Source organism: Bubalus bubalis, chromosome 5, assembly GCF_019923935.1.
Source record: "Bubalus bubalis isolate 160015118507 breed Murrah chromosome 5, NDDB_SH_1, whole genome shotgun sequence".
NCBI lineage: Eukaryota > Metazoa > Chordata > Mammalia > Artiodactyla > Bovidae > Bubalus > Bubalus bubalis.
Window position 1 is genome coordinate 86,297,928 of NC_059161.1, and position 71,604 is coordinate 86,369,531.

General features: G+C 41.2%; 3 protein-coding genes across 8 annotated transcripts in view; 2 read left to right on the forward strand and 1 right to left on the reverse strand.

The window, feature by feature from the left end:
- Positions 1–8,024: 8,024 nt before the first annotated feature.
- LOC102411252 (tripartite motif-containing protein 43) lies at positions 8,025–16,603 on the reverse strand. Of its 3 annotated transcripts, none has more exons than XM_044943405.1 (7): positions 16,448–16,603; positions 14,739–15,153; positions 13,705–13,800; positions 12,256–12,486; positions 10,836–10,858; positions 10,228–10,325; positions 8,025–8,736 (listed from the first exon to the last, which is right to left on the reverse strand). In XM_044943405.1, exons 2-7 carry the CDS (start codon positions 15,147–15,149, stop codon positions 8,237–8,239), a joined length of 1,359 nt encoding a protein of 452 aa, XP_044799340.1. In that variant the 5' UTR covers positions 15,150–15,153; positions 16,448–16,603; the 3' UTR covers positions 8,025–8,236. The 3 variants fall into 3 exon arrangements, with proteins under 3 accessions (XP_044799340.1, XP_044799341.1, XP_044799342.1); XM_044943406.1 differs by having other exon boundaries at positions 14,739–15,183; positions 16,448–16,599; XM_044943407.1 differs by lacking the exon at positions 12,256–12,486.
- Positions 16,604–36,975: 20,372 nt separating this feature from the next.
- Positions 36,976–46,542, forward strand: LOC123333585 (tripartite motif-containing protein 43). Of its 3 annotated transcripts, none has more exons than XM_044942535.1 (7): positions 36,976–37,114; positions 39,125–39,572; positions 40,745–40,839; positions 42,287–42,508; positions 43,845–43,867; positions 44,292–44,389; positions 45,829–46,542. In XM_044942535.1, exons 4-7 carry the CDS (start codon positions 42,311–42,313, stop codon positions 46,326–46,328), a joined length of 819 nt encoding a protein of 272 aa, XP_044798470.1. In that variant the 5' UTR covers positions 36,976–37,114; positions 39,125–39,572; positions 40,745–40,839; positions 42,287–42,310; the 3' UTR covers positions 46,329–46,542. The 3 variants fall into 3 exon arrangements, with proteins under 3 accessions (XP_044798470.1, XP_044798469.1, XP_044798471.1); XM_044942534.1 differs by having other exon boundaries at positions 36,982–37,114; positions 39,158–39,572; XM_044942536.1 differs by having other exon boundaries at positions 36,982–37,114; positions 39,158–39,572; positions 42,354–42,508.
- A 23,335-nt stretch (positions 46,543–69,877) lies between these two features.
- LOC102411592 (tripartite motif-containing protein 64) overlaps positions 69,878–71,604 on the forward strand; it is a 9,076-nt gene continuing 7,349 nt past the window's right edge. The window contains exon 1 of one of the 2 annotated variants that reach the window (XM_044943409.2): positions 69,878–70,119. Coding sequence is in view for 1 of the 2 variants with exons in the window: in XM_044943408.2 (XP_044799343.1) it covers positions 70,079–70,119 (41 nt within the window). In the remaining variant the exon portion in view is untranslated. The remainder of the gene's footprint in view (positions 70,120–71,604) is intronic. The other variant, XM_044943408.2, reaches the window with a different exon arrangement.

Genomic DNA, 71,604 nt, shown 5'->3' on the forward strand with positions numbered 1-71,604 from the left:
CTGCTCCCTTTCCTTTCTTCTTCCAACAGTTCCACTCTGCCATTCAGTTTCCTGTCTGTTCCATTCCTACCACTAACATGAACAGGTTGTCTAGGAAGTTACAGCTCTTTTATTGGAAGATTTAAGAGATTTTTGTCTTAATTTCCAAGTTTCATTTCGCTTAATAGCTTCCCATTTTGACTGCAATTCTTTAGAGTAAGAGAAGTTTGAATTAATCAGATATACTGGAGTTAAAAACTTATTGCCGTGGAAGGGTTTAGGAAATTTGAGAAAGTTTCTCAAATACTTGTTTGGTGTGCACAGTGCATGTGTCCTTAGCCACATCTGACTCTTTGGGACCCTTTGTACTGTAGCCCACCAAGGTTCTCTGTCTGTTGAATTCTCCAGTCAAGAATATTGGAGTAGGTTGTCATTTCCTCCTCCAGTGGATCTTCCTGACCCAGGGATCAAAGCCATGTCTCATGGGTCCCCTGCATTACATTTTATGTGAATTCTTTACTCACTGAGCCATCAGGAGAAAATAAACAAACCAAACACCTAGATGGCATAGGGGCTTCCCTGATAGCTCAGTTGGTAAAGAATCCGGCTGCAATGCAGGAGATCCCGGTTCGATTTCTAATTTAAGAAGATCCAGTGAAGAAGGGATGGGCTACCCACTCCAGTATTCTTGGGCTTCCCTTGTGGCTTAAGGGAAAGAATTTGCCTGCAATGTGGGAGACCTGCGTTCGATCCCTTGTTTGAAAGATCCCCTGGAGAAGGGAATGGCTACCCACTCCAGTATTGTGGCCTGGAGAACTCCATGTATAGTCCATCGTGGCAAAGAGTTGCACAGGACTGAGTGACCTTCACTTTTCGATGACATAGAGGCAGGAGACCAGGAGAGGGCGCTGTCTTGTACTGTTATGAACTTTACACCTTGGAAACCAAAGGAGAGTCCAGTAAAATCCTTTTTAATGATAAAATTGTCTCTCATGGAAGAGCCTCCACCTAGATTCTTTCTGGAAAAAAATAACAGGCTGTGACTTTGGAGTTCTGACTGGAAATATATTACTCTCAAGCACAATCAGCAAATCTACAGAAGAAACTGGGAAATATTGTAAAAATTCTGAGATTATAAAGTGTAGGGATCATAGCTACGTTTCTCTGATTACTTTTCACGGCACAGGAAAGTTGTGACCTGTGTATTGCTGCAAGTTCACAGCAAGCGGCCGAGCCTGACCATCGCCCAGTGATGGCTCCTGAAATGAGCTCCGGGGTCACAGGCCCGCACATGGACAGCGAGACTGACTCATCACTGCAGTGAGGATTCCCGCAAGAGTTCCTCTTTTGGTGCCACAGGCTTCATCAGTGTTTACTAATACACATTACCTGAAAGAGTTCATCAGTGTACATGAAACTTATGGCATGCAACTTTTATTCTAATTTTAAGTACACTGTAAGAAATGTGTCTTCTTTGCATAGTTGAATCATATTTGAGTAGAAGAATGACGTGGTATATATTGCAGCTTCATAAACTAAAGAAATAACTCAGTTTTTCTTGAAGAGTGACCTCGTTGTGTGGATTCAAGTAGTTGACATTGTGAAACCCTTTCTCTTTGTCCAACATTTAGACTTTCTCTAAACCCTAGTCATTCACCATATCATAGCTCATCAACAGATTATCCAGGAAGTTTTTCCTGACTGTACAGCTCAGCTTCAGTTCAGTCAGTAAACCAAATATCCACTGATTATATTTGAGAAATGCTCCACAAGGGTTTTTATTATCAGATAACTTAATTAACAAAGTTATACTTTCAACCTGGTTATGCTACTTTATAAACACACAATCATACTGTTCCATTAAATCACAGTGAGATCAGAGACAGACAGGTATCATCCTGTAGCTTCAGGCGATATTTCAGGGCTGTATTTTCCTCAGATATAAAGTCACCAAATAAACTGTCACAGAACTTGGCAATTCATGGAGACCTAAGCAACAGAAAGCTCCAGATGGGAGAAGGAGGAAAGAAGGAAGCTATATATGAGGGATCCTCTGGAAACACCAGAAACTCACAGCTCCATTGTCAGAATCCAGAAACAATCCAATCCTACGCAGAGGCCTTTTCACATACTGAACTATGGATAGGAAGCTGGGGGGCAGAAATTAATGATTGTTCACCTTCATAGAAAAAAGAAGAAATGCTTCTTCAGAATCAATAATGATAGTGGTATCACTTGTCAAGCAGTTTGTACAGACTCCCACAGTCCAGTCGGAGGAGTGGGTCACATCCACCTTTCAGTACTGCCTCCGGGAAGTGGAAGGCCTGAGCTCCCCACACAAGAGTCTCTCCACCCTGGTCGGTCTGGACTTGCCATGGCAGTCATCTCAGAAAGGCTTATATTGTGAGTGGTCATTGTCTGAGTCAGAACATTATCCACTGCAGAAAGAGCAAAAATCAGACTAGCATGTGGGATTTCCATGCCCTGAGAAGCAGAGGGTCTCTACACAAGGAGTCTTTTCATTTTCTTTCCTCCAAGAAAATAGGAAATGAATATAAAAGGGAGGTGCTTCAAACAGGTGCTTCTATGAAGAACAACAGCTATTATATCTATAGCATATGGAAACTCCTTAAATCATGGATAAAAAGTAAATATATAGATATAGATATATCATGAACTCTGTGAAATCTGGCAATGTCAAAATCTTGAGAGCTTACTTGAAGAACACATTAAAATTTAATTTTTTCAGTACTTTAGTACTTTACACTTTTCAGTATTTTACACAAAATGTATTTGTGTCATTTGTCTTTAATATGAGAAACGCTGGACTGGAAGAAACACAAGCTGGAATCAAGATTGCAGGGAGAAATATCAATAACCTCAGATATGCAGATGACACCACCCTTATGGCAGAAAGTGAAGAGGAACTACAAAGCCTCTTGATGAAAGTGAAAGTGGAGAGTGAAAATGTTGGCTTAAAGCTCAACATTCAGAAAACAAAGATCATGGCATCCGGTCCCATCACTTCATAGGAAATAGATGGGGAATCAGTGGAAACAGTGTCAGACTTTATTTTTCTGGGCTCCCAAATCACTGCAGATGGTGACTGCAGCCCTGAAATTAAAAGAAGCTTACTCCTTGGAAGGAAAGTTATGACCAACCTAGATAGCATATTCAAAAGCAGAGACATTACTTTGCCAAGAAAGGTCCGTCTAGTCAAGGCTATGATTTTTCCTGTGGTCATGTATGGATGTGAGAGTTGGACTGTGAAGAAAGCTGAGCACCGAAGAATTGATGCTTTTCAAGTGTGGTGTTGGAAAAGACTCTTGAGAGTCCCTTGGACTGCAAGGAGATCCACCCAGTCCATTCTGAAGGAGATCAGCCCTGGAATTTCTTTGGAAGGAATGATGCTAAAGCTGAAACTCCAGTACTTTGGCCACCTCATGTGAAGAGTTGACACACTGGAAAAGACTCTGATGCTGGGAGGGATTAGGGGCAAGAGGAGAAGGGGATGGCAGAGGATGAGATGGCTGGATGGCATCACTGACTCGATGGACATGAGTCTGAGTGAACTCCAGGAGTTGGTGATGGACAGGGAGGCCTGGCGTGCTGCGATTCATGGGATTGCAAAGTCAGACATGACTGAGCGACTGATCTCATCTGATCTGATCTGATCCTTTTTATGAACCATATGGTAAAAGTGATTATTTACAACTCTCTCTCTCTAATATGGATAGCCTATGTTTTGTAAGTCTAGAATTTTAATCTTTATCTTTGCTGAAAATAACTACAGTATGTATGCCCACACCATGTTGATTAAAACACCTTTGCGCCATCAGAGCTCTGGTCCCCGTGTCTTTCTTTCTCTTTCTTTCTATCTCTCTCTCAGGCTATTTCTTTGGAGCGCAGAGGCACTCTGAGTTCACTTTTCTGCCCGGGCTTCTAAGACCCTCTCAAGAAGGCGCTCTGCAGCCTCTGTGAACAGAGCAAGCCCCCGTGCCAGGGGCTTTATTGGCTTTCTGCGTAAACCAAGGAATATCAGCCTCTTTCTCTCCTTTACTTTCTTATTGTCAACTCTGGACCACCAGGTTCTGGTCCATTAAAGGACTGCAACAAACATTAAAGATTAAAAGGCACAGATGTCAGCCAAGATCACATAACGTGATTTAAGGTACCAAAATTTCAATATTATTAGCATTACCATATTATTATCACTGCAATCAGTGTTTTCTAAATTGTTGCATTTCTTGAGAAATATAGTGTATATTCAGGTCATTCTGTAGGTGGGCAGTTCTGTGTACAAAGCTTAAATTGATAAAATTTGCATGAGATTTATAATTAATTATGCTTAATGGCATATGGTTTTGTAATGGGTTTCTGTTGTTTCAACCTGACTAGGCTGTAATATTAGAATTTAAGGTAATCCACAAGCCACTTTGTAGAACACTCACATCTCCTGCAATTATTCAAGCAGATACTAATCTAGGTGATTCTGTGAAGAGGTTTTGAGGGTGTAAATCCATGATATAGACTCTAATCTAAGGAGATTATGCAGATGCACTGATTTAATCAACAGGAGGTCTTTAAAAGATGTATAGTAATTCCGGAATAAAATTCCAGACAGTAAGTGGATCAGCATTACTCCCAATGCCTCAGTCTCCTGCAGGCAACAGCTCTGCCCTGAATAACTCGGATTCCAGCCTGCTTGTGTTTATCCTCCCTGAGGAAGTGCCCTCCTATCCTCACACTTTTCCGTAACCATCACAGGAGCAAATTCCCTGTGAACATGAGCTCTGTCTTTCTCTCTCTCTCCTTCTATAATTGAACCCTAACTGATACAAACCTGATACACTTGTGACAACTATTAGCTTAACTTTATAAATGTTATTGGAGAAGGCAATGGCACCCCACTCCAGTACTCTTGCCTGGAAAATCCCATGGATGGAGGAGCCTGGAAGGCTGCAGTCCATGGGGTCGCTAAGAGTAGGACACGACTGAGAGACTTCACTTTCACTTTTCACTTTCATGCATTGGAGAAGGAAATGGCAACCCACTCCATTGTTCTTGCCTGGAGAATCCCAGGGACGGGGGAGCCTGGTGGGCTGCCGTCTATGGGGTCGCACAGAGTCGGACATGACTGAAGCGACTTAGTAGTAGTAGTATAAATGTTATTTATGGTCCATTGACTGACAACACAACTCCCAATATATTAAGATAGATGTACCCAAAATTTTCACGGAAAATGGTGATTTTTTATTGCTGCAAGTTCTTAGGAATAAAACTTACTTCCACTGCTTCTTCTTGGGTCAAGGAAGAAGGGGACCACTCTTAGACCTAATTAAAGGCCTTGCCCGGGTTATTTGGAGATGCCAGTTTGTAAAATTTACATTTAGGAAGAAAATATAAATGCACTTTCTTAGAAGAAATGTATCATCAGTAATTTTCTGCTCTTTACTCCTGATTGCATGTGAGGTTCACTTTCTGCTGCTTGCTAGTTGCCCTCCAGACTATCATCTATGTATACCTTCAACAATCATCAATTTGCATGATTTTGTTCATAAAATTTTCTTTCTATGCTTATTTTATTTTTATTCATGTACTTTTATGATTTTTCTCATTGCAACAAATTTAATTACCAAAGAGTTTATAAAGGAAACATTTTACAAAGTAAAGCCCCAATCATAATTACCAACTGCAATGTTCTCATCATTGTTCTATGATCCATTCCTTTTCTATGGATTTCTCCTCATGGACCCCTGTACTGGAACTACAGTGGGGAAATTTTAATGAGAGATGGGCTAGGTGACATTAAGAAAGTTTCCAAAATCTTGGTATCTCACTTCCTTACTTCCTTAATATAAAAGTAGGCCACTCTCCTGCTGAGAGTGAATAGATTGGGGCAGAAATAGTTCCATATGTATATTTAAGCTCTGATCTGCCAATAAAGTGTTTCTTTCTGACTTAGAAAAGTAAAAATATAAAACAATTCATGTTTCATTTGAATGAGGTACTCCACTTGTTTTCTAGCCAGCTTCTGCATTTATTCTTAGCAGAAATCCTGACTCTTTGTCACTAATACATATCCCACTGATGTATGAATGATATTGGAAATCTGTTTAAGATTAAGGCCCTCTCATTATTTGTTCTTTTCTCCCCTTCTAGGTTCCTGGCTTTTTTCCTTTTTTTGTTTTCATGAACAATTGTATCTTTTATAAGTAGTTGTATCTTTTATATATGAAAAAATTGAGTTTGAATATTAATCTTGTTTCCAGAAGAAATCTTAGTGATTTATTTATTTATTTTATTTTGTGTGTACTCTTTTTTTTTACTTTATTGTTTATTAGTGTGTTTCAAGTGAACATTTGTTACATCAGAAATAATGATCATACTTGACTTTTTATACCTACAGTTTATTTCTTACTGTGTTTTGCCAGTTTTCTAAAAAAAAAAAAACAAAACATTAATAGTGATGATGCATTATTGTCCGGATTGTGACCTTTAAAGACACTCCAAAGCTTTAAGACAGAATTTGCGACTACTAATATGATATAAATTTAGGTTTAAATTAACATAAGTTTAAATTATTCTTAAGCATCTATTAATTTATTTTGTTTTAGTTTTTTAAGCTCAGTTGGTAAAGAATCCACTTGCAATACAGAAGACCCTGGTTCGATTCCTGGGTTGGGAAGATCCCCTGGGGAAGGGATAGGCTACCCACTACACTATTCTTGGGCTTCTCTTGTGGCTCAGCTGGTAAAGAGTCTGCTGCAATGCAGAAGACCTGGGTTCAATCCCTGGGTTGGGAAGATCCCCAGGAGAAGGGAAAGGTGACCCAATCCAGTATTCTTGCCTGAGAATACCGTGGACTGTATTCCATGGGGTTGCAAAGAGTTGGACACGACTGAGCAACCTTCACTTTCATTTCAGTTCATGATGTGTACTAGTATGGTCATGGCATCCTTTCTTTCAATTATCAGTCTGATTTTTCCTCACACACATTAATATAAGGCAATTGCATTAATTGGTTACTTTCAAAAATCCTGTTGTTTTCCAGAAATAACCCACATATAATGCTTTATTGACAATATGACAAATTCAAACAGATTCTCTCAACCTTTGTTAGAGTGGAAATTCATATTTATGCAAGGCCCCATGGTATACAAGGTTCATCACTTGCTATGTTTTTTCTTTCTTTTTTGATGACCTAGATGTTAATCCTGTGTTCCAGACTAACATGACCAACAGGAAAACTTGGAAATTATTCAAAGTCCAAACAATTCTCTAACTCCTTTCTCTAGATTATTTTTTTTTTAATATATAGTAAACCACTCATCCGCAGATTTGTTTTTCTTGATTTCAGTTACTCAGGTGGTTAAAACCTTGTTCGGGAAATATTAAAGGGAAAAATCTCAGAAATCATTCAAATGTATTTCATTGTGAGCCATTCTACGTAGTGCAATGAAATTCCACACCATCCAGCTTTATCCCAGCAAGAATATGCATTGTCACTTTGTTCTGCTTATCCCACCCTCATTGACTTAACTTTCTGGGTTATCATATCCGTGGCCCTAAAAATCACACTAGGTGTCTTCAAGTAGCCCTTATTTAATAATGGTCCTCAAGTATGGTGATAATGATGGTGGTATTTCAGATATGCCAAAGGGAAGCCATAGCGTCCATCCTTTAGGAGATTGTTTCTGTCTTTCTGTCTTTTCCCTTATACTATTGTAATAGAAAAAGAAATGCAAATTTTGAGTTCTCTAAAAGAAATGTTTTCCCCAGTTTCCAGGGCAATGGCGATTTCCCTGCAAATCAGATTTCATCCTGAGGTTGAATAGATCTATATAGTGCAGTAGATTATGAGGAAGCAGGAGAAGTCTGCAGGCTGACGTAGGCCTGGTTGGTGACCAGGTCTGCCTATGCTGTGCAGGTTCTGGGTTCCTGTATTGAGTTCCAGGAAGTGGGAAGCACATGATCATATTGTGGTGAATTTAGGAAGCTCATAAAGGAAGTGAAAACCCACAGCATATATTCTGGACACATGGTAACAAGAGAAGAATTTATTGTCAGCAATATGGAGGACAACCAAGTGAAGTGTGCATTTGACACTATCTTCACATCAAATAACAATAAAAGAAGCTCCATTACAGTAGAAAGAGCCTAAAGATCAGGAAGTCTCCTTGATATGCTGCAGTGGACAAGGGGGTCCCCCAGAGAAGGAGTCCTGAGCATCCCATCTGGGCCGTGACTCAGATCCTCACCTGTGGCCAGTGCAGAAGAAGGGCCTGACAGGGAAAGTGCACACGCCATCATTGTACCTCCAAAGGAGGGTGCGCTTGGCAACATCCACAAAACTAATACTTCCACTGTCACAATCAAGGAACACCCCAACCCTGCCCAGAGGTCTCTCTATGTACAGAGGCGTGGTGGGGGCTGTGGTCCAGAGTTGGTAATGATCATCCTGCTTCACACACACAAGGAGAAAGTTGTCCCTGTTGGACTTGTCCAGTATGCCATCGTCCTTCCTTATCCAGGAATCCTTACAGACACCTACTGCCCAGTCCCAAGAGCTATCCACAAGCATCTCCCAGTACTGTTTGCCAGAGGTGAAGCTCTGGTCTCCCCATGAGGCAAAATACTTCAATGTTCCACCATCCAAAGATGCATGGAGGCTGTCATGTTCATACGTCAGACGTCTTGCATCATCGAACAACCTGATGTGCTGACTGCTTACTTCGTTACTGAGTGAAAAGTTGACTGTGAAGAGATGAGAGAAAATGCCAGTCAAAATCAATGTTAAAATTCGAATTATCTCCCAGAGAAGGTGGTCCACCTGAGTCTCAGTGGAAATATATTGTAAGATTGGAAGGGCAGTTCTGATTGGAAAGTATTGGGTTTAAATATTGCTAACATATCTGCTGAAGAAAGAACTAATTAAAATGGAAAAAACTTCCTACAAGTCCAGAGATTATAAGTTAGAGGGAGGTCAAGGTGACTTCTGGCTGGGTGTAATATTGTATATTTATTACATCTAAAGGATTGGACTCCTGGGCATCGACCACCTCCAAGACCATGACAGCATATCTTATCCCCACCTTCACCACCGCTGTGCAATGAAAAAAGCTGCATTGTAGAATGGAAAAATGGTGATCACTCTACCATTTCAGTTAAGTTAGCAAATGGATACTGAAGAAGTACAACCTAAGGATGGCTTCTTCAAAGTAGTTTATTTGTAGGGCTTTTCTGTCTTTGATCTGTGGTTCCAAACTGAGGCTTAGTCTTCTACTTCCTGCTAAGTCACCCTCCAGGGTGAAGTTTATCATGGAGCTCATTGTGGCCTCATCATCCAACCATTTGCTTACTTGTGATTTCTGCATTTGATTTTTGAGGCTTATATATTTTGTAAAATTATGTGAATGGAAAAAGCACTTTATGCCTTCAATTCCTAAGAACTTTTTAAGCAAAAATGTTTTTAGTACTTCCCTGGTGGCACAGTGGATAAGATGCTTCCTGCGAATTTAGGGGACATTCCTAATCTGGAAAGATTCCACATGCTGTGGAGCAACTGAACCTGTGGATTATGACTACCGAACCCATGCTCTTGAGCCCAGGACCCACCACTGCTGAGCCCACATGCTACAATTATTGAAGCTCACTCATCAAGAGTCTCTTGTGCTCTGCAGCAAAAGAAGCCACTGCAATGAGAAGGCAACCACTATAATGAAGAGCAACCTGGCTCACCACAGCAAGAGAAACCTGGGCAAAGCAACAAAGACCCAGTGTGGTTAAAACTAAATAAAGAAAGAAATATTTTAAAAATAATATAAATAAAAAAGAAAAGAAAATGTATTCTTTAAAAATGTTTTAAGACTCTAACTGCACTTAAACTCTGAAATTTAATATCCTGTTTTAATTACCAGTTTTCTAGAAGTCAGTGAACAGCTGACATTGTATGTCATGATATTTCTAGGGCTCAAGAAGCCATTTTGGGAGCATGTTACTTTTTTCATTATACAAAATTTTATGAAATTTAAAAATATTTGATGAGGCCTGAATCAAATCAGTATCTGCACCAGCCTGCATGTATTCTGTAAGGATATTAGTGACTCTGTGACCGTATATGTCTTCGCCTGTCTATTTGCAGGCTGTTCCCCTGCACAAGGTGAAAGCTAAGCAGGAAAAGACTCTCTGTGGACACCACCACTGAAGGACCCTGCAGGGCAGACCCACCAATGGGGTGACACTCACCTCGGAAGCGGTTGAGCCACTCCATCAGCCCAGACATGGGACGCGCAGGGAGTTCTGGGAGCAGAGGCTGAGGCACGTGCAGCTGTGCTGTCTCACTCCTGTAAGAGAAAGATGTGGTTCATCCTTCTGCTGCCCAGGGCTTCTTAAACACAGCCTTTACGATAAGACAGCGTTCTTCAGCTCAACACTCTTCATCTAAATCCCTTTTCCACCCTCATGGGATAGAATTGAGCTGTTTTTGGAAATTTATTCTCACTCTTCTTCTTGCCCTGATTCCAGCCCATTTCTCAGAGGTAATTGCCTCTTTAACCTCAAACTTGGGGAAAACTAGTCTTTGCACCTCTAGGTGCTGGTGATTTTGAAATCTAAATAAGAAATTACTGACCTTTAAGAAATTTTTGCACTGAGCTGGATAATACCTCCCTCTGCCACAGTAGCAAAAAGGCTAACTTCCTTTTGAGCAAGAAATCATACTCAGCAAAACAGGTGCAGACACATGTACACAAGCAATCTAGCATTATCTAGGTAAGTTACGTCATCACTTTGTTAAGTGCTGCTGTATCTCTTTCAGAGCCCCCAGGTGCCCTCATCAGTATCGAAAAGCTTACCATTTCAGTTTGTCTTCCAATTCCTGTCAAGAAAAAAAAAAAAAGACAAGTTAGACCTTATATACAGGCAACCAGGATTTGGGTTGGCAAAACTTCAGCATCGCAGCACTGTTTATAATAGCCAGGACATGGAAGCAACCTAGATGTCCATCAGCAGATGAATGGATAAGAAATCTATGGTACATATACACAATGGAGTATTACTCAGCCATTAAAAAGAATCCATTTGAATCAGTTCTAATGAGGTGGATGAAACTGGAGCCTATTATACAGAGTGAAGTAAGCCAGAAAGAAAAACACCAATACAGTATACTAACGCATATATATGGAATTTAAAAAGATGGTAACAATAACCCTGTGTACGAGACAGCAAAAGAGACACTGATGTATAGAACAGTCTTTTGGACTCTGTGGGAAAGGGAGAGGGTGGGAAGATTTGGGAGAATGGCATTGAAACATGTAAAATATCATGTATGAAACGAGTTGCCAGTCCAGGTTCGATGCACGATACTGGATGCTTGGGGCTAGTGCACTGGGATGACCCAGAGGGATGGTATGGGGAGGGAGGAGGGAGGAGGGTTCAGGGTGGGGAACACATGTATACCTGTGGCGGATTCATTTGGATATTTGGCAAAATTAACACAATTATGTAAAGTTTAAAAATAAAATAAAATTTAAAAAAAAAAAGAAGTAAAAGCAAAAAAAAAAAAACAAAAAACTTCAACAGAGTTTTAATCACCACCACCAGAAACAGTCTGAGAAATCTGTTTTCCTTTTCTTTCTGGGAAAAAAAAAAAAAAAACCTCTGGGACAACATATTTTATATGGATAGAATGTATTTCTTGAGGAGTTAATAAAACGAAAGGTGAAACAGAGAAAGGACAAGAGTACTGATGATTCACCCTCTGCTTTCTGCATATTGATCTTTCCTGGGGCTTTTACCCAAAGTGTAATAAACTCCAAATTAATGTCTAATGAAACCTGGTGTATCTCAACAGGAAGTGGAAATATACATACACACACACACACACACACATATATATATACACACATATATATGTATATGTGTGTTTGTATATATGTATATACATACACATATGAGCTTTGTCCAAATGTCTCCCATTGCACATTTGGAGACCAAAAAATGGAATCAGTACATAAGCTGTTCCTTTCTGGTTTTAATAGAAGCAAGTTACAAAAGGAGATTTTGAAAAGGGAATATTCCCTGGGGAATATCTAGGATCAGAATGCTATAAAGCTTGCTCAGGCATAATTTGCATGAGTTGCACTTTATCTATAATATTTCCAAGTAGGAGAGAATCCCACCTTAGTCACAGGGGATGAAGAAATATACCATGTCAGGGAAGTCAAAGGTGTGAAAGTTAGGTAATGTATTTTCAAACACATCCTCAGTTCTTACCTGGAGCAGCTCCACGTCTGATTTAGAGCACATTTGAATGAGCTCCTTGTGTATTTCTTGGAGCTCTCTCTTCTTTCCGATTATTTCCTCTTGCCTTCTTCTGAGTTGATTGTATATGTTTTGGCCTTCTTTTACAATACTCTCTACATAGTAATCTTCTTCCTCTGGGAGAAATGGGGGTGCCATCTGATAAGTTCTCCTAATCATGTCTCCATGTCGATACACATAAAACTGTTGAGAGATGAATTTCAACATCATTTAGTTTGCTATGATTCATGTTCTCTCCCAAGAAGCTACATCCATCCTAAATGAATGCCCTCCCTCATCTCAGAAGCCAAGTTCATTCTTCTTTCCTTTACCTTGTTTTCATTCTTTTTAATTGATCAGAAACCAAACCTACCCTTTCCTCAAACAACTTTCATCTAATTCAGGAGTTCCTGAAACACTTGGAGAAAATCTTTTCATGAATCATTTCTTTCATATGCCTCCTGTTAAATGTGAAAGAGCCCAGGTAAGCAATTGAAATTTATGGGTGATTCATATGTCATATGCAATATCCTCATTTCAATGCTAATACGTAAGCTTGTGTTTCACCTATTATCTCCTGGCTTTCTCTCTTAGTGCCATGCTACATAATACTTTCAGTGTTGGTAATCTCAGGAAACATCTTCGTAAAAATTATTGCCTGTCCTTGAACAGTTGTCCAGTCTCAATCATTTCTTTCTAGTGTTCTTTTCTCTATGCATCAGTTTTCTTCCTCCCCATAAGTTCACAAGCTTCTTCCCATATTGTTTGGAAGATCATTTCTCTTCATTCCATTTCATATTTCTCCTGGTATTGAATGATTCACTCTCTCATGCTCCAACTCCTTCTCCTTGTTCCTTTCCCCCTGAGTTGTTTAACATGTCACATTTTCTCCAACTTGAACCAATATTACTCACTAGCCAGAAAGCAATCACTCTTCACTGTGATGGGCACACTCCTTAAAGTGCTGTTCATGTTTGCTTTGTATCACATGGGCTCATGTACTAATCAGATTGAAGTACTTTGTGGTTCCCAATGACATGCCTTTTACTTTCTGGAATGTATGACTGACAGAAATCTGTGCCTGAAATAACCCATGGATTTTTAAACATTTACTTGAACTTCAAAACTGAAATTGATCTTAAATTTGAGAAATTTTCCTTGAGATCCTGAATCATGCCTAATCATCCACATCACACCATAAACATCCACCTTAGAACTTTCTTCTAATGGGTCTTTTGTTTTAGTTATTGATCCACTGGATCCTAAAGAGCTCAAGAGGCATGAAAATGTTGGTTGAATGGTGCTTAGAAGATTTTTTCTGATGGTGTTCAACTCACTCTCTGAATTCAGCTCACTTCATTAATGGTAAGTTTCTCGCTGTCTGCCTCAATCTGTTTTTTCAGAGAAATATGTTCTACTTACCATCCAAGGGTCAGTTCCTCTGCTACTTTTCTTGAGATTTCTTTCAGTTTCTTGAATCTTTTCCCATAAAGATCTCATTTGCTTTGCCAACTTTTCCTGTAAAAGAATTATGAATTTTAGTACAAGAAAAGCAAATACATTGGAGTTTCAGAGCCCAAAGGTTGGGGTGTACTGACGATTATTAGATAAAGGTCCTTGAGGAAGACACTAACAGACCACAGCAGGTCATCAGGTGTCCCTATTTTTCCTCACTCATGATCTGTTGTATGAAATTCTACACTAAAAATCCACACACCGTTAGGTACTTATCTGCCTAAGGTATGACTAATTTTCAGCTGCTGTGGCAGCTTATATCAAAATTTGGATACAGTTATGTTTATCTTCTGTAAAATCCAATGAAGTGTATCTTCCTTCTTGTCCAGGATTAGAAAACCTGTATTCAATTAAAAGTATTTTTGCACTTGTATATTTTACAGTTTCTTTCTTAAAATTAAGGCCCGACAGTGTCAATAGCATAATAATATATCACCCAATAATTTCAGTTAGCTTCATCAGCCAGCCATTGGATACAAGTTCCATAAAGCAGGTACACTGCTCTATATTCTTCACCACTTTATTATTGTTAACTAGATCTGTACGTGGCACTCAGTAAAAGTGAAAGTTGCTCAGTCGTGTCCAACTCTTTGTGACTCCATGGACTGTATAGTCCGTGGAATTCTCTAGGCCAGAATACTGGAGTGGGTAGCCTTTCCCTTCTCCAAGGGTATCTTCCCAACCCAGGGATCAAACCCAGGTCTCCAGCATTGCAGGTGGATTCTTTACCAGCTGAGCCACAAGGAAAGCCCAAGAATACTGGAGTGGGTAGCCTATCACTTCTCCATGGGACCTTCCCAACCCAAAATCAAACCGGGGTCTCCTGCATTGCAGGTGGATTCTTTACCAACTCAGTAAAGAGAGGGTTTAAGCATCATCATTTTAGTCTCTTAGGTGTACCATCCTCAAGCTTCCTAAGTGCTCTCAGAGGCATCACTCACCCAGGATTCCTCAGCAGCCTCTTCAGCGGAACAATGTCTGTGAGTCTTGTGCTCCTGACCTTGAGAGCAGACCAAACAGAGCAAGCTCTTGTTGGCTTCACAGAAGATCATCTTTTTCTGCCTGTGGGTCCCACACAGGTGTTCCTCACACTTCAGGAATTGCCTGAGATTGGCTTTTCTGACAGTGGACACCAGATTCTTCAGAAGAAAATTGGTTTTGAGGTTTGTCTGTTCTGATGGTTGTCTGCACACTGGACAACTGGCAGGGACTTCGGCTTGTTCCCAGAAAAGACAAAGACAGGACCTACAGAAGCTGTGCCCACAGCCTATGGTGACTGGGTCTAGAAGGAAATTCAGGCAGACGAGGCAGGTGAGCTCCTTCTGGAAGGCTTCTGGGATTTCTGAGTCCATTTTCCTGAGGAAAGAACATCAGGAGTTTATTCCTCTTTCCCCAAGCCAAAAAAGGAACAAACAAAATTAGACTTGGGTTGTGACTAAATAATACACTGCTTTAGGAGCAGAAGAATCTGGATTTTTCATTGGATACAAATGGAAAACATAAACACAACTTTCAAGAGCTGCAGACAATTTTCTCAGTGGCCTAACCAACACTATCTTCTGAACTCTTTCCCCTCTACCTACTGGAGAAGCTCGGTTTTGATGAGGTCTTGTTTTCCTCTAGATAGCATGACTTCAAGAGCTTGACCTAATTGACAGCTGTACGTGGTGGGTCCTAATTTCTGCAAACAGTCACTATTCTCTATGCCAGTCATTGATTTGGTGTGAGACAGTTGATTAAGCTTGTATTTTTATTATTTCATGTAATTATCATGCATTTTCTTTAGATGTCCTTTTTTTATCTCAATCTGCATTTTTTCCAAAAATATTTTTTTCTTTGTAAAGCACTTTGAGTACATTCAGAGTCAATAAAGAGGAAATTAAATGTTGGCAAATTGTAACTTATTCCAACCAGAGTTTATTTACATGAATATACTAAGTGGTTGAATTTTTCTTTCTATCCATACTCACCCGATGCATTTTACATGTTATAGAAATAGTCATCATCAAAAAAATTCATGTGATTTAAATTTTACATTGTAAAAAAAATAGGTCCTTTTGCCTGTGCTTGTTAAGCATAGAAGCATCTAAAGTTTCTCATCTCTGTATGCTCAATAGTGTCACTTTTCTGACTGCTCAGTCATTCCCTAGCTTCTTTAAGATTTCAGTCAAAAATGTTTATTTTGGGAGGGATGATAGTTACCTCACTTTAGCAATATTTTCAGCAACTCATTGTGTGCATTATCTAGCTCTAGTGTAGAGTATTCTCTCTGGTATATACAGACACATTTCATTTTTCGGGTAAGTGATGATAGGTACTACATATTGAATTGAATAGTCTTAAGAAATATTTTTAGAAGCTACATCAAACACAAAACATATCAGTCAGCCACTTTCTGAGTCCTTAAAATGCATGGGGACAACTAAGAAAGAAACACAATCACAGAAGTAAAATGAATCCCCCTAATCATTCCACAGTGCATGTCAAGACAAGCTCACAAAACCGGAACAGGATCATTTCACTAAGTTGGTAAACAGGGCTGTTACATTGAAAAAAATCTCATTTTACCAATAAATTAAAATTAGAAAATTTAGTTTGTTTTCCCTCAGAAAAGTCCCAGAAGCTGCTCTGTGGTGAATTGTGTACTCACCTAAGGAGTTGTAGAAACAGTCTACCCTGGAGAAGAATATGAAGTTGGCCCAGGGGTCAAGAGTTCCAAGTGTGGCTTTCAGAAGTCTCAAGATGCAGGTGAACTCCAAACACTCCCTCTCGGTTCTGGAGAAGACTGACTTTGCCTCCTGGAGTCTCCTTATATTGTGTCTCTGAACCCCACCCACTTGTTCAAGTGATTATGTTTCACCAGTCTTCCAATGGGGTTAATATGGATGATTAGATTTCCTAAAACAAGGCAAGACTGCTTTAACAAATTGGCTTATCTTCATAAACATATCTGCCAACATCCTCTCCTCAAGAGTCACTGATTGTACCACGAACCCAACCTGTGACTCTCTGAATGGCATTAATTTTTATTTTTAATTTACTAAACAAGTTGGAAAAATTCTTTCATCTCTAAAGAGTTTAGCAAATGTCTTGAAAAACTTGGAAATTCATTTTCTAAGGTTTTATTAAATATGTTCTATCATGGAAGAAGAGCTTTATTGTATTGATTCATTGAATTTTGAATTGTAAAAAAGCACTTCAATGTAAGAACTCCTGTGGTCACCAGTCTAGAAGGAAATTTATCTGCCCCATATCATCACAGAGATCAAGCCCCTCAGTGCCCCACAGCAACAACAGGCCAGGAAATTCTCTGCCTGGTGCTCCCCACCCAGCTCATGGGAGACAGTAGAGAAAGGCCCCAGCTCAGACACCCTTTTGGGTCAATTTCATGAATAGGTTACTCTCAAACAAAACAGAAACAACAGTGACCACTTTGGAAAAATTAAGCCAAAAAATATTTTGAAGAAATCACACATATCCTTACCTTTCTCCCCTGACATATTTTCCACTGAACAATCAGTTTGAGAATGCAGAGTTTTTGAAAGGAGTGGGAATCTTGACCCTGTCTTTAAGTCTTTTAAGACATATGTACCATTTGTGTACATTTCAAGCGGCTGATGCTCCTAAGTGCTTATAAACAAGCTTTTTCAAAATGACAGTAAGTTGCAAAGCACAACCATTCTTTGCTGGGGCAGGTTCTTGTTAACATCAACCCCAAGGGATTTATATTCCAAGTCTTAACCAATTTCCTTACCACTCTCCTTTCCTAAGTGAAATATGCCAATATATGATAATTACTACAATAGTATGATTTGTCATAGTCATGAAGTCTTTTTAGGAATGCTGGCATGATAGTGATTTTATTTCTCTATGTTTCTGTATTTTACAAAATAATGACAAAAATGAGATCACCAGATCCAACTATAATGTTTCCTCTTATGGAGACACTGGTACACTAGATCACCTCAGAGGAAGAGCTTGAAGATGGGACTAGCCCGGAGCTCGCTGTGGAGGAGGACACTGGGCCTGTAAGTGTGTGTTTATTAAAAGTCTGCCCTTCAAGCAAAAGTGAAAAGATGAATTAGTGTAAGCTCTCTAGTTTAAACTCAGGGTAAGATTCTTGCATGCAAACTTCCCCCATGATTGCCTTAGTTTAGTGCAGTGCCTGAGTGAATAATCACAGAAGGAGTGTGCATGCTGCAATACGGCTGCTACTCTCACTTCCCCCTTTGTTGTCTAGCCCTGCCCACCCAGCGTGTCACAGAGCCATTGTGAGGTTCTGTGCCACAAAACTTATCAAATACAAAAGTAAATCCACTTGCTTCATTGTAAGTTTATTATGCAAGACCACCCACAAAGTAAATGTTCTAGATATACATTCTGAAACTCAATAAAATGATCATGTTACTACACTTTCCTGATTGAAAAGTTAAGAAGGCAAAATTTTGGCTTCTAAGCTTACTCTCTGTGAGCTTGAGAGACGTCAAGGAATTTCTATATTTAATTTTACATCAGTCAGTATTGTGAATTGTCTTGCAGTGTTTTAGTTTGGTTTTAATGTGGAATCAGTTGTTTGAGAATATTAATAAAATCTATCATTTTTAAAGAATAATATTAGTTCTGCTTCATTGACTATGCTAAAATGTTTGACTGTGCTGATCACAAAAAAAAACGTGGAAAATTCTTAAAGAGATGAGAATACCAGACCACTTTACCTGCCTCCTGAGAAATGTGTATGCACGTCAAGAAGCAACAGTTAGAAATGGACATAGAACAATGGACTGGTTCCAAATTGGGAAAGGATTATGTAAAGGCTGTATGTTGTCACTCTGTTTATTTAACTTATATGCAAGGTACATCATGTGAAATGCTGGGTTGGATGAAGCACAAGCTGGAATCAAGATTGCTGGGACAAATATCAATAACCTCAGATACGCAGGTGACAGCACCCTTATGGCAGAAAATAAAGAAGAACTAAAGAGCCTCTTGATGAAAGTGAAAGAGGAGAGTGAAAAGCTGGCTTGAAACTCAACATTCAGAAAATAAAGTTCATGGTGTCCCATTACTTCATGGCAGATAGTTGGGGAAAATATGGAAGCAGTGATGGAGTATTTTATTGGGCTCCAAAATCAGTGCAGATGGTGACTGCAGCCATGAAATAAAAAGACGCTTGCTCCTTGGAAGAAAAGCTATAAAAACCTAGACATTGTATTAAAAAGCAGAGACATCACATTGCTGACAAAGATCTGTATAGTCAAGGCTATGGTTTTTCCAGTAGTCGTGTACAGATGTGAGAGTTTAACCACAAAGGCTGAGTGCTGAAGAATTGATGCCATCAAACTGCAGTGCTGGAGAAGTCTCTTAGAGTCCCTTGGACGGCAAGGAGATCAAACCAGTCCCTCCTAAAGGAAATCAACCCTGAATATTCGCTGAAAGGATTGATGCTGAAGCTGAAGTTCCAGTACTTTGGCCACCTGATATGAAGAGTCGACTCCTTGGAAAAGACTGATGCTGGGACAAATTGAAGTCCAAAGGAGTAGGCTGTGCCAGAGGATGAGTTGGTTAGCTAGCATCTCTGATTTAATGGGCATAAATTTAAGTAAACTCTGGGAAATAGTGGAGGACAAAGAAGCCTGGCATGCTGCAGTCCATGAGGCTGCAAAGTGTCAGAAATGGTTTAGTGACTGAACAGCAACCACAAATGTATTGGAAGAAATCAAAAGGAGTAATTGGAAAAGACATATGCTAAGTCACTTCAGTCGTGTCCGACTCTGTGTGACCCCATAGATGGCAGTCCACCAGGCTCCCCCGTCCCTGGGATTCTCCAGGCAAGAACAATGGAGTGGGCTGCCATTTCCTTCTCCAATGCATGAAAGTGAAAAGTGAAAGTGAAGTCACACAGGAAAAGACATAAGCACCCCAATATTCGTTCTAGTAAAAATGATCTCTTGTGTCTCTTTCTCAGGATTTAGGCTGTTTTTTCCCCCAATCTATAGAGGTATGTAGGAGGCCTTATAAAAAGCTGAGAAATGAAGAAAAGCTAAAGGAAAAGGCAAAAAGATATGACACTAAAAGATGAACTCACCGGGTCAGTAGGTGCTCAATATGCTCCTGGAGAAAAGTGCAGAAATAACCCCAGAAAGAATGAAGAGATGGAGCCAAACCAAAAACAGTGTCCAGTTGTGGATGTAACTGGTGATGGAAGTAAAGTCTGATGCTGTATAGAACAATATTGCATAAGAACCTGCAATGTTAGGGCCACGAATCAAGGCAAAATAGAAATGGTCAAACAGGAGATGGCAAGAGTGAACATCGACATTTTAGGAATCAGTGAAATAAAATGGACTGAGATGGGTGAATTTAACTCAGATGACCATTATATCTACTACTATGGGCAAAAATCCCTTAGAAGAAATGGAGTAGCCCTCCTAGTCAACAAAAGAGTCTGAAATGCAGGTTTTGGGTGCAATCTCAAAAAATGACAGTATGATCTCTGTTCATTTCCAAGGCAAACCATTCAATGTCACGGTAATCCAAGTCTATGCCCCAGCCAGTTATGATGAAGAAGCTGAGCTCTTTCAAATCCTGAAAGATGATGCTGTGAAAGTGCTACACTCAATATGCCAGCAAATTTGGAAAACTCAGCAGTGGCTGCAGGACTGGGAAAGGTCAGTTTTCATTCCAATCCCAAAGAAAGGCAATGCCAAAGAATGCTCAAACTACCGCACAATTGCACTCATCTCACATGCTAGTAAAGTAATGCTCAAAATTCTCCAAAGCAGGCTTCAGCAATACGTGAACGTGAACTTTCTGATGTTCAAGCTGGTTTTAGAAAAGGCAGAGGAACCAGAGCCTGCTTGATCATGGAAAAAGCAAGAGAGTTCCAGAAAAACATCTATTTCTGATTTATTGACTATGCCAAAGCCTTTGACTGTGTGGACCACAATTAACTGTGGAAAATTCTGAGAGAGATGGGAATATCAGACCACCTGACCTGCCTCTTGAGAAATCTGTATGCCGGTCAGGAAGCAACAGTTAGAACTAGACATGGAACAACAGACTGGTTCCAAATAGGAAAAGGAGTATGTCAAGGCTGTATATTGTCACCCTGCTTATTTAACTTATATGCAGAGTACATCATGAGAAACGCTGGACTGGAAGAAACACAAGCTGGAATCAAGATTGCAGGGAGAAATCTCAATAACCTCAGATATGCAGATGACACCACCCTTATGGCAGAAAGTGAAGAGCAACTAAAAAGCCTCTTGATGAAAATGAAAGTGGAGAGTGAAAAAGTTGGCTTAAAGCTCAACATTCAGAAAAAGAAGATCATGGCATCTGGTCCCATCACTTCATGGGAAATAGATGGGGAAACAGTGGAAACAGTGTCAGACTTTATTTTTTTGGGCTCCAAAGTCACTGCAGATGGTGACTGCAGCCATGAAATTAAAAGACGCTTACTCCTTGGAAGGAAAATTATGACCAACCTAGATAGCATATTCAAAAGCAGAGACATTACTTTGCCAACAAAGGTCCGTCTAGTCAAGGCTATGGTTTTTCCTGTGGTCATGTATGGATGTGAGAGTTGGACTATGAAGAAGGCTGAGTGCCGAAGAATTGATGCTTTTGAACTGTGGTGTTGGAGAAGGCTCTTGCAAGTCCCTTGGGCTGCACGGAGATCCAACCAGTCCATTCTAAAGGAGATCAGCCCTGGGATTTCTTTGGAAGGAATGATGCTCAAGCTGAAACTCCAGTACTTTGGCCACCTCATGTGAAGAGTTGACTCTTGAAAAAGACTCTGATGCTGGAGGGATTGGGGGCAGGAGGAGAAGGGGAAGACAGAAGATGAGATGGCTGGATGGCATCAATTACTCGATCGATCTGAGTCTGAGTGAACTCCGGGAGTTGGTGACGGACAGGGAGGCCTGGCGTGCTGTGATTCATGGGGTCGCAAAGAGTCAAACACGACTAAGCAACTAAACTGAACTGAACTGAACTGATCCCATTCATGCGCACTCCAGTCTCATGCCTTTAGTTCAGTTCAGTTCAGTTCAGTTCAGTCTCTCAGTCATGTCCGACTCTTTGTGACTCCATGAATCACAGCACGCCAGGACTCCCTGTCCATCACCAACTCCCGGAGTTCACTCAGACTTAAGTCCATCGAGTCAGTGATGCCATCCAGCCATCTCATCCTCTGTCATCCCCTTTTCCTCCTGCCCCCAATCCCTCCCAGCATCAGAGTCTTTTCCAATGAGTCAACTCTTCGCATGAGGTGGCCAAAGCATTGGAGTTTCAGCTTTAGCATCATTCCTTCCTAAGAACACCCAGGACCGATCTCCTTTAGAATGGACTGGTTGTATCTCCTTGCAGTCCAAGGGACTCTCAAGAGTCTTCTCCAACACCACAGTTCAAAAGCATCAATTCTTCAGTGCTCAGCTTTCTTCACAGTCCAATTCTCACATCCATACATGACCACAGGAAAAACCATAGCCTTGACTAGAGGGACCTTTGTTGGCAAAGTAATGTCTCTGCTTTTCAATATGCTATCTAGGTTGGTCATAACTTTTCTTCCAAGCAGTAAGCGTCTTTTAATCAACTCTCAAAAACTTCCCCTCCTAATGCCATCAGACATTAGGGTTCAATATATGAATTTGAGGGTGACATAGACATTTAGATCATAGCACTTAGCTTCCTTTATTTCTGTGTTTCATCCATCTATCATACTTCTCATTTACTGAATTCTAACAAGAAATCATTAATACATTCTTGATAGCAAAATAAATTACATTAAGACATTAAATACATTTAATCTACTATATATATATATATATATATGATATATATGTATATATGATGACCTACAATCTTGCTAGAATGTGGTTCTACTGCTGGCCCAAAGCATCATTCTAGAAATTTTTAAACCAGTGCTGTTGTTACATAGGCATATTTACACAAAATAAAAGTAGAGGATCTGTGGTGCAATGGAAATTGATAGAAGTGCAGGACACTTTTTGAAATGTAAAACTCTTCTGACAGGAAATTATCCCCAAATTTGTCCTTGAATAAATAGGGATAAAGTAGAAAAGGATTGGGGCTTCCCAGGTGGCCCTAGTGGTGAAGAAACAGCCTGTCAATGCACAAGACATAAGAGATGCAGGTTCGATCCCTGGGTCAGGAAGATCCCCTGGAGGAAGGCATGGCAACCCACTCCAGTGTTCTAGCCTGGAGAATCCCATGGACAGAGTAGCCTAGCGGGGGCTACAGTCCATGGGGTCACACAGAGTTGGACACAACTGAAGCGACAACACACAGTCTGGGGAAAAAGAGTGGTGGAAGTGACGTCCAGAGAGAGCAGAATCTGCTCAAATATTCAGAGTAAAGCAGAGAATGTGCCTTGAAGGACTCTGTCTCTGGAACAACTCCTCTGTGCTCGTTCTCTCTTATATACAGCTTATGGAAACTACAGAAACAGGACAATTCAAATAGGAGTCATTTTTTGTTTATTTGTATAATGCATTTCTCAAAATTATACTTTGGAATTCTGGAAATATGTAAGTAGTACAATGTATCTTAAGACTATTTCCAAAATTCTAAATAAAACAGAAGAAAAACTAGGATCCAAAATCAAAACTCCTGGGCTTCCCTGGTACCTCTGTAGTAAAGAATCTGCCTGCCAGTGCAGGTGACATGCATTCGATCCTGGTCTGGGAGGATCTCATGTGTCTAAGAGCAGCTAAGCCCCTGAGCTACAGCCACTGAGCCTGTGCTCTATCACCCGGGAACCACAACTGCTGAAGACCACATGCCCTTCAGCCATGGTCAGCAACAAGAAAAGCCACCACAATGAGAAGCCCTCACACAGCAACTAGAGAAGAGCCCCTCTCGCTGCAACTAGAGAAAAACCTTCAGCAACGAAGACCCAGCACAGCCAAATAAACAGACTAAAAAAAAAAAGAAGAAATCAAAACTCTTGAACACTTTCTACAACAAAACTGGTTGAAAGTCCCAAAATATGAACTAGTGGAGATTAATTAGGGATATCTAAGTTCTGTGGGGGTAGCAGAATCTGTTTGTGTGCCTGTGCTCAGTCACTCAGTCAAGTCTAACTCTTTATGATTCTATGGACTGTACCTTTCCTGGCTCCGCTGTCCATGGGATTCTCCAGGCAGGAATACTGAAGTGGGTTGCCATTTTCTCCTCCAGGGGATCTTCCTAACCAAGGGATCAAACCGACATCTCCTGCATCTCCTTGCATTGGCAGGCAGATTCCTTAACCACTGAGCAACCTTGGAAGCCCCATCAGAATCTGTTTAGGATGAAGCAAAAGGAAGAAACAGAATACCTGATCAATTTTAGAAGCCCAAAAGTTATCAATAGAAATATGTTGAAATGTTGGCAGGTCACTTTAGGAAGAACTGATGTACCTGAGTAGGCTGAGTGGAGACTGAAACATGCCAGGAGTCCACAACAACGTGTGAAGTGACTGGTACCATCTGGTTCCTGCAAGTCTCAGATATAATCAACTAAAACTCTCTTCCAGGGCCAAGCCCTGTACTGAGAAAAAAGTACTGGGAATAAAATTTGTAGGGAGAAAGACTGAGGCAGTGGGAGCAGAGAAAAAGAATGTCTCAGGGAAAGAAATGGAAAGAGAAGCAGGAGATGGCACAAGTGAAGAGATCACATTATTGAACACCTTATGAACGTAACAGAGAACTGTAGACTGATGAAGTGAAGAAAGCTATCTTGACCCGTGTTCACCCTTATAAAAGTCCAGGAAGACTAACTGCATGTAAATACCATTAAAAGAGCACATTTTTCACTTAATATTTTGGAAGCATTCAGAGAGAAGAAAGTAACTTTTCAGATATAATAGAACTGGTAAGACTGTTCATGAACTGGCTCTAGAGAGACAGTCCCTAGCAGAGCCCTTGGGCCAGACCTCCATGAGGACTGTGCCTTGTTCTCCCATCTCGGGAGAATGTGGCTCTGAGAGGCCCTCTCTGCTCCTCAGCCCCAGAAACCTGCAGCCCCACAGCCCCATCTCCCCAGATCCTTCTCCACCACGTGTGGGGCCACCTCAAGTTGTTCCTGAAGGTCAGTTCTGCAGAGTTTCATATTCCTCTCTTTCACACATCGTCTCTAGTCCCTGAGGTCATTCCCTCTAAGGAACCATATGTAAGTCATTTTGTCCTGGCTTGACAATAGCAAACTTTTCTAAGAAATCATTACAGAAGAAAAAAAGTATATAAAAAATATACATATATGTATATGTGTGTGTATATATATATATACACATGTGTAAAACCTCCCCTGAGGGCCCAGGCTTTCTTATTCCTAATTGTAGACCACACTCCCAGCTCTACTAGGCTTTGATAATTCTCTGGTGAATATGTAATACAAAGGACCAGATATGTCTGGGACCACAAGGTATTTCCAGTTATGTACTAATTTTTGGATTTGGAAAATGACTCAATTAAGCCAGCCACCTTCAAAGGATGGAGGGAGGAAACCAAAGGCCATAAGATTTTATCCTGAGTATTCATTAGGACCAGTGACAAGACCCTGAGGGTGAGGGGCTGCTGGGGGCAGCTGGGTCTCTGTATTGGGTGTGAGGGGTGTGGTATGGAGGGTGAGTCCTCCCCTGTTCCTCTAGGGCTAGCATGGGGGAGAACTTTGGTCACTGGGACAGGGCCCATGAGAGTGGAGAAATACCAACACCCAAAGGTCATGAGGGACGGGTCTGGGCTTAAACCTTTCATGGAGCAGAGGCTGCTTCCCTAGTCCATCCCAGCTCCAGGATTAAAGGGAACGCTACATTCTTACTGGGGGCTTCCCTGTAGCTAAGCTGGTAAAGAACCTGCCTGAAGTGCAGGAGATCCCATTTTGATTCCTGGGTTGGGAAGATCCCTGGAGAAGGGATAGGCTACCCAGTCCCTCATTCCTGGGCTTCCCTGGTGGCTGCTGTGGTTAAGAATCCACCTGCAATGCGGGACACCTGGGTTCGATCCCTGGGCTGAGAAGATCCCCTGGAGAATGGAAAGGCCACCCACTCCAGTATTCTGGCCCGGAGAATTCCATGGACTGTATAGTCCATGGGGTCTCAAAGAGTTGGACATGAGTGAGCAACTTTCATTCTTTCTGCGCACTTCTTTTTGTGTTTGTGAAAGTGTGATAAAGACTGCATGGGTGATGAATGATCCCAAGAAGACTATGTCATTTTCAACAAAATCCACTGAACCACCACCAAGACCTACAGAAGAAACCAGGGTTGGTGAAGATGACCAGAGGCCTACTCGGCCTGGAGGGGCCCCTTGTTCCCAGAGCTAAGACTTCTTGTGTGTCTTGGAAGCACAGCGGCTCTGTGGAGAGTGTGGTTCTACTTCTCTCCAGGCTGAGAAGAGCCTAGGAGCCCTCCATCCCTGGAGCAATGTCTCCTTCTCCAGTCCACAGGTGTTCAGACTGGGGATCTCCAGGCCAGGGCACTCACTGCCGCCTCCTTCAGCCAAGGAAGGAGGAAGAGCCCAGAAGCTCACTGTTACAGCCACAGCTCCTCTGGTGTTCAAGGCTGATCAAGGCTCATGCAGACAAGGACTCTCCAGTGCTTGCCTGTGACCAGGGTCGCAGGTCAAGAACGTGGAGAGAGGGGAAGAGGGGTGCAGGGGTAGGGCAGTTTACCAGGCCTGGAGTTGTTCCAGACACCCTGCCCCCAGCAGCTCTGTGAGGGATGCCTAAGGTCTACACAACATGCCAGATCCCAAGATTCTCTGGGAAAGACCTGAGGTTCTGTCTGGCCAGGAGCTGTTGAGGCCGAGTAGGGAGTTAGGAGGACATGAGCTGTGATGGGAGAACAGCCATATTCCTGGGGGTAAGCAGGCTGCTCTTAAGGAACTCAGGAATCTTGTCCACAACTCCCTGGCAGTGTCAAGGAGTCCTGACCGTATCCGTTAGGATACTGTTGAGGGATGGAGGTGGTGCAAGTTTCAGAAAGAAGTTAGATCTGTGGGCACCATAGGCAGGTGCCCTGGCAAAATTTGGTGGGAAAATAAAAGACGCGGGACCATGAAGCCATCAGGGATTCTTAGGACTTATGTGACTGCAACCTCAACTCTGGCTCTGCAGGCACCTAAACCCACTTGTGCATCTGCACATCCCTCTCTCTTCTTCCTGGGCGAGGCTCCAGGGGAGTTCTTTGACCAGAACAAACCAAGACAAGAAGCCCTATAGTTGTCCACACTTCCCAGGCCAGATGCAGCCTCAGGAGCAGGCGAGCAGCACTAAGGTGTTCCCAGTTCCAGTCTCCTTCCCTGGGGATAAACACAGCTGGAATGTCCTGATTCTTTTGCTTGTTTGTTTTCAACTCTGAATATCATGCTATTTGTCTCAATCTATTTCTTTTTTAATAAAAGTTTATTAAGAAGTGCTGACTGTTGTATGAAATGTGAAGGAGTAGGAAACATCTCAAACACTGGCAAGCATGTGGAGTAACACAAACTTTCATTGCTGGTGGGAATTTGAATAATAAAACAATCCAATAAATTATGAGTATGAGATTCAAACAGATGATTCGCCACAGAAGATACATAGGTGGTGAATATTTATAATGAATGATATTCAACATCATTAATCATTAGGGAAATACAAATTAAATCAAAATAATATGCCACTTTTGAAACTTTAAAAACTGTACCTACTAAGTATTGTCAAAAACTTGAAGGAACTTAAATACTCATATTCTGCTACTGGAAATATGAAATAGTGCAGCTATGTTGTCATTTATTAAAAAGTTAGATATATGATCTATTCATCTGAGTCCTAAGTATTTACCTAAGAAAAATGAAAGCATATATCTATACAAGTGTATATATATATATATATATATATATTCATAGCATCTCTTTTGTTGTTGTTTGTATGCAAGAGGGGAAGATGTCTGAATTTTACTGAATTTCAACTCTCCCATGGCAGAGGGGTTGGGGGCTGGAATCTAGGAAACAAGCAGAAAAGGGAGTGACTGTCCCCAGATCCCAGAGGGGACCCAGAACTGTTTCAGCTGCATTCTGTGCTAAGTCAGCCTTTTATGTCATCCTTCCTTTGCTAAGTGTGTTCATGAGTTCCATGTGATACCAAGCCATGGGTTTTACAGGCACTCTAGGTGTTTAAAGGTGTATACACCTGATGGCTTCTCTAGGAAACAGATGCCAAAGTGATGCCCACTGTGCAGGTAGGGTTCTGGGGAGATGCTGAGATGCACATGGCTTGTCTCCGGTCACATGAGGAGGAGGAGGAGCCAGGTCTGAACCCAGCTGCTTCCTCAAGGCTGGGTCCCTGCCACACCCAGGCTTCCCAGGGACTGTGGGGTAGGCTGTGTTTGTGTCACTGTGACAGACGTGGCATGGGGTGGACAGAGCGGTCAGCAGCTCACAGATGCCCTGGGGGAGCTTTGAGTAAGGGGGAAGCCAGGGCAAGCAGATCCCAGAACGTGACCTCACTTCTGGGCAAGAGAGCCCCCAAACTTGGAATCTGGGTAACCAGGCTCCCTTTTCTAGAGAATCCCCCTACACAGCTCACTGGGTGGGAGAGGAGGAAGGGATTTGTTGGGTTGTGTCCCGACACCCCAAGGCCCTGGCCTTGGGAACGTTCCCAGTGAGAGTGCTATCTGACCTTGCAGATGCTGGGTCAGATCTCACCCTGGAGCCTTTGGCCATTTCCCCAGAGGGACCCAAAAGTAACCCCAGGAGGTGCAGGGCAGGCCAGCTCAGGACAGGCCACCCATCTTATCCCAGCCAGGTATCCCTATGTCCCCTCCCTGTATGTGTGGAAATGCAGGATTTATGTGGAGAGGATCAGCCTCCAGCAAGAGCAGACTGATGGGGTGTCAGAATCCTGGTGGGCCATTCACATGCACACCCAGGTCGGAGCTGGTGGGATGAGATGTGAAAAACCAGGACAGCACTCTTCCTTCCAAGGTTTATCCCAAGCCTTCTAGACAGATCTCTTCCTACCGGGTGGACATCTGCGCAGACTCAGGTGTGGGCCTGCTCTGGGCACAGAAGGTCAAGTGGTCAGAAGAGGCGGGGATAAGATAATGACTACACGAGGCTCTGATACCTCCAGGCCGGCTGCTGGTCACTGTCATTGCAGACTCCCACCTTAGAGAAGCAAGGAGCCGATGGATGGGGATACCCTGTCCATCTCCCCGAGTGGGAGGCCAGGGTGCCACACTGCCAGTGAGGGCCAACTCGAGCTCCTGGTAAGGGTGGCCGCTGAGGTTTCTCCACAAACAGGGCCCAGAGGTGAAGAAGGAAGGCCTTCTCTCCACACCACCCCTCCCAAGCCACCCCTGAGGACCCAGTCCTGAGTCCATGCACACTCGGCACACCTGGTCAGACCTGGAGCATCGTGTGCACATTCCCCTGAGCCAGCTGGAGGATCTGGAGCCTGTCACGGCAGAGCCCAAAGGAGAGAGGCCATGACGAGTACTTGTGAGTATGTGAGGGGCGATCAAAGTGCCTACATGCACTGGATCATTAAAAAAGCAAGAGAGTTCCAGAAAAACATCTACTTTTTCTTTATTGAAAATGCTAAAGCCTTTGACTGTGGGGATCACAACAAACTGTAGACAATTCTTCAAGAGCTGGGAATACCAGACCACCTGACCTGCCTCCTGAGAAATCTGTATGCAGGTCAAGAAGCAACAGTTAGAACTAGACATGGAACAACAGACTGATTCCAAATTGGGAAAGTAGTATGTCAAGGCTGTATATTGTCACCCTGCTTATTTAACTTATATGCAGAGAACATAATGAGAAATGCTGGACTGAATGAAGCACAAGCTGGAATCAAGATTGCCGGGAGAAATATCAATAACCTCAGATACCCAGATGACACCACACTTATGGCAGAAAGTGAAGAGGAACTAAAGAGCCTCTTGATGAAAGTGAAAGAGGAGAGTAAAAGTTGGCTTAAAACTCAACATTTGGGAAACTAAGATCTTGGCACCTGTTCCTATCCCTTCATGGCAGATAGATGGGGAAACAGTGAGAGTCTTTATTTTGGGGGGCTCCAAAATTACTGCAGATGGTGACTGCAGCCATGAAATAAAAAGACGCTTGCTCCTTGGAAAAAAAGTTATGACCAAACTAGACAGCATATTAAAAAGCAGAGACATTACTTTGCCTAAAAAGGTCCATCTAGTTGAAGCTATGGTTTTTCCAGTAGTCATGTATGGATGTGAGAGTTGGACTATAAAGAAAACTAAGCACCAACGAATTGATGTTTTTGAACTGTGGTGTTGGAGAAGACTCCTGAGAGTCCCTTGGACTGGGAGGTGATCAAACTAGTCCATCCTAAAGGAAATCAGTCCTCAATATTCATTGGAAGGACTGATGCTGAAGCTGAGACTCTAATAGCTTGGCCACCTGATGCAAAGAACTGACTCCTTTGAAAAGACCCTGATGCTAGAAAAGATTGAAGACAGGATGACAAAAGATGAGAGGGGTTGGATGGCATCACCGACTCAATGGACATGAATTTGAGTGAACTTCAGGAGTTGGTGATGGACAGGGAGGCCTGGTGTGCTGTAGTCCATGGGGTCACAAAGAGTCAGACATGACTGATTGACTGAACTGACTGTGAGCGGTGAGTTCTGGGCCACACAGGGAGGAGACTCATGAGCAAAGACGCCTCAGACCACCCATCTGGCGGACTGCAGTTTGACAAGACTTTTTCTATTGTGAATTCCTGAGCTGAGCCTTCTCTGGAAAGCTCTGTGAAGATTTCTCTTCTTGGAAACACATATGCAACAGCAGACACGTAGGTAATCTTTTCTTCTCTCACAGTTTCACACTTCCACAAGTGACTCCATAACCAACATCTGTGTGACTAGGTGGTGCTGAATCATGTCTGACTCTCTGCGACCCCATGGACTGTGGCAACCCGACATCTCTGACCATGGGATTTTTCAGGCAAGAACACTGGAGTGGGTCGCATTTCCTCCTCCAGGGGGTCTTCCTGGCCCAGGGATCACACCTGAGTCTCCTATGTCTTCTTCATTGGCAGGTTGATCCTTTACCACTGAGTCACCTGGTAAGCCTGTCAAATATCTGCACATTCTGAGGTTTTAGGTGCAGGTGGTAACTAAGTCCATAGGCAGACAGCTTCCAGCAGGGATGTTCTTGGAACTCAATGATGTCAGCAGGAATCATCTCTCCTGACCTCTCAGCTCTCCTTAGTGAGGCCCATGGGCTCGCAAAATGTCAGACATGACTGGAATGACTTAAAACACACACACCTCTCTCAGGTGGCTCTGCTTCATGAGAGCAAGATGGCACCAACTGCTACAGGGTGAGACCATGTGCCCACCAACAGAAACAGAGCTGCTTCTCTTCTCCAGGATTTCAGCACAAGACCCATAGCAGCTTTATAGGAAATATCAATAAACCATAGTAAGATGGCAGTAAAATAGGAATAACCCAAGTATCTGCTACACAGGTAAATGGATACATGAATTGTGGTATATCCATAAACTGAAGCACTACTTTGCAATACATGAAATGACATTTATATTAAAACACATTACAAAAAGATGAATGGCACAATAATCATTCTGAGCAAAAGAAAGTGAAATTTAAAAAGAAGAGGATGTAGTATATGATTCTATTTATATAATGTTCTAGAAAGCATATCTAATCAATAACAACAGAATACAGATCAGTGATGCCTGGGGATGGAACTGGGGTGACTGGGAGTCTTATGTGGGGAAAGTTTGGTGAGAAAGACTATAAATGGGCAGAATGTTTTACATGTGATTGGTGTGCTCCTTATCTCAATCTAAAGGATACAAAATAATCATATATCATAGTCTTTGATTTTGTTATTTTAATGTTTTATAGGGAAGAGGATGGGAGAGAGGACTCTAGTGTTGTTTTCATTCATTTCCTAGATTTATTCCACCCAACTTATTTATAGCAACATATTTCTAGATTTTATTGTTAGACTCTAAAAATAAGGTTCCTCTTCTTACCATGTAGGTGAACATACAGTACAGCCCAATACAAAATTCTGCGTATTCTATGTAGACAGTTTATTCAAACCACATGGTGTGTTCAAATTTTCATATTTCCATCTGTCAGTTGATGTAGTCCAAGCTCACCTTTCCATTTACATAAGTAATAATGTTGGCAGCAAAGTCCAGGGAGAGCATATTTGCAACTCTCCTCTTGTGGATTAAATTCTCCCTTGAATTACAGTGCATTCCAATTTGTGAACAGAAATGATAGGAGCTAAAGAAGTGAGGAAAGTAAAGTAACTGGAGCTAAGATCTCAAAGCCTTCAGCGAGGTCAAAGTGAAACTTGTTACAAAGTCAACACTACCTCTAGTCAGGTTATTTCTCACAATGGAGTACATTTTTTTTTTTTTTTTTGTGGGGAGAGAGGGTTGGGAAGTTGGGCAATGAACAGAATTTCATATCCCACTAAAGACCTGAGGATATCCTATACAATGGAATTGCACGATAATACACTATGATCTTTCCCCAGAAAACATACATCAAATTTGAAATTGTAAATTTATTGTTGTATGACCAAAGGAACACAAAATAAAGCAATATCAGGGATAAACATATTATTATTAATCTTCAAATTCCAAGAGGAAACAGTATTAAAGATTAATTTGGGGACTTTCTTGGTGGCCCAGTTGTTAAGAATCCACCTGCCAATGGAGGATTCGATCCTGGTCCGGGAAGATCCTACGTGCCACAGAGCAACCAAACACATGCACCACAACAACGGAGCCTGTATGCTGCAACTGCTGCAGCCGTGAGCCTAGATCCTGTATTCTGCAGCAAGAGAAGTGGCAATGAGAGAAGCCACTGCAATGAGAAGCCCCTACACCACAGCACAGAGTAGACCCTCTCACTGTAAGTAGAGAAAGCCCATGCATAGCAACAAAGACCCAGAATAGCCATATACCAACAGATAGATTTTAAAATATTAACATCTTAAGAATAGGCTTCACTTTTTTAGACATGGCTTTATGAGAAGAGCAGATTTGTGATGACTGATCATCTCATGTAGTTGAAAGAGAGTGTTTTAATATTCATGTCAAGTATCCTTCCTAAGTGAAGCTCCATGCCTAACATTGACTGAACAGGAAAATGTCTTATGGAGCAGGAAGAGGATGTAAACTGAGCCAAGATAAAGAAAACCTTTGGAGATATTTGATGAAACTTAGCAGATAATCTCATATTTCTTTCAGAAAAACTATGATTCCTTTCAGTCAATCATGCGATATACAACTATGACGTGATCATTTAATCTACAGCATAGCATCAGTGTTTCAATTGTGCTTATATATCGAATAATAGAATGAGAGGGCATGAGTACCTGGGGTACTAGGACAAGGGATAGACACTTAGGGAAGAACCACCAATAGCTACTGTGTGTGCAGTTATAGATGGAAAGAAAAAAAGCACTAAATGTGCTACAAAAAACAAAAAACACAGAGGGAAGAAATTTGTGGAGAACCCAATGAACAGTATAAAATTTCAGAGAATGCTAGTTCAGATGAAGTTAATAAGATCCATCAAACAATAGAGGGCTATTTCTGCCATTGCTGTACTGGGGCGCTTGACTGAGCTGAGTTTAAAAATGAAATGAGAATGAGTCCTATTTCTGGAAAAAAAAAAGAAGTCAAGGAAATAATAGAGGCAGATTCAAACAAGTAATCAATAGATCAAGTGGGTGGTAATGTGTTAGGACTGAAACATATTTTGTTAAGGGCTTCCCCAATAGCTCAATGGTAAAGAATCTGCCTGCAATGCAGGAGCCTCAGGAGACGTGGGTTCCATACTGGGTTGGGAAGAACCCCTAGAGGAGGACGTGGCAACCCACTCCAGTATTCTTGCCTGGAGAATCCCAGGGACAGAGGAGCCTGGTGGGCTACAGTCCATGGGGTCACAAAGAGTTGGACACGATTGAAGTGACTGAGCAGGAGCATAATCTGTAAAACACATATACAAAATTCACATTTTGGAAATTCATTTATTTTAAGTGTGTTAAAAACAACACTTCCAGGGGTTAAAAATGTGAATTCAGGATATAGCTATTTTACTATAGATTGGATTGTGGCAATTGGATTAAGTAGGTTGAGGTTTCACTTCAGTCAATATTGTTAGGGTGTGTTTTCAATTCTTCCAAAAGCTCATCATGTGCACCTCTCCACAGGTTTGATAACCCTGTCACTGGGAGGAAATGGGCAAGGTCTTTTGGCGACCATGGGTGACCTCCTCCAAGAGGGCTTATGCCATATCCAGTTCTGCTGCACCCAGAGCCCATGCCCCTGTGCAGGCAACTGCTGACCTGTACCTCCACAGGAGACACTCAAACACAGTTCTGTCTTGTCTCTGTGGGGTCGCTGGGTCCTGGTGTGCACAAGGTTTGTTTGAGCCCTCTGAGCGTCTCTGGCAGGAATACTGTCAATATTGACTCGATATTGTCAAGATGACAGTTCTTCCCAACTTGATATTTATATTTAATTCAATTCCTACCAAATCCCAGAAAGTTTGCTGTTGTGGAGGCCAATGTGCCCAGCTGTTTGCTTCTGGCTCTTAATTTCTGTAGCAACCAGCATAGAAACATGGACTGCAGTCCACAGTAGGGCTGCTGGTAGAGCTGCTGAGTGTGAAGAGTTCATGTGCAGAAGCAGGGGTGACAGATAGAAAGGTCGGATGGAGTTTCCACTCTTTCCTTTACAAGAGCTTCATCATCCTAAGACTATGGGCCAGTGTTTCTCATGTCACCTGGGGGTCCATCCTCCTGTACCTTGCTGGGCAGGCTTTCACTGTCCTGCCTGCTGAGTCTCTGGTCACTAGAACTCCATCCTCAAGATCCTCTGTTTTAATGGACACTCTTCTCAAATTTGTCCCAGAGCTTTAAAAAGACAAATGTCTCACAGGTGGTAATGTCCTGGCTAAGAGTCCTGGGAAGCTGGCAGGAGGCCTGCAATCCTTCTGTCCCTGGTTCTAACCTGTGTTCATCCCACCACCCTTCTCATTCAGCGGAAAGTTGAAGAAACCTACTCACAATCCCTCATCCATCCCATCAGAGCAGAACCATCCGAGTCTGAATCAGGACGGTCTGCTGGCAATTATCAGAAGCTTATATGCACATATCCTTTTTAACCAGCCACATCCACCCTACCTATCTTTCCAAGGAATTATCAAAAACAAGGATAGATGCACAGAAGGATTTATTATGTAGCACTTTCAATAGGAAAATTATAAATATACAATCACTCAAAATTTATGAAATGTGAACTATCATTTTAAAAGTGTACTACATATCATTAAACTGTTATATAAGTGATGATATTTGCTGCTTAGCCCATGATCTTTTACATGTGTTCAAATAATAGATTTAATTAACATTCTAAAACCACTGATTCCATATGAAAATAAGAAACATGAAGGAACATTCACAAAACTGACTGATGCAAAATGAAAAATAGAAATTCCCTGATATCTGTCTAACTCAGAGATAGTAGTAAGCCTAGAACCCAAAATTTTACTTTCTTACCTTTTCAATCACAAGAGTGTAATAATGCAATCAATTTTTTGAGTTCTAAATGTCTATCTAGGACATTTACTCTTTGGTGGTCTTCATCACACACTTACAATAGAATAAGTAGATTCAATTTTATATTTGACAGCTTTTCTGGTGTATAGACTCATGATGGCTTCATGACATGCCAACTTGGGAGAGCTAGAGGACAAAGAGGGGAGTGAGGGCAGCAGCTATGTTGTAACACGGACTCATCTTCTGTGATTATTCATTCAGGCACTAAAGCAATCCAAGGGCTACCATGATGGAGGGTGCAGAAATAAGTAAGATCATTATCCTAATTTTAAACTACAGAGTTTACACTAATCTATCTTCCTAGCTGCTGCCTGAGGGACAGACTATTAATTAAACAGGGTCTGACAAGACCAACTTCATCCTCTACAGGGAGCTCTGGGCTGAGTCCTGTCTTCAAGCTCTTCCTCTGAGGAGATCCAGTGCTGTGTTTCCACAAGAGGAAACCTTATATGTGAGTTTGGTGACCTCACTGTATCTACCATCATTTTTTAAACTACAGAAACATAGAGAAATAAAATTGCTTTCATGTCAGCATCCATAAGAAGACTTTATGACTAATTTATAACAAGTTGTATTATTGTCATAATTACCTACATTGCCATACTTCATTTAGGAAAGGAGGGTGGTAAAAAAAACTTGGTTAAGACTTGGAAATTAAGGCCCCTGGGGTTATTGTTAACAAGAGTCACCTCCCATTAAAAAATGGTTGTGATTTTGCAATACAAGGTCATTTTTAAAAGTTTGCTCATAAACTCTAAGAACCATCAGCCACTTGAAATATGTATAAAAGGTACATGTGTCTTGAAAAACTTAAAGATGGGGTCATGATTCCTATCCCTTTCCAGAACTCTGAATTCTCCATGTGATTGTTCAGTGGGAAATATGTCAGAAAAGAAAGATGAGGATATGGGCTATCCTTTCAAAATATTTTTTATCCTAATTTTTTCAGTGTAGTGGCTGTTGTTTCTATTTTGTTCTAAAGTAGCCTATTAATGACATTGGCCTAAAATGATGTCTGAACTGGGGTCTCTGTCTATTGACCCTTTCCCCTGGAGTTGGCTGGGAGAGCACTAGGCAGAGAGCACCTCCATCCTGCCATTGCTCTGAGGCACTGGGGGGCCTGACCCAGAGTGTGAGGGTGAAGGACAAGAGAAATTTCCATTCTGAAGTGGTGGCCACAGAGTTTCTACCTTAAAGAATTCCTTTAAAATTTAAAAATCAAGCAATAAAATCAAACTATTTTTCCATGATAGAACATGTTTAAACAAACCTCACTATATAGTGTTGAAATAATCTTTTCAAATTCTTTGGTTAAAAATAAAAATTATTGAAATTCAGAAACTCACATATCAAAGTATATTTGAGATTGGGTCTATTGTACAATCAGTAGCTCTTGATGAGAGGGTGTTTGTGGAGATTGTTTATGAAGATAAGCCAAGATGTTAGAGCAATCTTGTCTTGTTTCAGAAAATCTCATCATCCACATTAACACCATCAGAAGACTGATGAACAAATGAGTGGGATGCAGAGACTCAATATAAGGAGACTCCAGGAGCCAAAGTCAGTCTTTTCCAAAACTGAGAGGGAGCTCACCTGGATCTGGAGATGGCCACACTTGGAACCCTTAATCCCTGAGCCAACTTCATATTATTGTCCAGGGTAGACTGTTTCTACAACTCCTTAGGTGAGTACACAGTTCACCACAGAGCAGCTCCTGGGACTCTTCTGAGGGAAAACAAACTAAATTTCCTAATTTTGATTTATCAGTAAGATGAGGGTTTTTAAAATGAAACAACATTCTTTACCAATTTAGTGGAATTATTCTGTTCTGGTTTTGTTAGCTTGTCTTGACATGCACTGTGGGATGGTTAAGGGCATTCATTTTACTTCTGTGATTGTATTTCTTTCTTAGTTGTCCTCATGCATTTTAAGGACCATATGGGCTTCAGCAGGCCAGGCTTCTCTCTCCTCTTCAGATTACTTGATTCTATAAGTAGTACTTAATCATCATTTACCCTAAAAGTGGAGTGTGTCTATAAATACAGCAGAGATAATATTTTACACTATAGAAGTAGATGGGCTTCCCAGGTGGCTCAGATGGTAAAAAATATGCTTGCAGTGCAGAAGACGTGGGTTCTAATCCTGGGTTGGAAAAATTCCCTGGAGAAGGAAATGGCAACCCATTCCTGTATTCTTGCCTTGAGAATTCTATGGACAGAAGAGTCTGGTGGGATATAATCCATGGGGTTGCAAAAAGTCAGACACAACTGAGTGACTAACACTTTCACTCTCAGAGAAGTAGATGATGCATACAAAGATTGGCAGAAAATATTTTTAAAATTAGGTACCGGTTGGCCCTTCAGAAATACACTTTTTCTGACTGAAATTTTTAGTCATGTATGGATGTGAGAGTTGGACTATATAAGAAAGCTGAGCACAGAAGAACTGATGCTTTTGAACTGTGGTGTTGGAGAAGACTCTTGAGAGTTTCTTGGGCTGTGAGGAGATCCAACCAGTCCATCCTAAAGGAGATCAGTCCTGAATCCTAAAGGAGATCAGTTCATTGGAAGGACTGATGCTGAAGCTGAAGCTCCAATACTTTGGCCACCTGATGCGAAGAGCTGACTCATTGGAAAATACCCTAATGCTGGGAAAGACTGAGGGCAGGAGGAGAAGGGGGAGACAGAGGATAAGGTTGTTGGATGGCATCACCAACTCGATGGACATGGGTTTGGGTAGACTCCAGAAGTTGGTGATGGACAGGGAGGTCTGGCGTACTGCAGTCCACGGGGTCACAAAGAGTCAGACACGACTGAGCGACTGAATTGAACTGAACTGAACTGAAGAAATGTTTGAGCAGGCAGAAAAGTGACACTGCTAAACATTTAGAAATTTGAGACAGTTGAGGCACTTCTCTACTTAAATAGTACAGACACAAGGACCCAATTTTTCACGAAGTAAAATTTTAAAAGCATAATTGTTTTTGGTAACATTATTACCATAACATGGAAAACTAATCTGATTACAAAGTGAAAGGGGTGCTTGAAAATTGTTTTCATGATTGGAAGATACAAACATCCTCTCTCTTTTTTAACTTGCTTGAGTGAGGATAGGGAGAAAATTTCAACTAATTAGTATATTTATATGTCAATTCTGGTTAGAATAGTATCTAATTTGTCAAGATTTGTCTCCTCCCTATCAACACTGAATGCATTCAGAAAGTGATTTGGAAAAAAATGGGGATATGGATTCAGATTGAGATTAAAAAAAAAATAAAATAACATCTAAGGGAAAATGCCTGACAATTAGATGAAATAATGAAACTACAAGTAGGCAAGTATCTTGCATAAATCAATGGCTGACATAGAACATTGTGATTGATTGTTTAGGGCAACCAGGACCCACCACACAAAGCTATCACCTAGATCCAACTCCAGAAGCTCATGCTATACAGGGGAAAACAAGACCTCAGCAAAACTGAGCTTCTCCATTAGGTAGGGGAGAAATGGTCAAGAAGTAGATAGTTTTGGTTTGATAGCTTTGAAGACTTCCTACAGCTCTTGAGTGCTGTCTTTTTGTCTCAGTTTTCCATTTGCATCAAAGCAAAATCCATCCTCTCTGTTCCCAATGCAGTTGCACAATGGAGTCACATCCACCCCAGTCTAATATTGCTTGCTCCTTTGTGTCTTTGCAGAAAAGGAATAAAGTCCTGATTTTCTTCCCTCAGGAAAATGGACTCAGAAATCCCAGAAGCCTTCCAGAAGGAACTCACCTTCTTCATCTGCCTGAATTTCCTTCTAGACCCAGTCACCATAGGCTGTGGGCACAGCTCCTGTAGATCCTGTCTTTGTCTTTTCTGTGAACAAGTCAAAGTCCTTGCCACTTCTCCAGTGTGCAGACAATGATCAGGACAGAGAGACCTTGAAACCAATTTTCTTCTGAAGAATCTAGTGTCCATTGTCAGAAAAGCCAACCTCAGGCAATTCCTGAAGTGTGAGGAACACCTGTGTGGGACCCACAAGCAGACAAAGAAGATCTTCTGTGAAGCCAACAAGAGTTTGCTCTATTTGGTCTGCTCTCAAGGCCAGGCGCACAAGACTTACAGACACCGTTTCATTGTAGAGGTTGCTGAGGAATCCTGGGTGAGTGATGACTCTGAGACACTTTGAAAGTTAGCAGACAGTACACGTAAGAGACTAAAATGATGATGCTTAAATCCTCTCTTTATTGAGTGCCACATACAGATCTAGTTAGCAATAATAAAGCTGTGAATAAAATAGAGCAGTATATCTGACTTGGGGAACTTGTATCCAATAGCTAGCTGATGAATTGAAGCTAACTGAAATTATTTAGATGACATTTTATTATGCTAAAGGCACTATGGTGCACTCTCAGTGGCTCAGCCCTGTCCAACTCTTTTGGGATCCCATGGGCTGTAGACCATGGGGGTAAGCTCCTCTGTCCATGGAATTTCCCAGGTAAGAATACTGAAGCTGGTTGCCATTTCCTTCTCCAGGGGATATTCCCACCCAGGGATTGAACCTGGGTCTCCTGCATCTCCTGAACTGGCAGGTGGATTCTTTACCACTGAGCCACTTGAGAAGTCAGGGAATCAGAGGCACTTTAGGACCTTAATGTTAAGAGAGAATCTTCAGCTCTAATGTCCTCAAGTGCAAAAAGCATTTTCCACTGGATTCAGTTCAGTTCAGTTCAGTTGCTTAGTCGTGTCCGACTCTTTGTGATCCCCATGAACCACAGCACGCCAGGCCTCCCTGTCCATCACCAACTCCCAGAGTTCACCCAAACTCATGTCCATTGAGTCGGTGATGCCATCTAACCATCTTATCCTCTGTCGTCCCCTTCTCCTCCTGCCTTCAATCTTTCCCAACATCAGGATCTTTTCAAATAAGTCAGTTCTTTACATCAAGTGGCCAAAATATTGGAGTTACAGCTTCAGCATCGGTCCTTTGGATACAGGTTTCCTAATCCTGGACAAAGAAGGAAGATCCAGTACGTTAGAATTAGGAGGTGACAAGCATCACTAGACCAAATTCTGATACAAGGAGTCACATTATCTGAAAATGAATCATACCTAGACAGATGATTACCTAATGGTGTGTGGTTCTGCAGTGTAGAATTTCATACAACAGATCGTTAGTGAGGAAGAATAGGGAAACCTGATGACCTGTCATGGTCTTCAGTGTCTCTCTCAAGAACCTGTATCTAATGACACTCAGTAAACTGCAAAACTTTGGGCTCTGAAACCTCACTGCATTTGCATTTTCTTATGCTAAATTTCATAATTCTTTTACAGGAAAAGGTAGTCAACCAAATGAGATCATTGTGGGAAAAGATCCAAGGAATTGAGAGAAATCTCAAGAAAAACGGCAAAGGGATTGACCATTGGATGTAAGTAGGAGAATGTATCTTTCCTTTTAACAGGTTGAGGCAGTCATGCTAGAAACTTACCCATTAATAATGTGAGCTGAAATCACCATGTACCATGAAATTAGAGAATGGGTTGAACACCATCGGAAAAAAAAAATATTCTGTCCCCCATTTCAACCAACAATTCCATGTCTCTTTGGCTCTTTAGAATCCATAATTGTGACGAAGTTAGATCAGTAACTGTAAACAAAAAAACCATTAGAAGCACGTGCCGCAAGTGCTAAGGTGGAGACACACCAAGTGATGTGGAAGGTTCCACACACACAATTCAAGATCTTGGGGAAAATTTCATAAGTTTAAGACCAATTCCAGTTCTGAAATTCAAGTAGATGTTTAAACATCCAAGGGTTATTTCAGGCACAGATTTCTGTCAGTCATACATTCCTGAAGTGTGTTAGTTGCTCAGTCATGTCTGACTCTTTGTGACCCCATGGACTATGGGGCTCCTTTATGGGTAGACCCCATGTACTACCAGGCTCCTCTGTCCATGGAATTCTTCAGGCAAGAGTACTGGAGTGGCTTGCCATTTCCTTCTCCAGTACATTTCAGAAAGTACAAGGCTTTTCATTGGGAACCACAAAGTACTTCAATCTGATTAGAACAAAAGCCCAGATGATACAAATCAAACCTGAACAGCAATTTTAATAGTGTGCCCACCAAAGTGAGAAGTGATAGCTCACTGGCTAGAGAGTGCTATTGGTTCAACAGTAAGAAAATGGAGATGTTAAACAAAGCCTCACGGGGGAAAGAACAAGGAGAAAGACAGATGAGTGCGAGTCCATCAATACTGGGAGGGAATATGCCACAGATGAAGATGAATGACCTTCCAAACAATGTGGGAAGGAGCCTGTGAAGTTACAGGGGAGTGAAAACCCATTCATATAGAAAAGGACACTAGAATTAAATGGTTTATGTGGCTGGATATCGTTTGAGCCCAGGCAATGAGATTATTAGGAATATATTTCCTGAGAATACCAACACTGAGAGCAAAATGTAACATGGCTGCTAAGATAAACAGTCAGGCTGTGAAGTCCAGGAGGCATTATATGAAATACAGATTTACTTATTAAAGTTGAAATGAGGATAGTGCATGTGATATAGGAATCACTCATAAATTTTAATTACTTACATGGGCTCTTTCAGATTTCACAGGAAGTAAAGGAAAGAAATGATTCATGAAAAGATTTTTTCCAGAATTTCAGGAATTCATAAATTAGATGAAGGTGATTTAAGGAAAGGGTGTGTTTGGGTTTTGATCTAGTTAAAAACAATGTAAAATAAATGAAGGAAAGAGGAATGAACACGGTTTTCCAGAAGAGGAAGTTGATGAATTTAGTATGGATATAGCTTCATGGGCGAAAGCATGAATCAGAGCAAACTAATGCTGTTGAAATCCATCTCCCAACAGTTTTATGTATATCAATGTTGAGACATGATTTGGAGAACTTACCAGATGACATGGCCATTTCTTCCAGATTATTATGTAGACAGTATCATAAGTGAAGGCCAAAGCATATGTAAGCAGCTCACAAGAAGGCAAGATGAAATGATTGGAAAGAAGAGAGAGCTCAGAGTAATACACAAGGAGCTCACGAAAATGTGCTCTAAACAAGACATGGAGCTACTCCAGGTGAGAATTGAGGATGAGCTTGAAAATACATTACCTGAAGTTCACACCTTTGACTCCTATGACATGGTACACTCATCTCCTGCAACTAAGGTGGGAGTTTCTCCTAGTTGGAAATATTATAGATAAAGTATATAAAGCATAAGTATATTTGCAACTCATGTACATCATTATGGAGCGAGTTTTACAGTATTCTTTTCTAGACATTCCCCAGGAATTATTTCTTTTTTTTTTACTTTACAATATTGTATTGGTTTTGCCATACATCGACATGAATCCACCACAGGTGTACATGTGTTCCCCATCCTGAAACCCCTCCCACCTCCCTCCCTATACCATCCCTCTGGGTCATCCCAGTGCACCAGCCCCAAGCATCCTGTATCATGCATCAAACCTGGACTGGTGATTCATTTCACATATGATAATATACATGTTTCAATGCCATTCTCCCAAATCATCCCACCCTCACCCTCTCTCACAGAGTCCAAAAAACCATTCTATACATCTGTGTCTCTTTTGCTGTCTCGCATACAGGGTTATTGTTACCATATTTCTAAATTCCATATATATGCATTAGTATGCTGTATTGGTGTTTTTCTTTCTGGCTTACTTCACTCTGTATAATAGGCTCCAGTTTCATCCACCTCATTAGAACTGATTCAAATGTATTCTTTTTAATGGCTGAGTAATACTCCATTGTGTATATGTACCACAGCTTTCGTATCCATTCATCTACTGATGGACATCTAGGTTGCTTCCATGTCCTGGCTATTATAAACAGTGCTGTGATGAACATTGGGGTACACGTGTCTCTTTCCCTTCTGGTTTCCTCAGTGTGTATGCTCCCCAGGGAATATTTCATTCTCAAAATATTTTGTTGTTTGCTTCTATTAAAACCAGAAAGGAACATCTTATATACTCTCATTCAAACCTTTGGTCTTCAAAGGTGCAAAGGGAGAAATTTGGGAAAGTGCATATATATATATTCCAACTTCTGTTGAGATACCCCAGGTTTCATTAGCCCTTGGTTTGGAGCATATTACCCTTCAGGGAAAAGTTCTATGATAGATCAATTTTCAGAGAGCTGCATAGTCACCAATCTTGTCCTTTCTCTTTCATCCTTTTTTGTTAACTCATCAAAAAATGCTATTCTGTCCATATGCAATATGTTGTGCCAGAGTTTTGTTGTTGTTTTTTTTAACAAAGAAAAGGAAAACAGATTTCTCAGACTGTTTCTGGTGGTGATGATTAGAACTCTACTGAAGTTTTGCCAACCCAAATCTTGGTTGCCTATGTATAAAGAAGTCTAAATTGTCGTTTTTATTTTTCTTCTTGACAGGAATTGGAAGACAAAGTGAAATGGTAAGTTTTCAGATGCTGATGAGGGCACCTGAGGGCTGGGAAAGAGATAAAGCAGCATTTTAAAAAGTGATGATATAACTTACCTACATAATGCTAGATTGCTTGAGTGCATGTGTCTGCACCAAGTTTCCAAAAGGCTAGTTATTTCTGATTTAGATTCCACAATCAGACTCATAGAAGTGCAAAGACTAGTGCTTCAGACACTAGGTAAAGAAGCAAGTGATGCTGAGAAATGGGATAGAACCAGGACAAGAAGAATGCCGAGAATATCAATAAATTTCCAAAAAGGGCATGGTTCTATTCCATGAGGGTGAAGAAAGGATTTGGATGAAGACTGTTGAGCTGAAGGATGCTTTACGATAGTAAAGGCTTTGTTTAAGAAGCCCTGGGAAGCAGAAGGATTAACCTCATCTCCCCCTTACAGGAGTGAGTCAGCCCAGCTGCACGTGCCTCGGCCTCTGCTCCCAGAACTCCCTGCACCACCTATGTCTGGGCTGATGGGCTGGCTCAACCGCTTCCAGGGTGAGTGTCACCCCTGCTGTGTCTGTCCTGCAGGGTCCTTCTGTGATGATGTCCATGGAAAATCTTTCTCTATTCATCTCTCACCTTGTGCTGGAGAACAGCAGGCAAATAGGCTGATACAGACATGTGTGGTCACAGAGTCACAAAAATCCTCTACAGAACACATGCAGGCTGCTGCAGGGACTCATGTGTTTCAGGCCTCATGAATCATCTTTAAATTTCATAAAACAATGTATTAATGAAAAAATTCACATGCTCCCAACATGGCTTCTTGGCCCCTAGAAATATCATGACAATGTCAGTTGTTCAGTGAATCCTAGAAAATTGGTTATTAATATAGGATGGTCCAATTTCAGAGTTTAAGTGCAGGTAGAGTTTTTAAAACATTTTTTTGGAATATATTCTTTTCTTTTTCTATCCATGTTATCTTTAAAATATTTACTTATTTATTTTTTACTGCACTGGGTCTTTGTTGGTTTCTCTAGTTGTGGTGAGTGGAGCCAATCTTCTTCGGCCTTCTACTTGAACTGGCTTCTCTTGTTGCAGAGCACAGGCTCTAGGCTATTGGGCTTCAATAGTTGCAACATGTAGGCTGAGTAGTTGCAGGTCCCAGGCTCTAGAGCACAAGCTCAGTAGTTGTGGTGTATGGACTCAGGAGCTCTGTGGCATGTGGAATCTCCCCAGGTTAGGAAACTCTGGTAAATTGGCAGATAGTGTTTTATCCACTGTGCTATGAGGGAAGTCTTAAACATTTTTCCTTGAAAGTTTCTTAGTGATTAAAGGTATAATGTGTTTTTCCATTGGCATAATCTAACCAAATGCATAGCCTGAAAAATCAAACGTAGGAATCACAAGGAAGCAAATGGTTGGTTGATGAGGCCACAATGAGCTTCATGATAAATCTTACCCTGGAGGGTGACTTAGAAGGAAGTGGAAGACTAAGCCTCAGGTTTGAACCGCAGATCAAAGTCAGAAAATTCTTACAAAGAAACCACTTTGAAGAAGCTGTCCTTAGGCTTCACATCTTCAGTGTTCATTTTCTAACTTAACTGAGATGATAGAATGATCATCAGTTCTCTATTCTATGATGCTTTTTCCCTGCAGTGTTGGTGGAGGTAAGATATATACTGTCATGTCTTGGAGGTGATCAGTGAGTAGGTACTCAGGTTTTTAGATGTCATGGAAAATGCCCATCCAGAAGTAACTGTGACCTCCCTCTAATTTATAATCTCTGAACTTGTAGGAAGCTTTTTCCATTTTAATTAGTTGCTTCCTTAGCAAATATGCTGGCAATATTTATATGCAATATTTTCTAATCAGAGCTGACCTTCCAATCTTAAAATATATTTCCAGTGAGACTCTATACAGATTATCTTCTCTGGTAGAGAATTTGATTTTACCATTGATTTTGACTGCTTTATTTTCTCATCTCTACACAGTCAATTTTTCATTCAGTAATGAAGTAAGCAGTCGGCACATCAGGCTGTTCAATGATGCAAGAAATCTGATGTATGAACATGACAGCCTCCATGTGTCTTTGGATGGTGGAACATCAAAGTGTTTTGCTGCATGGGGAGCCCAGAGCTTCACCTCTGGCAAACAGTACTGGGAGATGCTTGTGGACAACTCTTGGGACTGGGCTGTAGGCGTCTGTAAGGATTCCTGGATAAGAAAGGACGACAGCATACTGGACGAGTCCAACAGGGACAAATTTCTCCTTGTGTGTGTGAAGCAGGATGATCATTACCAGCTCTGGACCACAGCCCCCTCCACGCCTCTGTACATAGGGAGACCTCTGGGCAGGGTTGGGGTGTTCCTTGATTGTGACAGTGGGAGTATTAGTTTTGTGGATGTTGCCAAGCCCACCCTCCTTTGGAGGTACCATGATGGAGTGTACACTTTCCCTGTCAGGCCCTTCATTTGTACTGGCCACAGGTGAGGAGGCTGAGTCATGGCCTGGACGGGATGCTCAGGACTCCTTTTCTTAGAGAGCCCTCCTCCAGTGCTGTAAATCAAGAATACTTCATTGACTTTAGGCTCTTTCTACTGTAATGGACTCTCCTTTATTGTTATTCAGTGTGAAGATAGTGTCAAAGGCAAACTTCACTTGTTGCCTTCCATCTTTCTGACAATAAATTCTTGTCTTGAAACCATGTGTCCAGAATATATATTGTGATTATTCACTTCTTTTGTGAGCTTACTAGATTCACCACAATATGAACATGTACTTCTCACTTCCTGATCCCCAATATAGGGACCCAGAACTTGCACAGCATAGACAGACCTGGTCACCCACCAGACCCAGGTCAGCCTGCAACCTTCTCCTTCTTATAATCTACAGGGTCCTATACATATATTCACCCTTAGGGAGAAAATCAATTTGCAGGGAAGTTGCCACTGCTCTGAAGACTGGGATAAGCATTTCCTTTAGAGAATTCAGAATTCACACGTCCTTTTTTATTACAATAGTATAAGGGAAAAGAGAATGACAGAAACCATCTCCTAAAGGGAGGACCCTATGGCTCCCCTTTGGCATATCCGAAATGCCACTCTCACCATTACTATAATTTGAGGCCATTATTAAACAAAATAAGGGTTGCTTGAATACACCCAATGAGATTTTTAGGAGAAGCTAACCCAAAAACTAAGTCAATGAGGGTGGGATAAGCAAGACAAAGGGAGGATACCCGTTCTTGGAGGGATGGAGCTGGATGGTATGGTATTTCATCCCACTACCCAGAATGGCCCACAGTTAAATTGCACCTAAATTATTTATTTCTGGGATTTTCCATTTAATATTTCTTGAACAAGGTTTTGACACCCAGGTAACTGAAATCAGGGAAAGCAAAACTGCAAATGAGTGGATTTCTTTTCTTTTGTTTAGTCCCTAAGTCGTGTCTGACTCTTTGTGACCCCAAGGACTGCAGTGTGCCAGGCTTCCTGGCCTTCACTATCAGTTTGTTCAAATTCATGTCCATTCAGTCAGTGATGTCACCATCTCATCCACTGTCACCCTCTTTTCCTCTTGGCCTCAACCTTTCTCAACATCAGGGTCTTTTCGAATGAGTCGCCTCTTCCCAAAGTACTAGAGCTTCAACTTTAGCATCAGTTCTTCCAATGAATATTTAGGGTTAATATCCTTTAGGATTGACTTGTTTGACCTCCTTGCTGTCCAAGAGAATCTCAAGAGTCTTCTCCAGCACCACAGTTCAAAAGCATCAGTTCTTCGACACTCAGCCTTCTTTATGGTCAAAATCTCACATCTGTACATGACTACTGGAAAAGCCATAGCTTTGATTATGTGGCCCATTGTTAGCAAAGTCATGTCTCTGCTTTTTAATATGTGGTATAGGTTTGTCATAGCTTTTCTTTGAAAGAGTTAGCATCTTTTAATTTCATGGCTACAGTCACCACCTTAAAAATAGCTGAGAAAAGAAGAGAAGCAAAAGGCAATGGAGAAAGGGAAAGATATATCCAACTGTATGCAGATTCCCAGAGAATAGCAATGAGAGCTAAGACTTCTTTAAGTGAACAATGAATCAAAGGAAAGCAATAGAATGGTAAAGACTAGAGATCTCCTCAAGAAAATTAGAGATATTAAGGGAACATTTCATGCCAAGATGGGCACAATAAAGGATAGAAACCACAAGGTCTTAACAGAAGCAGAAAAGATTAAGAAGAACTGGCAAGAATACACAGAAGAACTGTACTGAAAGGTCTTAATAAACCAGATAACCACTATGGTGTGGTGACTCACCTAGAGCCAGATATTCTGGAGTGTCAAGTCAAGTAGGCCTTAGGAAGCATTACTATGAACAAAGCTAGTGGAGGTGATGGAATTCCAGATGAGTTATTTCAAATCCTAAATGATGATACTGTAAAAGTACTGCATTTAATATGCCAGCAGATTTGGAAAACTCAGCAGTGGCCACAGGACTGAAAGGTCGGTTTTCACTCCAACCCCAAAGCATGGCAAAGAATGTTCAAACTACTATATAATTTCACTCATTTCAAATGCTAGCATGAAAATATTGATGAAATTTTTGGGTATATATATCCTAATATCTGGGAGGGGCATTGTCAGTCAATGGACTATAACATTCATGGTTAAGTTTGAGAGGGTAACAGGCAGGAATGCTAGGGGACCCCAAACAGAGGAAATAGGCTGCAAGGGTCAGACTTTTTTCATCTCTCTCATAAGTGGCAAGAGGAAACAAACTACAATGTCAGATTTTTTCCCTGTTCTTTGCAAAATTAAAAAGAGGTTTCTTTCAAAATTCTGTGTTGACATGATGACACCTGGTTCCACCTTTTCTCAAACCTTGAGCTAACCAATGCAGAATTCTTATGGAAATGCTTTTCTTAAGGCTATGTATTTGCTTGGAAACCTGCCTTTCTTCAAGACTCATGTCAATCATTTTACAGCCTGGAATGACTCACCTTGTGCCAGTGTTATCTCATGTTGCGGGTGAGGGGCCTGGTACCACTCTCCGAGTTTTGAGACATATCTTTCTCTAATTAGCAGCCTGCTAATAGGTATATAACTTACTGCTAGAGACTAGTAGCAGAGAAGGCAATGGCAACCCACTCCAGTACTCTTGCCTGGAAAATTCCATGAACGGAGGAGCCTGGTAAGTTGCAGTCCATGGGGTCGCAAAGAGTCAGATACGACTGAGAGACTTCACTTTCATTTTTCACTTTCCTATTAAATCTGTATTTCAGGGTAACCAAATATTTGACTCAGAGAAGGAAATGGCAACCCACTCCAGTGTTCTTGCCTGGAGAATCCCAGGAATGGCAGAGCCCGGTGGGCTGCTGTCTATGGGGTCTCACAGAGTTGGACATGACTGAAGCGACTTAGCAGCAGCAGAGACTAGCAGGGGGGCACTCTTTCTGCCCCCTTCTGATGTCTATGTCAGAAGCTTTCTCTATCTCTTTTATACTTTAATAAAACTTTATTACATAAAAGCTCCGAGTAATCAAGCCTCGTCGCTGGCCCTGGATTGAATCTTCTCCTCTGGAGGCCAAGAATCCCTGTGGCTTTCATGGCTCAGCAAAAACCTTTCGAGGTTATGTTAATAGCTATCATAAATGTTTCAGGTTTGTATCAGCAGGGTTCAACTAAAGAAGGAGGAGCAGTAGGAAAGAGAGAGAAAGATAAAGAATTCACATTCATAAGGAATTGCCTCATGTGATGGTTATGGAAACTGCCTAAGCAAGTCTGAGGACAATAGGGCACTTACTCGGGAGGGAAAACATAAACAGGCTGGAACCTAAATTGTTGAGGACAAAGTTGCTGTTCACAGGAGGTTGGCACAATAGAAATTATATAGATCCCTCTGTCTGGAATTTTATTCAAGGAGTTTCCATACACTTCTTTAAAGACTCCTGTTGATTAAATCAGGTGCACCTGGATAATCACCATATATTGGCGTCAATATCAGGGACTTTACGTTCTCAAAACCTCTTCACAGCATCACCTAGATTAGTATTTGATTGAAAAATTGCAAGAGATGTGAATGTACTACAAAGTAACTGATCAACTACCTTAAATCTTTGTATTTCAGCCTTTTTGTTGTTCAGTTGCTCAGTTATGTCTGACTCTTTGCAACCCCATGGACTGCAGCATACCAGTCTTCCCTGTCCTTCACCATCTCCGGCAGCTTGCTAAAAGTCATGTCCATCCAACTTTCTCATCCTCTATCACCCTCTTCTCCTCCTGCCTTCAATTTTTCCCAGCATCAGGGTCTTTTCTAATGAGTCGGCTCTTTGCAACAGGTGGTCAAAGTATTGGAGCTTCAGCTTCAGCATCAGTCCTTCCAATGAATATTCAGGGTTGATTTCCTTTAGGATTGCCTGGTTTGATCTCCTTGCAGTCCAAGGGACTTTCAAGAGTCTTCTCCAACACGACAGTTCAGAAGCATCTATTCTTCGGTGCTCAGCTTTCTTTATGCTGCAACTCGCACATACATACATGACTACTGGAAAAACCATAATCTTTGACTAATCAGACCTTTGTTGACAAAGTAATGTCTCTGCTTTTTAATATGCTGTCTAGGTTTGTCATAGCTTTTCTTCCAAGGAGCAAGCATCTTTTAATTTCATGGCTGCAGTTACCATCTGCAGTAATTCTGAAGCCCAAGAAAATAAATTCTGTCACTGTTTCCATTGTTTCCCCCTTTATTTGCCATTTCAGCCTAGCCAGGTTGAAATAACAGAAATCTACAGCAAGGCCATATTCCATTTAGCATAATTAAGTATAAAAATTATACTTTGCCCATTTTAAACTTTGTGCACAGAACTGCCCACCCAGAAAATGACCTGACTATACACTCTATTTCTCAATAAATCATTTTAGGAAATATTACTGATTGCAATGCTAATGATACAGTAATATTATAATAATAATATATAATATTTATTATATATAATAATGTATTATATATAATATATATTATATATAATACATAATTAATATAATAATATAATATATTAATTATATAATATAATAATACTGAAGTTTTGGTATCTTAAATCATCACATGTGAGCTTGACTAAAATCTGTGCATTTTAATCTTTAATTTTCTTCAGTGTATGAATTGTTTTGTAGTGATTGTTGTCATTTAGATGCATTGGTTTTGAAGTATTCTTAAGTTAGTAAACACACATGAACTATCACAGGCTCAATTATTATTTTAAAAATCATTTTGGTATTGTATTGAAATTTATACAGTATTTTTTATTAAACTATTCCCTATATTGTAATATTTTCAAACATTCATCTATTTTGCTATTAAAAATAAAGTTATTAAATATACTTTTCTGTGTATATCGTTTTGTTGAGAAATTACATAAGAAAGATTATGAGATGTTCCTGGTAGTTTATTTTTGTGAATATAAGATTTCGCTGGGCAGCACAGTACAGTGCAGTTAGAGAGGGTGCTGGTCCTTCCCTGGCTGGAGTGGTCTCAGACCCCTCTGATCCTGTGTCCCATCCCATGTCTTGAATCAGAAGTGCAGGGAGTGGGTATGGACAATGGAATTACAGGACCAGAGGTTTAGCAGGCTTGCACAGTGAGGCATACCCAGAAATTAGGGGGAGTATCAACCAGCTGGGATTCCCTGGTGGCTCAGATGGTAAAGTGTCTGCCTGCAATGTAGGAGATTCGGGTTTGATCCCTGGGTTGGGAAGATCCCCTGGAGAAGGAAATGGCAATCCACTCCAGTACTTTTGCTTAGAAAATCCCATGGATGGAGGAGCCTGGTGGGCTACAGTCCATGGGGTCGCAAAATGTCGGACATGACTGAGCGACTTCACTTCTTCACATCAGCCAGTTAGCAAAAGAGTCAGAGCCCTGGGTGTGGTGGGAGGGCAGTGATTCCAATCAGTCTTTCCCAGTATCCCTGCTCCCAACAAATACACACACTCACAGAGCACACTTATTGCAGCAGAAGCACGGAAACATACGGCCAGTGAATATACAGGGTCTTGGCTTCTGAGGCCAGAGAAGCTCTTCCCTGACCTGGACTTTTCAGCATTGTCATATGCTATTTGTTTGCTATCTAAGGGCCCCACTGCCCTAACTTGAGGTCAGACAGAGCACCCAAAGTTTCCCAAAAAGCTTCTAGGAGGCTGGCATGGACTATGACTGTATCCTTTTGTTGTTGTTCTTAATAATTGTTATTTATTTACTTATTTACTTTTGTCTGTATTGGGTCCACACAAACGATTTTTGTGTGGGCTTTTCCCTAGCTGAGGCAAGTGTGGCCTACCCGCTAGTGTTGGTGGGAGGGCATCTCATTGTCCTGCCTGCTCTCGTGGAATGCGGACTCGAGGGTGACTGGCTCAGTAGTTTCGGCTCCTGGGCTCGAGAGAACAGTTTCAACAGTTGTGGTGCACAGGCTTTGTTGTTCCAGGGCATGCGGGATCTTCCTAGATCAGGGATCAAATTCATGCTTTCATGGAACTCTTCTCAATGTTATGTGGAAGTCTGAACGGGAAGAGAGTTTGCAAGAGAATGGACACATGTGTGTGTATGACTGAGTCCCTTCCCTGTTTACCAGAAACATCACAGCATTGTTAACCAGCTATATTTCAATACAAAAGAAAACGTTTTGTTTTGTTTTTTTAATTTTGTTTTTTAAAGTGTCTCCTGGATTGTCAGGTGGATTCTTTACCCCTGAGCCACCAGGGAAGCCCTGACTGGAGTTTTGATGTTTGACAGGAGCATCTGCAGGTTGTATGTAAATTGTGATTCAGTTAAAAATGATGTTAAGGTGCATATTATTGTATGATTATTATTTAGATGTTAAATAAAATTCACTATGCATTTTTAGATATATAGTTAGAATGTTAATACTTCATGTTGCTTTTTTTTTTTAATCTGGCATAAAAGTTTGACCTCTTCCCCAGATAGATTTGAATTTACAAATGAGAAAATTGACATTTGGTTGCTTAACAAGAGTTTATTTCTACAAGCAAGGCAGTGCATTTTGTTTAAAAAAAGAAGTAACATAAGTAAATATGTATCACTGTTTTGTTTGTTATGCTTTAAAAGCAAAATCATTTTGTTTCTTTTAGCTTTATGATGTTTTCCTTGGAAAAATATTTAACTACATATATGTTCTGTGCTTTGTCATTCAGTCATGTCTGATTCTTTGAGACCTCATGGACCCTGCCAGGCTCCATTGTCCGTGGGGATTCTGCAGGCAAGAATGTTGAGTTAGGTTGCCATGCCCTCTTCCAAGGGATCCTCTCAACTGAGGGATCAAACCCAGGTCTCCTGCATTGCAGGTGGATTCTTAACCAACTGAGCCACCAGGGAATCCCCAAAATCCTGGAGTAGGTAGCCTATCCCTTCTCCAGGGAATCTTCCCAACCCAGGAATGGAACTGGGGTCTCCTGCATTGCAAGCAGATTCTTTACCATCTGAGCTCCCAGGGAATATGCACCTCTAGCTCAAGTTAAAGGTGTCATGCATGTCCAGGGCAGATGAAGGCCAAGTTCAACAGAAAGGTAGGTACTGTCCAGCCACCCAGTACCTGAGGGAAACTGCTCCAATAATTTCAGCTCTAGGCCGAATGGCAATAGGACCTTCAGGCCTCCTGGAGCAAACTGTGGAGATTCCCACTTCACTGATGCCCCCTGGCCAGCACAGAGTTACAAGTAGGAGGAGTCAGTGGACCTAGCTCATTCAGCTACAGAGCCTCAGACACCTACTTACAGGGACTTGTGGTGGAAAACCCTCCCATCTCCAAAACTGGATCTCAAGAGGGTTTGAGGAAAAGATGTCTACTCTATCATCTCTGGAAAAAAACATGAATAGCCAAGGTGCAAGGACCAGAAGGGAATACAGGGCTTTAAAACTGTGGTTCTCCAGGAGCTCACAAAGTGTTTTGGGTACAGAAGCACCTGGCTATACCAAGGAATCCTGGTGGCTTTATATGGGGTTGGACACTGGAGGAAGTTTATCCAAGTGTCCACACAAAGGTAATCTGCCCACAGCATTTGAGGGACCACTAGAGGCTCAGCCTTGTACTCAAGGGTGGGCTGCCCATGGGACCTTCCTTCTAAGAGGACAGGGACCCTACAGATCTTTCTAGTGGCAATCCTTGGCCCCTATCCCCTTCCTTGTCTCCACAGGAGCTCAAACTTAGACAGCTCCACATAGTTTTCTCCAGAGATGACGCTTTTTGGTGAGGACCCAAGAGGGCGCCCATACTTGGAGAATTGGTAGGGAAAGTAAGGAGCTCGTCTCTGTTCAGCCAGAAGTCAGCCTTGGAGGCTCTGTGGGGAGGAGTGGCAGGTGGGCCTAGCGCTGTCCTTCTCTCCTTTCATTACAGGGTCTGCACCTCTCACCACCAGCGTCTGTACCCCCAGGGGTCCCATGGGCTCTGCTCCTAGACAGAGCTGGCAAGAGTTTCGGAAAAACTCCGGCACCAAAGAGTTCAAGAACTCCTGCCCTTCATTGAAAGAGAGGCTGCAGACAAGGAAAGGGGAGACTGAGAATCCTGAGATTCTCAGGGGTGAGTCCCTGACCCCTTCTTTCCTCCTGCTGCTGCCCCGCACCTGTCCTTCCACAGTGAAGGGATCAGAAGTGCAGGCTGGGCAGGTTCTGAAAAGGAAGGTCTAATGATGTTGAGCAGCTGGGTCCCACAGCCAAAGAGGCAAAAGCATCTCTGGGGCTGAGTTGCTACATTCTTGGCTTCAATCCCATTTCTAGAATAAATGGGAGATGCTGTCTGGCAGTCAGTGAGCAGTGCCTCCTGATTTTCTCCAGGAGTCTTTTCAACCAAAAGATACGTTTAGATTTTCCTAGAGGAAAGAAATCCACTTAATATTTTGTTAAGAAATCCACTTAACAGTTAACATGAACTGTGAGCAAGTCATTTTAGCTCAAAAAATAATCTTAAATTAGATCCTACATGATTGGACTTTGGAATACCCAGTTCATGTATAAATGAATCAACAGATAAACACAGATTTTATCATTTTAACCAATTGCATCTCTTCTACTAAAAGATTCAGAATTTTAGCCTATATTCATGTAGCATTTGTATTTTCCTGTTTCTTTATTTAAAACCTTTTTCTTTTGTATTGGAGTATAGCTGATTAACAACTTTGCAGTATGTCTTCCCTGGTGGTCTAGTGGTTAAGAATTTGCCAGCCAATGCAGGGGAGGTGGGTTTGATTCCTGGTCCCTGATGATTCCACGTGCCTCAGAGCAACTAAGCCCATGTGCTGCAATAAGTGAACCAATGCTCGACAGCCCGTGCCCCTACAACCCATGCTCCCAACAAGAGAAGCCACCCCAGTGAAAAGTCCATGCACTTAGTCCCAGCTCACCCTGACTAGAGAAGTCCTCTGTACTTCAGTGAAGACCAAGTGCAGTGAAAAATAAGTGAATTAATCTAAAAAAAAAAAAGAAGAACAAATATTGTGGTAATTTAGGTAAATAGCAGAGAATCAGCCATACATATATATGTGTCCATTTCCCTCCATACTTCCTTCCCATCCAGACTGTTACATAACAGTAAGCAGAGTTAATGTGCTGTACAGAAGTTCCCCACTGGTATATGTACAAAGAACAAAATATTTCACTAAGACATCAAGGAGTAAGATGAACTGTCAAGATACAACACTTTTCATATATAAGAACACAACTACCTGTGCAATACTAATTGTCCATGAGAATCGAAGCTGAAAATAGCCAGGAATGTTTAGAAAAGTTTAATGAGATGGCACTATCTTTCGATACATTTTCATATATATCAATAAACCAAAATAATAAAAGCAGTGTCACACTGGTACATGAATTCCAAAACAGTTCAGTAACTTGTGACCTAAAATATTTATACACAACACATACAATCTCATAGTATAATACAAGTAAATTGAGTGTATGGCAAAAACATGATTCCCTTACAAAGCATGAGGAAGGGGTTCGGGCAGAAACCAGAAGAAATTTAGATGTAGCCAAGAAAATTAGTGCCATCGAGTCAAAGGAGGCTGGTTTAAGGAAAAGCTAATTCAAATGGAGGGGATACAAACTTTTAATTTCTAGTTTTTGAAATTATTAAGAAAATCTCTCTGATAACTAACAGGATGAATATTCATATAAAAATGTTGCTGCCCACATGCCCAGCCCCTCTTCCAAGGTTAGGAAGGCCCAGCTCCTCACTTCAGAGAGAAGGGACAGAGACATCAAGAGTCTCACAATGTTCTTAAAGGCAACTCGTCTATTTCTAGTCAATCAGATCTTCCCTCCCCAGCTCACTGCCTGAGTCCTGAGGGACAAGGTCACAGAGAAGGGGGTCACAGACCCCTGGAGCCCCTCACACGTCTGGCAGGCAGAGGGTGAGGAGAGCAAACCTTTTCAGTTCAGGGAGCTCAGTATAATTCTAGGATCCTGCAGCCCAGTCAGCTCAGGGTTTATTCCACGAGGCGTCATTGCATTGACTTTCTCTCAAGGTGAACTTGGGGTAGATGGAGAGGCCAGAAATTACAGCACAAGATGCCTTCTTTCCAACAGGTTCTACTTTGTATTGAAGAAAGAAGGAAAGAAGAAAAGTAATGAAAAGGTGCAGGCAGAAGAGCCCTTCAGTTTGCTGCAGGCGCCATGGACATTTGCTGAAAGTTCTCTGTCCCTTCAGGCTGTGAACTAAACCCAGCTGGAATCCGACTCAGAGGAGTCCCCTGAGGACGATGAGCTGGAGCCTCAGTCCTCTGGCTCAGAATCTCCATCTTCATCCTCATCCTGCTGGGGTCTGAGGAGCGGCTGCCTTCCTCCTCTTCCTCATTTTCTTCTGATCTCCCTGAGGCAGGAGAATGTTCTCCAGTCATGTCTGATGATTCTGACTCTGCAGCCTGAAGCCCCTGCTCCTCTCCAAGTCTTCCTTGAAGATTCCCTGATGATGGGGACTGCAGACTCATCCTTCTAATCTTGGGGTTTGGACCCCCCTTCACACTCATGTTCCTACGCTTAGCACAAGTCGCCTCTCTGTAAGCAGCATATTCTTCAGGAGACAGAGTCCTGAGCAGAGATCAAGGTCCACTTTGTACTGTGTCTGCAGTCCCTCCACCTGCTTCTTATAAAGCTCCTTCTGGTCCTGGGGGACCCGCTGCAAGTGTCTACTGATCTCCACCATGCGTTCCCTCGGGGGCACCACTTTCAGCTCCCTGCTCGACCAGAGATCCTGGTGGAACTTGTGATAGCCATTCATCGGGGGCTTCTTGGGCTCTCCGTGGAATTTCCACTTCATGGGTAAATTGTCTTCCGAAGGAGACTTCACTTTTTGCGCATTTTCCTGAAACTTCTCTGGCACTTTGTTCTGGCTTCCTTAGGGGACATCGGATTTCTTGGGGTTTGGGATTTGATCAGGCTGCTGTTCTCGGAATAGAGCCATTTTCTCCCTAAAGTGCTTTTTCTCTTTCTCAAGATCCTGACCGTGTTTCACCTTCAACTGCTCTGGCACTTTCCTGTGTTCCTCAGACGGAACCCTGGTCAGCACCTGGTTGTTCACCTTGGGGTGTTTTGGATGTACTGGGGTCACATCATTTTAGAAAACTGAAGGTAGGCTGCCAGGGACTTCTTGAACAAATAAAGGTTTTTGCTTTTTCTGCTTTTGTAAATATTGTTAACATTTTCCTTAGCTTCCAGGACTAATTCTTTCAAAGTTCAAAACTTTCTCAGTTCAGTTCAGTAGCTCAGTCGTGTCCGAATCTTTGAGACCCCATGAACCACAGCACACCAGGCCTTCCTGTCCATCACCAACTCCCAGAGTCCACCCAAACCCATGTCCATTGAGTTGATGATGCCATCCAACCATCTCATCCTCCATCATTCCCTTCTTCTCCTGCCCTCAATCTTTCCCAGCATCAGGGTCTTTTCAAATGAGTCAGCTCTTTGCATCACGTGGCCAAAGTATTGGAGTTTCAGCTTCAACATTAGTCCTTCCAATGAACACCCAGGACTGATCTCTTTTAGGATGGACTGGTTGGATCTCCTTGCAGTCCAAGGGACTCTAAAGAGTCTTCTCCAACACCACAGTTCAAAAGCATCAATTCTTCAGCATTCAGATTTCTTTATAGTCCAACTCTCACAGACATACATGACTACTGGAAAAACCATAGCCTTGACTAGACAGAACTTTGCTGACAAAGTAATGTCTCTGCTTTTTAATATGCTATTTAGGTTGACATAACTTTCCTTTCAAGGAGTAAGCGTCTTTTACTTTCATGGCTGCAATCACCATCTGCAGTGATTTTGGAGCCCAGAAAAATAAAGTCAGACACTGTTTCCCCATCTATTTCCCATGAAGTGATGGAACCAGATGCCATGATCTTAGTTTTCTGAATGTTGACCTTTAAGCCAACTTTTTCACTCTCCTCTTTCACTTTCATCAAGAGGTTCTTTAGTTCTTCTTCACTTTCTGCCATAAGGGTGATGCCATCTACATATCTGAGGTTATTGATATTTCTCCTGGCAATCTTGATTGCAGCTTGTGCTTCCTCCAGCCCAGTATTTCTCATGATGTACTCTGCATGTAATTTAAATAAGCAGGGTGACAATATATAGCCTTGACATACTACTTTTCTCTAACCATTTGAGTTTGCACATTTCCACAGAAAAATCTTTAAAAGCTACTTTTTTCCAGTTCATCACTGACTAGGTCTTTTTAAACATGTGTCTGTCATTGGATGGAATGTTTTTCTCTATACATTCCTGAAACTGCACAATGTCTTCTCTGGACCAGTCATCTCAGCTTTTGGGCCATTTCTAGGTCTTTGGGACACTTATATGGTTCCAGCAGTTCAGACTGCTCAATAGAATTTCCAGTGTCCACACTCTCAAGATAGAGAAGATGAGTTTTTTCTGAAATCTGGCAGTGTGTGTGATTCTCGGTTTCTGTGGAGAAAGGAAAGGAAAGTTACTCTCCTATGTGACACATGAGAGAAGCATAGCCTGCTTGGGATATGATACTTCTATAATTTAATTTGCCCTTAAACATGTAAATGAAAACTGGCCCAACCTCTGAGTTGAGATTCCTGTTGAGCATTATGAAGTTTCTTGTCACAATTAAGGTAATATGCAACATCCTCCAAACTGGACTTCAACAAAAAACTTCCAGATTTACAAACTGGATTTAGAAAAGACAGAGGAACCAGAGGTCAAATTCCCAACATCTGTTGGATCAAAGAAAAAACAAGAGAAAAATATCTATTTCAACCTCATTGACTATGCTAAAGCCTTTGATGTAAGGATCACAACAAACTATAGAAAATTCTTAAATTGACGGGAATACCACCAGATCAGCTTACCTGCCTCCTGAGAAATCTGTATGCAGGTCAAGAAGCAACCTGTGGCAGATTCATTTTGATATTTGGCAAAACTAATACAATTATGTAAAGTTTAAAAAAATAAAATAAAATAAAATGAAAAAAAAAAGAAGCAACAGTTAGAACCAGACATGGAAAAATGGACTGGTTCCAAATTGGGAAAGGAATATGTCAAGGCTGTACATTGACACCCTGCTTATTTAATGTATATGCAGAGTACCTTATGGGAAATGCTGGGCTGGATGTAGCACCAGTTGGAATCAAGATTGCCAGGAAAAATATTAATAACCCCAGATGTGCAGATGACATCACCTGTGTGGCAAGAAAGTGAAGAGGAACAAAAGAGCCTCTTGATGAAGGTGAAAGATGAGAGTGAAAAAGTTGGCTTAGAACTCAACATTCAAAAAACTAAGACCATGGCATCCAGTCCCATCAGCTAATTGCAAATAGATGGGGAAACAATGGAAACAGTGAGAGACTTTATTTTCTTGGGCTCCAAAATCACTGCAATTGGTGACTGTAGCCGTGAAATTAAAAGACACTTGCTCCTTGGAAGGAAAGCTATGACCAACCTAAACAGCATGTTAATAAGCAGAGACATTACTTTGTCAACAAAGGTCCATATATTCAAAGCAATGGTTTTTCCAGTAATCATGTATGAATGTGAGAGTTCGACCATAAAGAAAGCTGAGTGCCAAAGAGTTAATGCTTTTGTACTATGGTTCTGGGGAAGAATCTTGAGAGTCCCTTGGACAGCAAGGTCAAACCAGGCAATCCCAAAGGAAATCAGCCCTGAATATTCATTGGAAGGACTGATGCTGAAGCTGAAACTCCAGTATTTTGGCCACCTGATTCAAAGAGTCAATTCATTAGAAAAGACACTGAAGCTGGGAAAGATTGAAGACAGGAGGAGAAGCGGGTGACAGGATGAAATGGTTGGATGGCATCACCATCTCAACAGACATGAGTTTGAGCATGCTCCAGGAGATGGTGATGGACAGGGACTGAAGAGCAGCAACAAAGTCCTCATCCCAACTTGCCTTCCAGTCAGTCTCACCACAGCGTGTTTTTCATAGAAATGAGCAAAAGCCTGGGGACTAATTCAAGGGACAAAGGATAAGAGAAAAGAAAGAGATGTTAAAAAATTAAAATACCTGACAAGCAAAAGGGGGTTAAAATAAAAATGAGATACCACAGCACATGAACAAGAATGGTCAAAATCCCAGAGAAGGACATCACCAAATACTAAGAGGATGGAGAATCAGGAACTTGGATTCATTGCTGATGGCAATGCAAAGCAGTACAAGTCTTCTGAAAGACAACAAGGCAGTTTGTTACAAGACTAAGTATCCCCCTACCATGTAAGTCAGTAATCAACCTCTTTTGTATTTTCCCAAATTGGTTGAAAATCTATATCCATTTTTTAAAACCCCTGCATTGGGATGTTTATAGCAACTTTGCTCATAATCACAAAACTTGAAAGCAGAGCTTCCTTATCCATTCACCAACTTTTGTTGGACACTTTGGTGCTAGAAAGAAATGAGCAGTCAAGCCAGCAAGAGACAAAGAAAATCCTTTAATACATATCTCTAAGTGAACAAAAATAAGCTGGAAAGGATACATACTTCATGAGTCCAACTATAAGACAGTCCAGAAAGAGAAATATATGAAGAAAATGAAATAATCCTTGATTCCCAGGGGTTTAGGGTGATGAGACTGATTAATACATTATCACAAAAGATTTTGGGGCAGTGTAATAATTCTGTATATTATGAAGGTGAACACAATGTCACTATACATCAGTAAAAACTAACAGAATTACAACCAAGCGTGAACACTAATGTGAAACCATAGTCGTTGGGTGATAAGGAAGTGTCAGTGGAGGCTCCTCAATCATAATAAACACACCACTCTGATACATGTTGTGATAAGAGGCAAAACTGTATCCTCATTCTGGGGAGGCAGGATATATATGGGAACTCTGCTTTCTGCTCAGTTTTACTGTGAATGTAATTTTCTCTAAAATAGTAATAACACTCCATATGATTCCAGAGCATAGCTCCCTTCGAAGAAGAGTCCAAATGGCCGTGGACTGAATGTGCAATTGAGATAATAACTGATATAATTAATCTAGGAAACACATCAAAGAAGAACATTAGGACGATGAGGAGAACAATGGGTATGTAAGGATCAAAAAGACTTTAGGTGCTCAATATTTCATCTCTGGTAAGTTCAATAGACATTATTTATATTAAGGCATATTAAAAACAATTGTATACAATATACAAGGACTCTGTTTTGATACAGATATAAAGATGACAAAAACATGTGTCTCATTGAAAGCTCATGCTGCTGCTGCTGCTGAGTCACTTCAGTCATGTCCGATTCTGTGTAACCCCATAGACAGCAGCCCATCAGGCTCCCCCATCCCTGGGATTCTCCAGGCAAGAACACTGGAGTGGGTTGCCATTTCCTTCTCCAATGCATGAAAGTGAAAACTGAAAGTGAAGTTGCTCAGTCGTGTCCGACTCAGCGACCCCATGGGCTGCAGCCTACCAGACTCCTCTGTCCACGGGATTTTCCAGGCAAGAGTACTGGAGTAGGGTGCCATTGCCTTCTCCAATTGGAAGCTCATAGAAATGAACAAATAAGAAAACTGACCTTATGAAGGAGGTGCAGATACATCAGGCGCTGGTAGGGGAAGCCCTTCTCTGTATGTGTCTCCTGCACTCACACAAGAAGTCTTACCACCTCTGATAGAACAACCTGAGAAACGATGGCATATTACACACAGTGTATCTACACTAAACAAAGTTATTTATGTTCAGTGTTCTATTTTATTCTATTAAAAACACTTCCATCCATCACTAATAAAAATAACTCATTAACATTACATTAATCTTTGTTTAACTAAACTTTCAGTTCTGAGAACACAGACAATTGAATTTTCTCTTGACACTGACACCCTTGAATTTAAGTAACCTTAATGTAAGGGGATTCCACTTCTTCGACTAGCAGGTCAATATACTCCCAGTTTTATCAGATTGGCCATACTATCAAAATTGTTTTCCCATTTGGAAACATGTAAATTCCAAGTCAAAAATCAAACCAGTTCTGGGACTTCCCTGGAAGTCCAGTGGCAAAGACTCCATCCTCTGAATGGATGGGACCAGCATTTGGTCCTTCATCAGGGAATTAGAGCCCACATTCCACAGCTAAGTGTTCACCTGCCAAGACCAAGAGTTCCTGTGTGGTGACTAAGAGTTTGCCTGCCCCATCTAAAGATCCCTCAAGCCACAAGGAAGATCCGGTGTAGCTAAATAAATTAAATAAATCAACCAGTTGCCACCTAATACTGTTGCTGTTCTTTAGTTGCTAAGTCATGTCTGACCCTTTTGAAACCCCTTGGACTACAACCCACCAGGCTCCTCTGTCCATGGACTCTTCCAGGCCAGAATACTGAGATAAGTTGGTATTTCCTTCTCCAGGGGATCTCCAGACTCAGGGACAGAACCTGTGTCTCCTGCGCTGGCAGGCAGGTTCTTTACCCTTGAACGACCAGGGACAATTGTCATCTAAAATATTGTGCTTCAAAATAAATGACAGAAGTTAATCAAAATGTTCACTTCTGTGTCAGAGTGAGTGAAGAATTTCCTCTGCTTTCAAGTATCTGGTGTGTCACTAATGTTATGTTTTGAGAGCCACCACCAGCTTTTGGATTACTATTGGACAGCTTTGGAGAAGGAAATGGCAACCCACTCCAGTATTCTTGCCTGGAGAACTCCATGGACAGAGTCTGGTGGGATACAGTCCATGGGGTCACAAAGAGTTGGATGCAACTGAGCGACTAACACACTATATTGGACAATTTAAAGATGGAAGCCCCAAACTTTCCTGAAAAAAAATATATTACTCTTAACTTTCAACAACTCAGTTTCTCAATTGAGGTTTAGGTATCATGCCAAATGGAAAACTATCTGTCTAGGATTTCCCAATCATAAATTCACATTTTAATTTTACAAGATGGAATCATAAGTTAGCAGAATCATTTATGATCATTTACAAATTTCAACTTTTTTATGTCTATAGTTCCAGAATAAACTGAAAGTAATTACATAGTTTCTATGAACCAGGAGATTTTTCATTTGTTTGAGAAATTATTTTTTTAATTTATTTATTTTAATTGGAGGCTAATTACTTTACAATACTGTATTGGTTTTGCCATACATTGATGTGAATCCATCATAGGGGTACATGTGTTCCCCATCTTTAAATCCCCTCCCACCTCCCTACACATTATCATCCTTTTGGGTCATCCCAGTACACCAGCCCCGAGCATCCTGTATCATGCATCAAACCTGGACTGGCGATTCATTTCACATATGATAATATACATGTTTCAATGCCATTCTCCCAAATCATCCCACCCTCGCCCTCTCCCACAGAGTCCAAAAAACTGTTCTATACATCTGTGTCTCTTTCGCTGTCTCGCATACAGGGTTATCATTACCATCTTTCTAAATTCCATATATATGCATTAGTATACTGTATTGGTGTTTTTCTTTCTGGCTGACTTCACTCTGTATAATAGGCTCCAGTTTCATCCACCTCATTAGAACTGATTCAAATGGATTCTTTTCAATAGCTTAGTAATACTGCATTGTGCATATGTACCACAGCTATCTTATACATTCATCTGCTAATGGACATCTAGGTTGCTTCCATGGCCTGGCTATTGTAAACAGTGCTGCGATGAACATTGGGGTACACATGTCTCTTTCAATTCTGGTTTCCTCGGTGTGTATGCCCAGCAGTGGGATTGCTGGGTCTTCTGGCAGTTCTATTTCCAGGTTTTTAAGGAATCTCCACACTGTTCTCCATAGTGGCTGTACTGTACTAGTTTGCATTCCCACCAACAGTGTAAGAGGGTTCCCTTTTCTCCACACCCTCTCCACCATTTATTGCTTGTAGACTTTTGGATAGCAGCCATTCTGACTGGCATAAAATGGTACCTCATTGTGGTTTTGATTTTCATTTCTCTGATAATGAGTGATGTTGAGCATCTTTTCATGCATTTGTTAGCCATCTGTATGTCTTCTTTGGAGAAATGCATATTTAGTTCTTTGGCCCATTTTTTGATTGGGTCGTTTATTTTTCTGGAATTGAGCTGCAGGAGTTGCTTGTATATTTTTGAGGTTAATTCTTTGTCCGTTGCTTCATTTGCTATTATTTTCTCCCATTCTGAAGGCTGTCTTTTCACCTTGCTTTTAGTTTCCTTTGTTGTGTAGAAGCTTTTAATTTTAATTACACCCCATTTGTTTATTTTTGCTTTTATTTCCAATATTCTGGGAGGTGATTCATAGAGGATCCTGCTGTGATTTATATCAGAGAGTGTTTTGCCTATGTTCTCCTCTAGGAGTTTTACAGTTTCTGGTCTTACATTTAGATCTTTAGTCCATTTTGAGTTTATTTTTGTGTATGGTGTTAGAAAGAGTTCTAGTTTCATTCTTTTACAAGTGGTTGACCAGTTTTACCAGCACCACTTGTTAAAGAGATTTTCTTTAATCCATTGTATATTCTTGCCTCCTTTGTCAAAGATAAGGTGTCCATAGGTGCGTGGATTTATCTCTGGGCTTTCTATTTTGTTCCATTGGTCTATATTTCTGTCTTTGTGCCAGTACCATACTGTCTTGATGACTGTGGCTTTGTAATAGAGCCTGAAGTCAGGCAGGTTGATTTCTCCAGTTCCATTCTTCTTTCTCAAGATTGCTTTGGCTATTCGAGGGTTTTTGTATTTCCATACAAATTGTGAAATTATTTGTTCTAGCTCTGTGAAGAATACCGTTGGTAGCTTGATAGGGATTGCATTGACTCTATAGATTGCTTTGGGTAGTATACTCATTTTCACTATACTGATTCTTCCAATCCATGAACATGGTATATTTCTCCATCTATTAGTGTCCTCTTTGATTTCTTTCACCAGTGTTTTATAGTTTTCTATATATAGGTCTTTTTTTTCTTTAGGGAGATATATTCCTAAGTATTTTATTATTTTCATTGCAATGGTGAATGGAATTGTTTCCTTAATTTCTCTTTCTATTTTCTCATTATTAGTGTATAGGAATGCAAGGGATTTCTGTGTGTTGAGTTTATATCCTGCAACTTTACTATATTCATTGATTAGCTCTAGTAATTTTCTGGTCAAATCTTTAGGGTTTTCTATGTAGAGAATCATGTCATCTGCAAACAGTGAGAGTTTTACTTCTTCTTTTCCATTTTGGATTCCTTTTATTTCTTTTTCTGCTCTGATTGCTGTGGCCTAAACTTCCAAAACTATGTTGAATAGTAGTGGTGAGAGTGGGCACCTTTGTCTTGTTCCTGACTTTAGGGGAAATGCTTTCAATTTTTTACCATTGAGGATAATGTTTGCTGTGGGTTTGTCATATATAGCTTTTATTATGTTGAGGTATGTTCCTTCTATTCCTGCTTGCTGCAGGGTTTTTATCATAAATAGATGTTGAATTTTGTCAAAGGCTTTCTCTGAATCTACACTCTGGGTTTCTTGCTTGGAGAATCGCATGGATAGAAGACCCCAGGGGGCTCCAGCCCATAGGCTTTCACTGTGGGTGGGGTTGGATGGGCGGCTTGTCAAGGTTTACTGGTTAGGGAAGCTTGTGTCCATGTTCTGGTGAGTGGAGCTGGATTTCTTCTCTCTAGAGTGCAATGAAGTGTCCAGTAATGAATTATGAGATGTCAGTGGGTTTGGAGTGACCTTAGGCAGCCTGTATATTGAAGCTCAGGGCTATGTTCCTGTGTTGCTGGAGAATTTGCATGGTATGTCTTGCTCTGGAACTTGTTGACCCTTGGGTGGTGCTTGGTTTCAGTGTAGGTACGGAAGTGTTTTATGAGCTCCTATCGATTAGTGTTCCCTGGAGTCAGGAGTTCTCTGGTGTTCTCAGGATTTGGACTTAAGCCTCCTGCTTCTGGTTCTCAGTCTTATTCTTACAGAAGCCTCAGACTTCTCCATTTGTCACTTACAAGGTGGTTCCCTCTGTTTTAGCTTCTTCTGTTTGCTGGTCTCTTCAGTGTCTAATTTCCCCCCTGACACAAGAGGGTGGTGGTAGACACTTTTTTAGGCTCACTTGTTCAGTCATGCTGTGGGGAGGGAGGGACGCTGCCAACAAATAACACTAGCATCTATGAGGAGTGCTCGCAGTGTCTTGGCCACACTGGGTTTGCCCCCGCTCATGGCATGTGTCCTTTCCCTGTCTATACTGCTCAGGCTGTAGGTTGCTCTGCCAGGAACTGTCTGAGGCTGGCCCTGGGTTGTATGCACTTCCCAGGTCTAAGCCGCTCTGGTTCAGGTACTTGGATAGTCCTCAGAGGTGAAGACTCTGTTGGGCCTCCGTTTTGTGCCCTTCCCAGGTCCAAGCAGCTCAGGTGACCAGTGTTTGGTGAGCGTGGTCGCTGCAACTTATCGCCTCTCCCGTCCCTGCCACTCACTTTTCTGGGTGTACAACCGACACATCTTCTCACAGATGTCGACCGTCCAGAATCCCGAGAAGTCTTGGTTAGCAACGAAGCCTGCTTGCAGTTTGGTAGATGATGCCTCTCTGGGGCTGCAATTGCCCCCTTCCGGCTCTGGCTGCTCTCGCCTTCCTGTCTCCAGCGGGGGATGGGCCAGTCCGCAGCCGGCTAGCTCTAGTCTGTCCTTTGTTCTGTGAGCAGGTCTGGTGGTGTCTTAGGTTTTTCCTGGGGTAGCTATCCCACAGTCTGCTTTGCTATCTCAAGTTAGTTCCCTCAGATTGCCCTTGGGGCATTCAGGCCCAGTCCTTACTCTAAGCAATGTAGCCCGGGCCTCCCTGCCCAGCCCCTGCTTGCTAGTAGGTGATGTAGGCATCTGTGCTGCTTCTCCACTGGGAGTTACCATTGGGCATGTAATCTGTGGGGTTTCATTATTTATTTATTTTTCCTCCCAGTTATGTTGCCCTCTGAGGTTCCAAGGCTCGCCACAAACGTGCCAGTGAGAGTGTTTCCTGGTGTTTGGAAACTTCTCTCTTTTTTAAGACTCCCTTCCCGGTATGGAGCTCCATCCCTACCTCTTTTGCCTCTCTTTTTATCTTTTATATTTTTTCCTACCTCCTTTCGAAGACACTGGGCTGCTTCTCTGGGTGTCTGATGTCCTCTTCTGGCATTCAGATGTTGTTTTGTGGAATTTACTCAGCATTTAAATGTTCTTTTGATGAATTTGTGGGGGAGAAAATGGTCTCCCCGTCCTTTTCCTCTGCCATCTTTGGACCGCCTCCTGTTTGAGAACTTCTTAAGCCTGTTACTGTTGAATTAAAATATTCTTTTTAATTTTTGTGGGGAAAAAATGTAAATCTATCTACTCAGAGCTCTTTATACACCAAAAATTTTAGATTTGGTCTCATTACGTGGGCAGGAAAATCAACCCCATCATGTCAGGAGTTATCTGCACCCCTGGTGGGTCAGCAGTTGTAGCTTTCAGAGTTTCCATGGTCCAGCCAACTCAGAACATCTCTGAACAGAAGAAGCATTGCATCCGAGATGCCTGACTATCAGGATCTTTGGTGTTCCTCCCTGATTAGATTACTACAGTTCCCTTGAGTCAATCCAGTCAACACTAACTGGATTAAAACTCTTTCAAATCTCTCTGTATATATTCCCCACTAAGGAAGCCCAAACTCAACATGGTCAAAAGTAAACCTAGCTTGAAATGATTATTAGGCCAAAGAATGTTTGCCAAAATCAGACTTCATAACTTTTTTGAAATTAGCTTTCTCAACTTTTTCCCCAGCATCAGGGTCTTTTCCAGTGAGTTGTCTCTTCACATCAGGTGGCCAAAGTATTGGAGCTTCAGCTTCAGCATCAGTCCTTCCAATGATTATTCAGAGTTGATTTCCTTTAGGATTGACTGGTTTGATCTCCTTGTGTCCAAGGGACTCTCGAGAGTCTTTTCCAGGACCACAGTTCAAAAGCATCAATTCTTCCACTGGGTACTCAGCTTTATTTTTTTTTAATTTATTTATTTTAATTGAAGGATAATTGCTTTACAGTATTTTGTTGGTTTCTACCAAATATCAACATGAATCAGCTATAGGTTTACCCATGTCCCCACCCACTTACACACCTCTCCCACCTTCCTCCTCATGCTGCTCCTCTAGGGTGTGGGTGGGATGTATAGAAAGAATAACATGGAAATATACATGACCATATGTAAAATATATAGCCAATGGGAATTTGCTGTATGACACAGGGAATTCAAACCAGGGCTCAATAACAAGCTCAATCTTCTTTATGGTCCAACTCTCACATCCACGTACATGACTACTGGAAAAAGCATAGCTTTGACTATTTGGACCTCTGTCAGCAAGGTGATGTCTCTGCTTCTAAATATGCTATCTAGGTTTGTCACACCTTTTCTTCCCAGAAACAAATGTTTTTGTTTGTTTTTTTTTTTTATTTTAAATTTCATGGCTGCAGTCACCTTCCAAGGTGAATTTGGAGCCCAAGAAAACAAAATCAATCACTGCTTCCACTTTCTCCTCTGTTATTTGCCATGAAGTGATGGGACCAGATGCCATCATCGTAGTGTTTTTAATGCTGGATTTCAAGCCAAGCCTTTTCACTCTCCTTTTTCACTGTCATCAAAAGACAAATTTCTTTTCACTTTCTGAAGTTAGAGTGGTATCATCCACATATCTGAGGATGAGATATATTGACATTTCTCCTGGCAATCTTGATTCTGGGTTGTGATTCATTCAGCCTGACATTTTGCATGATATAATCTGCATATAAATTAAATAACCAGGGATGACAATACACATCTTTGCCATATTCCTTTCCCAAACTGGAACTAGTCTATTTTTCCATATCTGGTTCTAACTGTTCCTTCTTGACCCACATCCAGGTTTCTCAGGAGACAGGTAAGGTAGTCTGGTACTCCAATCTTCTAAGAATTTTCCACAATTCATTGTGATCCACACAGTCAAAGCTTTAGTGTAGTCAATGAAGCAGAAGTATATGTTTTTCTGTAACTCCTTTGATTCCTCCATGATCAAAGGATTGTTGATCATGGAGGAATCAAAGGATTGCTGGCAATTGGATCTCTGGTTCCTCTGCCTTTGTGAAATCCAGCTGCACATCTGGAGGTGTTGTAGTTCTTCATAGAATGGGTCAACTTCAGCTTTTTTGGCCTCAGTGGTTGGGACATAGACTTGGATTTGTGGCATGCTGAATGGTTTGCCTTGGAAATGAATGATATCATTCTGTCCTTTTTAAGATTGCACCCATGTACTGCATTTCAGACTATTTTATGGATGATGAGGTCTACTCCATTTCTTCTAAGGGATTCTTGCCCAAAGTAATAGATATAATTGTCATCTGGAATTAGAACTATAATATAGTTCATTAAATGGAGATATTAAATTCATGTTTGGAAGTTTATTACTGTCCAAACAACAACTTCATGGATTACAACTGTAAACTCAAGATATGACTTTTTAGCAGAGATTGCAGTGTAGCAATTTAATTAAATAGATTTCAAAGGTTTGACTTCAATCATTAGCAAACTTTCAACTCTGCAAAAATCTAATTATGTTCACCTATACCTTTTCATAGGGCTGATAATCATATCACTTGGAGGAAATGGGTGTGGTCTTCAGAGAATATATAAAGCATTCCCAGAAGATGCAATTGCATTCTTCTCCAGCATCCAGAGCTGTCAGGATTCAAGTTTGTCGCACTGAGGAGAATTTTTAAAGTTCCTGCCAGAAGGAGGTGAGCACCTAAGTGCTGACCTGAACTGAATAGCTACTTACCGAACAGGAATGAAATTTCATCAACTACATTTCATCAAGTGTACCCAAAGGTGAGTTCTTATCAAGGTACAATGAAATTCTGCTATGCTCATTTAAAAATGAAACTTTAATGGTAATTGCCAACAGAAATGTAATTTTTTTCTATCAGTACTATCTATATGTGAACACTGCATCAAGCATTTATTCCCTGTTGAATCTGTAGATAAATAACTTCTTTTACCCACACTATGTCAAGTAGCTTCCTTAAAAAATGTGGGTAAAAATAGAAAATTAGTAAATGTTGTTGAGAAAATTGAAATAGTTAATTCATATAAAAAGAGTTAATCTAATACCTAGAAATATTTATAAAAAATAAACAAAACAACAGGCTTTTCCTGTTGTTGTTGAGTGGCTAAGTCATGTCCGACTCCTTGGGACACCATGGACTAGCCCACCAGGCTCCCCTGTCCATGGGATTTCCCAGGCAAGAATACTGCAGTGGATTGCCACCTCCTTCTCTAGTGGATCTTTGTGACCAAGGGATCAAACCTCCATCTCCTGCATAGGCAAGCTTATTTTTTTAATCACAGAACCACTTGGGAAGCCCATTATGTTCTCCTATTATTTTAAAAGTATCATGATCATTGATGTCATTAGTATAAAAGTTATTTTCTTAAATAATTCTTGGCCAGTTTCTAACCCATTCTACACATGGTTTCTTTATACTTTCCCCCTGTTCATCAGCTATCTCCTCAATTGATGCATGTTTCAGTCAAAGGCTTTAGGTTCTATACTGTTGAAAATTGTGGTCATCTATCAGAATTCCATAAATCTCTTATTAACAATTTTTACAAGAAATAGATCTGTACACTATGGCTTTACTGTCAAGCTGTTTTGGAAAGGCATCTTAAAGTTGATGTTATACTCATTCAATTAGCAAAAGTTTTTCTTTCTGTCTCTTTTCATGACCAGATCCGAAATCTCAGCCTTGGAAAGATGTAGCCTCTTCTATTCGATTTCTCATAGACAGGGAAGAAAACAGGAATCATATATTTAAAGCAAATATTTAGTCACAATGTATGATAACTGAAAGTATATATTCATGCTCACTTTGTCTTATCCAAATACTTTCCATTTACCTACTTACCTGCATAGGTATTGTCCAAGAAAACAAGTAGTTTTAGGTTTTAAAATTGACATCGAATTTTAAAATAACTTAATAAAGCAATTTTAATATATTAATATCTGTAATGTTAAGCTTTTAATCATCATTATTTCATGACCTTATGTTACTAGAGGTTCTTAAGTCTTAAAAGAGTTTCCTAGAGACCCAAGTACTTGTAAAATACACAGTACTCCTAAAATGTTCAACATAATGTATATATTTCATATCCTTCACACAGATGAACACGAGTTAAATGGGCGAATCAATCAGAAAACTTCCTTGAAATGGTCACATTTGCTATTATAAAGAACCCTCACTTTGCAGTGCATAAGTGAAAAGTGTTCAGGATAGATCTAATCAGCCGGTAAGGACTCCAAAGGTGTGAAGTGGA

Bases quoted from the DNA above. Each gene is read 5' to 3' on its own strand.
- LOC123333585 (XM_044942535.1), top strand. From the start codon at position 42,311: ATGATTTGGAGAACTTACCAGATGACATGGCCATTTCTTCCAGATTAT. The intron at 43,868-44,291 runs GTAAGTTTTCAG...TCCCCCTTACAG, and splicing joins TTGGAAGACAAAGTGAAATG to GAGTGAGTCAGCCCAGCTGC. The intron at 44,390-45,828 runs GTGAGTGTCACC...ATCTCTACACAG, and splicing joins CTGGCTCAACCGCTTCCAGG to TCAATTTTTCATTCAGTAAT.
- LOC102411252 (XM_044943405.1), bottom strand. From the start codon at position 15,149: ATGGACTCAGAAATCCCAGAAGCCTTCCAGAAGGAGCTCACCTGCCTC. The intron at 13,801-14,738 runs GTGAGTGATGCC...ATTCTTTTACAG, and splicing joins AGGCTGCTGAGGAATCCTGG to GAAAAGTTGGCAAAGCAAAT. The intron at 10,859-12,255 runs GTAAGAACTGAG...TTTTCTTGACAG, and splicing joins CAGACGTGGAGCTGCTCCAG to GAATTGGAAGACAAACTGAA.